The sequence below is a fragment of the Vitis vinifera genome, chromosome 18 (assembly GCF_030704535.1).
Source record: "Vitis vinifera cultivar Pinot Noir 40024 chromosome 18, ASM3070453v1".
NCBI classification, from domain to species: domain Eukaryota; kingdom Viridiplantae; phylum Streptophyta; class Magnoliopsida; order Vitales; family Vitaceae; genus Vitis; species Vitis vinifera.
The window spans coordinates 6,628,329-6,699,810 of NC_081822.1; the positions used below are offsets into that span (position 1 = coordinate 6,628,329).

Sequence of the window (71,482 nt, forward strand, 5' to 3'; positions counted from 1 at the left end):
AGGTACGGTAAAGACCGTAACACCCCTCTAAGCCCATAAAGTCGAGTCTCTACTAATAAAATGAAGCAATCATGACAATTGATGAGGAAAACAATGAATACCCGAAACTATCATGCACATAGGAGAATCAAAACATGTATATGGAAATACCGGAATGAGAATAGATACGTACTTGGGTGACGAGCCACAATGCGCTGAAGATGGTACTCTCCAGCTAGCTGAGCCCGAGCATCACCAAGCCATCCCCCCTTTTCCTTTTCTTTTTTTTTTTTTTTTTTCCGTTTCTATCTTCCTCAGCAAGCTATCCTGACTCGCTACTGTCCCTTCTAGCCGCCTAAGGATAGCTCCTTCTCCCTCCTTTCACTTCCAGCCGTCCCCGGGTCTGTCCTTCTCCTCTTCCTTTCATTTCCAGCCGTCCTCGGGTGGATCAAGAAAGCAGAAAAAAAAAAGGAGAAAAAAAAAGAAAATGAATGAAAATAAAATAAAAAAACCTGCCCCCAGTTGAGGGGGTCTACAATATTATTATTAATTTTAACAAAAAAAAAGCCTTTGTTAATGATATATATATTGAAGTAGTACTAGTTTTTTAATAACAAAATAAAATTTATGATTTTATTACCATACTGGAATTCATGTTATACAAAAAACATTTATTTTTAATTATTTATTGGTTTAAAAATGTTTTTATTTTTATTTTTATTAAGACTGTAATTAAATTTAATTGATATTAATATAAACTGATTTAATAATTTTTTTTTTATACTATCAAAATAAAAAATATTTTAAAAAATAAGATTTTTTTTTTTGACTTAAAAAATTGTTTTTATAGTCTGTTAATAACACTTCAGCATCGGGGCTAGCCCAAAGATTAGTGGCAATTGGGACACTGCGCTACATTAATATTAACAAGTCCGTTTCGAGGAGCCCTAGACCGCAGTGGGCCCTCGGTGATCGGAACCCATAATCGAGTCCAGTTTTTCTCCTTTCTGCAATCGAAGTTGCTTTGAACCCTCTCAAACCGATCTCCGCCAACATGAGAGTAAGTCTCACGAGCTTCCTCAAATCAGTTTTCCCGGATTTTCCTCTTGCTTATTCAATTGATGCATTTTATTTTAAATACATGTGTTTATGTATGCGTACATGGTGAAGATTGCAGTGGAAGGGTGCATGCACGGTGACCTAGATAATGTGTACTCAACTCTCCGGTATCTGGAGGAGGTTGAGAACACCAAAATCGATCTTCTCATTTGCTGCGGTGACTTTCAGGTACGTATAGCTTCTACTATTGTCTCATATTTGATTCGCTCACTAAGAATTGGATTCCATGTTGCAACTTAGCGAATTCATTTTGAAATTTGAAAGAATAATCGTTCTTTATTCTTCATTTGAACGTGTGAAGAATTTCCTCGATCAATTTCCATGTAAATTATCCTGTGCACATTTATAATTGAAAATAGGGCCATTCCAAAGAATTTTCGCCACAATACAAGTCATGGATATAATTATTGTGTTAATCATTAGGAGTTCCTGAAACTGAGTTTATGAAGTCGGTTGTGCTGGTTCCCTTTTTCTTTGGGGGGCGTATTAGTTGTGATGGATGGGTAACTTCAAATGCTATTCAAAATACAAGGAAGCCACTCATTCAATTCCATTTGAACGTCCAAAAAAACACCTGTAAAATTAAGATTGTTTAATTTTCCTATCAGAATAACTGTAATAGCAGCACAGAGACTCAATTTTGGTATTGAAAAATCATTGATGAAAGTTGTTGATTCAACAGCTAAGAGTTATCTTGATAATAGTATATAAATTTTATAGTAGACAAAGTGACTTATTGCTGGCTTTGGGAAGGGTTGTTTTTTGTACATCGTTTTGGACAGACTTTTGTTTCAGTTGAAAGACGGTGAGTGTATCTTTCTTGTATGTCTTGGCCACTATTTTAGCGCCTCTTCGTAATACAAATACTTATCAAAAAAAAAATTGCTGGCTTTGGGTCCCTGACATTGTATTGCCCAAATATATGGTAAAAATTGCATACTGAGTTGATTTCTTGATGGAAACAGGCTGTTAGGAACAAAAAGGATTTGGAGAGTCTAAATGTGCCACCAAAATACAGGAGCATGAACTCTTTCTGGAAGTATTACTCAGGACAAGAAGTTGCCCCATTTCCAACTATATTCATTGGTGGGAATCATGAAGCATCCAATTACCTGTGGGAATTGTGAGTAACTTCATACTTTCATTTTCTTATACTGGGAGAATAGAATAACTTAAATGAAGCATCTAACAGAAATAGGGCGCAACCAAAGTACACAGGAGATTAACCCTTTCTTTTTCTTTTGCCTTGAAACAAATGTTTCCCAGGAGCATGGGTCAATATGGTTTGTTTGTTATAAATTATATCTTGGATGTGTAATTTTCTCTCTTGCCTATACTGCATTTTGGTAAAAATGTTGGTACTTTACATTTGATGGTTGTGGTTCTGGTAAGTAATGACACCATTGAACTGCTGTAGATGACTACCTTTGAACTACGTACTTTATTCCGTGACAGGTGCTTGGAGTTATCATTGTTTTATTTTGATAGGCAAAGATTAAGTAGAGCATATCGATGGGGCCTGAATATTATTGCTTCAGTGGGTGCCGAATTTTCTGATCTCGTTGTGTTTTAATTAAATTAGATTGCCTTAAATTAACTAAATTGCATGAGATGTTACAAAGCTATAAAAACAAATGAGTATTTTTTTTCAAGGAAGTAGATAGGCCAGATCCGCTAACCCAATTTAGTTGCTCTGCATCCATGGCTATGTTTTGTTATTGATGTTTTAAATCTGCATTAATTGTGCTGTGAAGTAGTGTATACTCATCCTTATTGGCACTCTCTAGCAATTCTACTCTTTGCTAGTTTGTACAAACACTTTCAAAGACATTCCTCTCAATGTTATTCAGCTCAATTGGCATTCGGTGTGTAGATCAAAAGGATTTGGTCAACAATGAGAGGAGCTTAGTTCGGGTTTGATATCTATGTATATTCTTATGTGGTCTACTCCATCCTGTATAGATGTCCTTCTACGACGGAGGAGCTCAATTATTTTTCAATTTTTTGTAATTGTGGGGAGGATTCCTCATCCTTCTCATGTTTTTTTTTATCCATACTTACTATACCTCCCTTCATTTTCTCAATCAAAATTCCTTTTTAGGCATTGGTATGCTAAAAAATTCGATTGAATGGATGAGAATGACTTATTATGTTTGAGTTTATCACCAGATATCTTTTTCCTTCTGCATCTTATGTGCTTCAATGCAATGCTTTTTGTTATATTGTTCCTCGCATATGCCCTCCAATTCCTTCTTATGCTCCATTGTCACATAAGCCTTGCATTAAGTTTTCGGTTTTTTCGTCTAGTTTGTTAAGAAAGAGTGTTTGGGACCGCTAATAGAACTTGAGGAGTTGTTGATGAGGAATCCTTTTCCAATAATAATAAAAAAATCTTTTCTTTGCTAGTTTTCTTGGAGCTTTCAATGTTGAAACTTCCACCTAATAATTTAGTCTTTCTTTAATGTTGTATGCTTAAAATATTTTATCCGTTTATTAGACATTGGGGGTTTTCTCTTGTTCTTTATAGATAAAATAGAGTGCATAATATATGTAATGGCTAAGGTATAAATTTAGGTTTCAAAATGTCTAGTGGTTACTTTGTGATATTTTATTCTAGATGGTTGACGTATGTACATCGTTACTATGTGTTGGCCACATTTTTAGGTACTATGGAGGATGGGCAGCGCCTAACATATACTTCTTGGGGTTTGCTGGAGTAGTCAAGTTTGGAAATATTCGTATTGGTGGGCTCTCTGGAATTTATAATGAACGTCATTATCATTTAGGTTGGTTAATTATTATTTTCTTGTTAATCAATTCAATCATATATTTACTTTTAAGGTATTAATATGCTCATTTGAGCATCACTATGTGGGTGTAGTGGATTGCATTTTGTATCATCTTTCAGTTATGAGCTTTTTTGTTTCTTTTATAGAAAATTCTAGCACCATCTTATTAATTCAAGAAGAGAACGTATGGTATATATTTATCAGATTACATAGCCTTGTGTGGGAAATTCAAAATTTAAATTGGAAACTAACTCTATCATTGAAAACTAACTCTAACCATCCTTATAAACTTGATAAACAAAAAGTTTGACTTATCATTGTTGTACGATAATTTCCTAAATTGAAGGACAAGATATTCTTCAATAGAAACATTTCATTAGAACAAATTAATAGAAGTTAAAAGGCTGAGTTTTGCTACCTATATAGAGGCTTGCTAATATGCTTATCGTTGAGTTAATTAAACTACATTTGTTTTGTGTGGCAATGATCCTTGGTATCAAATCAAAATAGGTGTTTTATGAGCAGGACACTATGAGCGACCACCTTATAATGAAAGGGATATCCGGTCTGTATATCATGTTCGTGAATATGATGTCCATAAGCTTATGCAAGTTGAAGAACCGATTGATATCTTTCTTTCACATGATTGGCCTTGTGGCATCACTGACCATGGGAACTGGAAGGAACTTGTTCGATACAAACCTTTTTTTGAGAAAGAGGTAATTAAAAGTGTATTAAGGCGATGCATTAATTTACAAGTTTACCTGGCATGCTTTTCATGGATCTTACTAAGGCTTTAATATATTCTCTCATTAAGATGAATTTCTATATTGTTTTAGTTCAAATGCTAGTATATTCATTGATGTGTTTATTATAATTATGTAGTTATAAAGTCTTGACAGATTTGATTGATGTTAGATATGGGATTTTGATAGATGATCACAAAAAAAAAATATATTAAGAGAAAAGGTCAGCTAAAGGGCAACCCAAAACATACAGGGAGTATACAAGAGGCGCTTAAAGGCAAGAACAAAAAGAAGAAGGGATACAAAAAACTCATCAGCCCTCATCTAGAACCCAATCAATCAAAAAAGTTGATTAAAGGTAAAGGTCTTACATCTATACATGACTTAGACCAAAACCAAAGATTACATGCAAAAAAATATTTCTTCATTTGAATTGAGAGTCCTCATTTTCAAAAGCTATCATGTTTCTTTCCTTTCAGACCGACCAAAATAAACAAAGATGAGCTGTCATCCAAGCCTTTCTATGCTTCTTGCCCACAAAGGATCCATGACAACCTAGGAGGGGTCTAGCCGAAAGTGGAAGGACCCACATCACACCAAAAAGCGCAAAAACAAGCTCTCACAAACCGTAGCCTTGGAACGATGGATAAGAATGTGATTAATCGGCTCCTCTTCAGCACAACAAAGGAAACATCTATTAGCTATGGGTGGTCACCCCCTCCTTTTGAGTTGATCCAAAGTTAGAACCTTCTCCCACGATGCTTCCCAAGCAAAGAAACCCACCTTAGGAACACAAGGGCTGCAAATGATGTTCAATGGAAACGGGACTGCACTTCTAGGTTCAAGAGCACTATTAAGGGATTTAGCAGAAAAATGCATGTCCTTAGTCTCTTTCCAAAGCACCCTATCCTCCAAGTCAATGACTAGCCTCTTTCCTTGTAAAGTCAAAAGGTACCTCTCCACCGCCTCCACCTCCCAATCATTGAAAGGTCCAGAGAACCGGGGATTCCATCCCTCCTCTTCCCCCAAAGAATCCTAATAGTTTGCTACCCATGCATCTTTTGAATCCACTAAAGCATATAAAGAAGGAAAATAATCATAAAGGGTATTGTTCCTGTACCATTTGTCTTTCCAAAATCTCACTCTTGAAATTCCATCATTGTTGCTTTTGTAAACTTGTATGGTTTAACTGTCTTATTAGATTGATTGTCACAACTTCACTAAATTCAGTCTGAGCTTCTTGACATCAATTGGTTCTAGGTAAGCTGATGGATTTGGGAAGAACAAGTGGCATCGATGTCAATGGTGCTGTTGGGGCAGCAATGTAGAAAAATAATTAGGATATGGGATTGGCAATCCCTATATTACATGGGTTTGGGTATATTGCCTATCTAACTTGTTGATCTCACTTACAATGCTATCTTTCTCTATATTCATTATTCCAAACATGTGATATTGCCCTCTTTCTCTAGTATTAAGTTCACATTGAATAGCTATTCTAGTTTTTTATTTTTATGATGAGAAACAACAATATGATATATTAAGATAAGTAAAAATAAGTACAAAGAAGGATGAGAGATCCTCCAAAAAGAACATGAAAAGAAAGTAAGAACCTTCAAGTTCAAGAATCTATACAACTATGAGGTTCCACAAGCTATGTCCCATGTGAGAATATACAAAAATAATCTATCCTTACTAAGCCACACTGTTGGAACTACACATTAACATTCAATCCAATTGGATCAAATTAAGGGGAACACCCTTAAAAGTTGTAATGAAAGAGACCTAAAAGGAGGCTAAGAAATGAATTATGCCCCAAAGACCCTCTGAAGTTCTTACCTTGTCCTAAAAAATCCTAGCATTTCTTTCCAGTCACACAACCCACATTAGAGCAAGACAAGTAAACTGCCACAACACCGTGCCTCTATTGGTACTTCCCAATCCTCTATATGAAATAATTATCATGTCACATATACTCTAAGGAGGAACCCAATCCATATGAGCCAAACTAAATAGTATATACCAAAGCCCTAAACTCAATGGACAATGTAAGAAGATATGATTTACTGTTTCACCATTCTCCATACACGAAAAACAAGCATCAAGACTGAGGCCTTTGTAGGATCTTCTCAGTTGTAGCATGTCATTGGTGTTTACCTTCTCGAGTGCTATTAACCAAGCAAAGAATTTGACCTTAAATGGAGCTTGTAATTTCCAAACAAAATCAATAGGGAATGATGTATTAATATTGCTATGGATTTGGAACATTCTTTTCCTCGGGCTTTGTACAGAGCTATCTTATTGCAAATCTTTTAGCAAAGCAAGGAGCCTAGAAGTTGACTACTTTTGTAGGGGATCTGTTACCTCCCAGAGTTATGGGATCTCTTGCAGTCACTATCCATTTTCCTTCTTAGCTGTGCAACTTCTTTGCTTCTCTTTTGGAGTAGTTTAGACCTTTTTTTTTGGGTCCATCTGTGATAAGATTTTGTATATTTCAGATGATATCTTGTCCTTCATTATACTTACTAATTCATTTCAAGGAATTAGTTTTTTATCATTAAAAATAATAAAAAATAAAAAACATTTGCTATTTCAGATCCAGGAAAGAACTTTGGGAAGCAAGGCTGCTGCAGAACTGCTGGAAAAACTGAAACCTTCCTACTGGTTTTCAGCTCACCTACACTGCAAATTTGCTGCTCTTGTTCAACATGGGGAGGTTGGTCAAGTGACTAAATTTCTTGCACTTGACAAGTGCCTTCCAGGTCGCAAATTTTTGCAGGTAGCCCTTGTTATTTTCATTTATGTTTTAAGGGCTTTTAATGTAGTCATTGCTGGAAATTAAATGCCTCAATTGGTGGTACTGAGCGAGTTTTAGATTGTTGAAATAGAAACAGTGCCAGGACCTTATGAGATTCAGTATGATGAAGAATGGTTGGCAATAACACGGAAGTTCAACTCTATCTTTCCTTTAACCATCCATCGTGCAAATTTGGGGTCTGTGTATCTTCTCTATATGCATTATTTCAGATTATTATTACTCAAATCACATTTTCATTGTGGTCCTGTTTTTATATAAGAGATAGCCTGTTAACTTTTATGCTTTGGAATGTAGGGGTGCACAGGTTGACATGCAAGATTGTCGTGATTGGGTAAGGAGTAGGCTACTAACAAGGGGGGCCAAACCTTTCGAATTTGTTCAAACGGTTCCTTGCTATGATCCCTCTCAGTCTGCCTCCAATAGTTGCTTTTCTGGTAAGGGTTTTGAGATATCAGATTTCACTTTTAATGTGGTTTGTACCTTGATTTGTCTCCATGAGATTGGGCTTTTTTTTTTTACCCTCTGAAATAAGAAAATAAATTAGAAGTTCTCTAAGTGAGATCATAAATTTAGGATCCTACAATATGGTCAGTCCCTGACTTGGTGCAAATTAAATTGGCTTCAAACCATTCACAAAAATAAAAAAGTAATCACATCTTTCTTTCTTCTCTAGTTTTTTTTTTAAAAAAACAGTAATAAATGGAATTCTACGAAGTTGGTCTGACATCCCTTTTCATGAGGTCAGAAATGCAGTCGGTGTATATGAAAAACAAGAAATTACTATACATTCTGTCCAAATGCCTAAAGATTTCTACTGCAGAAAAGGTCTAGACATAAAAGACTTATATTTTAGGCATTAGAACTTATCTTTTTAGTTTGTGTTTATGTTTTATAATATAGAAATATAATTTCTTGTCCTCAGCAGCTTGATATATGTGCATTTGTGTGGTCTATTGTTTTTTTTATACTAAATGGGGATTGGGCTAATGATTACCACTTGATATCATTCATTAGATACCATCCAGGCAAGAAGCCAGTGGTGCACATTCTCTGTTGGATAGTAGTTGTGGCTTCCTTCTTAGTTAATATTCTTGAATTGGAGTGCTGACTGATTTAGTTTAATTTTCTATTGTTCTTCAGTAGTACCTAAGAAATTTGTGGCCTAAGTCTGAATATGTGATATCAAGTTGGATAAATATCAAAGTTGTGATATCATTCTGCCTTCCACTCTGCCATTCAAAAAGAAAGAAAGAAATTTTTCTAGATCTGGTTTTGCAGCATGCATGCTAATTTTTTTAAGGTTCATGGATATTGTTACTTTTTGTTTAATGTACTATTCTCCAACCATGGTTTAAGGAACAAGTGATGTGAAAAATATATATTGATGCTTTGACTATTTTTTTTTTCTTTGGTAGGGTATCATCGCAACCCTCAAACGGAGCTTTTGTTGCAATTTTTAGAACTGCCCTATCTTCTGGATAACACATTAGAATCAAGAGATCCAACCCACAGTCCAATGTCATTGATTTCTAGAGGTATATTTTCTCATTCTTTATCAGTGGTAGTTGAAGTAGGCCAACTGCTTTCATTTTGTCTTTAAGTTTTAATTTTCTTTTCTTTTGGACATTTTATTTTGGTAGGACATTGCTTTTTTTTTTTTTAATCAGAAACAAGCATTTTCATTCATCACTCAATTGATAAATGCAAGAAGGATAAACAATCCTTCAAAGATGTACAAAAGATGGTAGAAAGTAACCAAGAAATAGAACCACAAAAATTAGCCCCTCATAAAAAATCCGCACACATATAAGAGGAAAAACAATTGACACTCAGTGGGGAAGGAAATTTCCAATAGAGGAGGCCATATGCTTTGCTCCTTGTTTGGCTAATTGATTTGTGACTTGGTTAGTTGTACAAGGAATCCAAGATAAAGAATAGCCTAATTCATTTGTAGTATCTATGATTTTACGCATCCAGTTGTCAAACTTCCATAAATCCCTTTCCTTATTATTCACCCAGGATATTACAGTGGCAGAATCTCCCTCTACAATTAGATTGGATAGAGATATAACTTTTGCTTGCATCAAACCCTCCAATAATTCCAATATCTCTGTCCTTATGGCTAACTCCATTTCAACATGCTTAGAGGAAGCTCTCAATATTGTACCAGAATGGTCTCTAATCACACCTCCAATACCCATCTATCTAGGGTTATCCATTGAACATCCGTTGGTTTAATTTTACTAAACTTATTGGAGGCTAACCAATCAATCATTGCCTCCTGCTTCGTATTGATTTGAGTAGCAAGCACTCTTCCAATCTAGCATTAATACAATGGAATATCCACAAAAGGCTTGGTGACTAAGGCTCATAGGGAAGAGAAATTGAAAATCGAGTCCCAAATGACATCCACCAATCTTCATTTACCCTAAAAAATCCTTGCATTCCTTTCTAACCAAATAAACTAAGTCAAAGATAAAGGAGCCATCTACCAAAGAATCTTCCCTTTTGGAAGGTTTCCATCAAAGAAATTCTTATTATCTCTGCTATGCCTCTAGGAGGAACCTGATCAAGATTGGCACTGTTGAACAATCTATGCAAAAGTCCAATATAGTGGAATAATGAAAATTGGCAATGGGGGGTCCTTTACTTGGAGCAAGGGCTTGAATAACCCTACCTAATCGAGGTTAGAAAATTAAACTGTAAAAATGGCTTATAAATTGTATAATTTTTCTAAAAAGTTTATATTTTACCAAGGTCATAGTATCGTGAGATGAGAGGGGGAAAGAGGTGGTTTGCGATTGAGTCAAAGACGTTTGAGGTTTCAGTAGAGGAAGTCAGAGGGAAGATACAAGGCACCATTGTGGAAAGGAGTAGAGGTTTATCCTCTTGGATCAGATTTGGGGTGACAAGTTTGAGAAAGTTTCTGGAAGGTCTTGAAGAATGCTGTAGGGAGGAAAGGAAAGGAAGTTTAGCTAAAGTGTGGGAGGAAGAGGGTAGAAAGTTTAAAGTGGAAAGACGCGAAAATGGGGTGGGGAGATACATTCTCTGTTCTATTATTGATGTGGAGTCTAAGAGGTTTTGCCAGGAGGTTGGGCCTGTTTTGCTGAGAAACTTCAGGATTTAGGGGTAGTAACGCAAGAGGAAGTAAAGCTGGAAGAAGCCCTACGAGGTGAGTCAAAGTCGAAAGGGGTGATAATAGAAAAAAAGGAAGAAAGCTGCCATGGAAAGAAGGTGGAGGGTGAGAAGAAGTCTTTTGTGGATGTGACCAAGGAGCCAGTCGGAAGGTAAGGAGATGATTTATGGCTTCAAGTTGGAGGGAGAGGATTGAGGAATAGGGAGGAGGGACTGGGCAGGTGCCTTGTTGGAAGATGGGGTACTGGGTCAGTGGGGGAGTCGGAGTTGCAGTTGGTTAGAAAATGGGGTGAGCACAGCTGGAACATAAGAAAATGATTGAAAGTGCTGAGTATGGGAGGACCTCTCATGATGCTAGAGTTCGAAGATGAAGAAGAGGCAGAGAGAACACTAAAAAGGGGGACGCGACGATTTAAAGACAAAGTGTTGCATTTAGAGAGATGGAGCGTGGAGGCAGGAAGCCAAACAAAAGATGTTTGGGTAAGAGTGGTGGGACTCCCGCTTCATTGCTGGAGTGAAGAAATTTTTAAGAGAATAGGAGACTGTTGTGGAGGCTTTGTTGAGGTGGATGGAGAAACAAGGAACTGCTCTCAGCTCCAGTGGGCCAGAATTTTGGTGAAGAACAGGGGGAATTTTTTTCCGGGAACTTTGCATTTAGCGGTGATGATTACTACTATGCATTACAACTGTGGTGGGAGAGGCTGCCATGGTTATCTAAGGTGGTGTCGATGAAGAAGAAGAAGAGGGGTGAGAAGGAGAAGGCAAGGGAAGAAAGGGAAGTGGGCTCACGCGCGGAGAGTAGCAGTAGCAAAGGAAAGAAAATTTGGCGTGTTGTAGAGGTTGTGGGGGCAAATTTAGTCAGAAAAGTTGGGGGGGAAGAAAAACTTGATGGAGACGGGACGTCTGGTACAGCTGAAGCTTTTTCAGCTTTGGGGAAGAAGAAGGGTGGTAAATGGAGAGGAGAGGTGGGCTTAAGTGAAGGGGTTAATAGGCCTGATCAGTGTTAGCCCACTCTTGAAGTCTCTCAAATCCATCTGGATTGGGCTTTAAGAGAGAGGGAGAAGCTAAGTGGGTCGCGGGATTGTTGGGAAGAGGGACAGTCCAACGGAGGGTCGGGGCGGGCCTACAGTGATGGCCATTCAAGCCCTCCATGTTTTGGGCCAGGTGGGGTGGAAGGCAGGCCCAATTTGGGTTTTTTAGAGGGTCGGCCCATTGAAGCTTTGTGGGCTTGCCCTTTTTTTAGGCCCACAAAGGAAAGACATTTAAAAGAAGCTAGGGCTTCTTTAGGTCGGTCACACTCAGTGAACTGGTTCGAAGAACAGCTCTTGCCTGGCGAGATGTTTGTAGCAGCGGAGAGAAGTGAGAATGGAAGGGTTTCTTTTGCGGACGAGTGGCTGATGGAGGAAAATGCTAGGTATTCCACTCTTAAGCCTTCTGCGGTTTGCTTTTGGGGGGGAAAGGTCTCTTCTTCATCTACTTTCTCGGGGGGGAGGGGGTTGTGATTGCGATGGAAGAGAGGTGTGGTATTGACGCCGTGGTGAAGGGAAGTTAAACTTTACTCCGTTGAGAGTGTGTCCAGCGGAAGAAAGGGACGATCAGATGGGAGAGGGTATTTATTTTTTGTTGGAAGAGGGAAGGGACAACAGGGCTAAGAAAGAAGATGATGACGAGGAGTCTTGGAGGTATAGTTTCCTGGCAAGATTTTGTCAGTGCTTGGGAATGCTTGTAGAGGGCTTTGAAAGAGAGATTTTGAAACTCCTCAACAGAATAAGGGAAAGAAGGGATTGTTCTGAGAGGGTCACCGGAAAAAAGAGGAAAAGTCAAAGACTTTCGAAATTTGATCGGGAGTTAAAGAAACTTGAGTGGTCGGTGAATTATGGTGGAATAGAAGGGGATCGGGGCCATCAAGAGGTTGTTAGATGAAGTTAAGAATTCTGTTGTGGAATGTAAGAGGGGCAAACGATAGGGAAAAGAGAAAATTAATAAAGGGTGTGATTAAATCACAGAAGGTCGACTTAGTGTGTCTCCAGGAAACAAAAATCCAGGAGATGTCGAATGGTTTGGTCAAAAGCCTCGGGGTTGGAAGATGCTTGGAGTGGGGGGTTTTAAATTCCAGGGGGGCGGCTGGGGGTTTTTTTTGGTGTTTTGGGATAACGGGGTGTTGCAATTAGAGGAGATGGAAGTGAGCAAATTTACTGTTTCTTGCCAATTTAAGAACTGTGAGGATGGTTTTTGTTGGTGTTTCTCAGGAGTTTATGGGCCCACAGTGAAAGTTGAGAGAGAAGAATTTTGGAGTGAGCTGGGGGCAATTAGAGGGTTATGGAATGAACCATGGTGCATAGCAGGAGATTTCAACATGATTAGATTCCCCTCTGAGAGGAGCAGAGGAGGCCGATTGTCCCAGGCGATAAGGAGATTTTCAGAGGTGATCGAGGAGTTAGATTTAAGGGACTTGCCTCTTTAAGGGGGGGTGTTCACATGGTGTGGAGGTCTCAATAATCGATCAAAGTTAAGAATTGATCAATTCCTTATTTCTGAGGAGTGGGAAGCTCATTTCCAGGGAGCGGTCCAAACTGTTCTGGCTAGGTCGGTTTCTGATCATGCCCCGATTCTTCTGGATGAGGAGAGGACCCAGACCTTTTAGATTTGAGAATATGTGGTTGAAAAGTGAGGGCTTTAAAGAGGTGCTAAGACAGTGGTGGGAGGGGATTCAAGTGAGCGGATCGGCTAGTTTCATCTTGACTGAAAAATTGAAGGCTTTAAAACCGTTGTTAAGAAACTGGAATAAAGAGGTTTTTGGTCAGATTGATTGCGAGAAGCAGAAAGCGTGGATTTTAATAGATTACTGGGATAAGGAAAAGAGGGGTCATTCTCTGTCAATGGAAGAAGAAGAGGCTAGGAGGAGGCAAGGGAGTTATATAAGAAGTGAGCCTTATTGGAAGAAGTGTCATGGAGGCACAAGTCTAGGGAAATCTGGCTGAAAGAGGGGGACAAAAACACCAAGTTTTTTCATAAAATGGCAAATGCTCACAATAGGAGGAATCAATTGAATAGAATAAAGGTGAATAAGAGGTGTTTAACTGAGGAAAGTGAAATCAAAGAGGAGGTTGGTAGAAATTTTCAAGAACTGTTGATAGATCTTGGTGACTGGAAGCCTAGTATAGATGGGTTAATTTTTGAAAGGTTGGAAGTGAGGGATGTGGAGAGGCTGGAGAAGCCCTTTTCAGAGGAGGAGGTTTTTGAAGCGTTGGCAGACTATTGCGGAGAAAAAGCACCAGGGCCGGATGACTTCTCAATGGCCTTTTGGCAGTTTTCGTGGGATTTTGTGAAGGAGGAAGTTATGAATTTGTTCAGACAGTTTCATGAGACGAGGAAATTTGTCAGAAGCCTGAATGCGACCTTCTTAGTTTTGATTCCTAAGAAAGGGGGGGTTGAGGACTTGAAGGACTTTAGGCCAATAAGTTTGATGGGAGGGCTTTACAAATGGTTAGCTAAGGTGTTGGCTAATAGGTTAAAAGGAGTGTTAGCCAAAGTGATATCTTTGTCTCAAAATGCTTTTGTGGAGGGGCGGCAGATTATGGACGTAGTTCTGATCGCAAATGAGGCAATAGACTCCATTCTGAAAAGTAATAGAGGGGCAATTTTGTACAAATTAAATATTGAGAAAGCCTATGACCATGTGGATTGGTCATTTCTGTTAGCGGTATTGGGGAAAATGGGATTTGGAGGAAGGTGGTGTAGTTGGATAAAGTGGTGTTTATCCACTGTCAGTTTTTCAGTCTTGGTGAATGGCAGTCCAATGGGTTTTTTCCAGGGCTTAAGGGGCTTAAGGCAAAGAGACCCCCTCTTGCCTTATTTATTCGTAATAGTGATGGAGGCTTTTAGCCATTTGATGAAAATAGCAGTTGTTGGAGGTTTTTTGACGCCTTGTATGGTTCAGGGAAGAAGGGGTGAAGGGGTCCAGATTACACATTTATTGTTTGCTGATGACACGTTGGTGTTTTGTGAAGCTAAAGAGGATCAGTTGACACACTTGTGCTGGTTGTTAATGTGGTTTGAGGCTTTGTCAGGGTTAAAAGTGAATATGGAAAAAAGTCAAATTGATCCCAGTTGGCAGAGTTGAAAATATGGGAGAGTTGGCGGATGAATTTGGATATAAAATGGGAATTTTGCCCTCCACCTATCTAGGAATGCCTTTGGGTGCCCCTTTCAAATCTATTGGTGTATGGGATGGAATAGAGGAAAGATTCAGAAAGAGATTGGCTATGTGGAAGTGACAATACATCTCGAAAGGAGGAATGATTACTTTAATTCGGAGTACTCTATCCAACCTACCGATCTATTCTATGTCAATCTTCCATTTACCTAGGGCGGTTAGGATGAGGTTGGAAAAGATACAAAGGGATTTTCTGTGGGGAGGTGGCTCTCTTAAGCAAAAACCTCACTTAGTTAGGTGGCCGATTGTGTGTGGACAAAAGTAAAGGAGGTTTGGGGGTTAAGAGCCTTGGTTTGTTCAATGAGGCTCTCTTGGGCAAATGGGCATGGCGCTTTGCAAATGAAAAAAAGGCCCTTTGGAATCAGGTGATCAGAAGGAAGTACAGGGAGGAAATTGGAGGATGGAGATCTTGTGAGATTAGGGCGACATATGGAGTCGGTTTGTGGAAAGCTATAAATAAGATGGGACAGCTTGTAACCCTTTTTTTGGGTTTTGAGGTGGGGGATGGTAAGAATGTGAGGTTTTGGAAAGATAAGTGGTGTGGTTCCAGCCTTTAAGCGAGACTTTCCCTTCACTTTTTGCCTTAGCAACGTCAAAAGAGGCTTGGGTAAATGAAGTTTGGACAGCCGAGGGGGATAGGAGGGGAAGTTGGACTCCTACTTTCAATAGGCCGTTTAATGATTGGGAGATGGAAGGAGTGGGAAGATTACTTTGTTATTTGGAAGGGAAGAGGGTGAGGGTGGATAAGGAGGACAGAGTGAGATGGGTGAAATCAAAGGATGGGGTTTTTTCGGTAAAGTCCTTGTATAAGGCACCACAGCCGGTATCTTCTGCTTTGTTCCCTTCAAAGATTATTTGGAGGTCATGTGCTCAGCCCAAGATTAACTTCTTTGAGTGGGAGGCTTCGTGGGGTAGAGTTTTGACATTGGATCGTTTGCAAAAGAGGGGTTGGGTTTTGGCAAATAGGTGTTTTCTTTGCCAAAAGTGTGGGGAGTCGATTGACCACCTGCTCCTTCATTGTGAAAGAACAAGGGAGGTGTGGACTTTGCTCCTCTCTTTTTTTGGAGTTTCTTGGGTATTTCCACGTTTGGTTAAGGAAACTCTCATAGGTTGGAGAGGCTCCTTTGTGGGCAAGAAGAGGAAGGTGGTGTGGCTTTTGGGGCCGTTATGCTTGTTTTGGGTTATTTGGAAGGCTAGGAATTCAATTGCTTTTGAGGACAGTGTGCTGTCCATCCAAAAGCTGAAAATTTCTTTTGTGATTTACTTTGGTCGGAAACCAAATTGTGGATAAAAGATGGTCCTTTGACCTTAATAGATTTTATTGAATGGGTGTGTATGCGTTAAGGGAGAGGGTTTTTTGTGTTGTCTTAGTGGCTTGGGTTCTTTTGTAAGGGGGTGAGTTGTTTCTACACTGTATCTATTTGAGTCACTTCTTTAGCGCCTCTTTTGCAATACACATATTACTTACGGATCAAAAAAAAAAAAAATTGTAGAACTTTTCTGCAAAAATGTTGTATGAATATGCCTATAAATAAAGGAATTTATGTCTACATATAAAAATATTTGGAAAACTAGATTAAAGTTAATTTTATACCTATGCTCTTGATAAATTAAATTTATCTCTAAAAGAGTTCTCTCTCTCTCTCTCTCTCTCAGCCCTGTATTATGCTGTAACTTGTGATCGTTATCATAAATTAAATTCTATTCTTGTGAATAAGCCTGAAAATTTCATTTTATTTTATTCTTTTTAAACAATATTTTAGAATGTTTCTATAGGATGAAGTATTGTTCATATAATTTATGGTCCTTAATTGGTTAAAATGAAGCAGAGGATTACAACGAAGATATTCCCATTGATGACATGGATGAAATGGAAGAGCTTGCAGAAATTAATGATGGAGAAACCAAGAATGAGTAGTTGTGAAGTTGCAGCTGGTAGTATGTTACATCATTATCCATCAACTTTGCTAAAGATTTTATTTTATGTTAACATGGATAAAAACCTGGAGATCATGACTGCAAACTTGGTAGGCAGAAATTATTGCTTTTATTTAATATTTAGAGGATTTACACTCTGGGTTAACTAGTTGAGTCACTGTATGTAGATTTGAACCATTAGGCTGGGTCCTTTGGAGTTGTTAACAATCTTAATTTAAAACTAATTTTGTAAGAATGGGCAAAATACACGGTACATGCTCCATGAGGATGAGAATTCTTGTTAGATTTCTTGGGCATATATATTAAGCAACTCTAGTGTACAGTCTTCCTATCATGCATTGATTTGGAGCTTTATGTTAACTTAGTGTCTGTTTGGATATATTTCCATGTTTTCTATTTTTAAAAACAGAAAATAGTAATAACTTCTATATAAAATACAAAAACTTTTAAAAGTTTATATTAAACAGGTAGTGATTTTTAAAAATAGTTTAAAAAAATGGAGGTGTTAAAAAATTTTTACTACCTCAAATTTTTAATTTTTGGAAGTAATTTTTAAGGATACAAGGTAAGCCTACTTCCTATTTTTAAAAACAAAAAATAAGAATTGTATCCAAATGAGACATTAATTATTCCTTCATTTAATTTTATCCTTATCTTGGCAAAAATCTTCTCATAGACATGCTTGGTTCAGTTGCAATGAAATGATTGCTGTTGTGAAAGGATTTTCTTTAACTTTTGATAAGTCATGTTCGTACATAATCATTCAATTGATAAGCTACTCTGATCATGTATCTAACCGCCAGCATGCCATTACAGGATGCCTATTTCTTCCAGGGAATAGGTAAGGTTTGTCCATTCCCTTGGGCCTTAGTTGGTCATGATTCCTGTTCTAAGGAGGTCATCACAGGTCTCTTTCAGTTCTGCAAACTATGTGTTTGTGCATGTTGTATGCATGCAGGCATCCAAATGTTACTGCATGGCTTGTTTTGGCTCAATTGTTTGAGCTCACAGTACACATAATTCTAGAACTAAGAATGCTCTCACATATCAGTGGATTTCCTATCCTTGTGAAGAAAATATGTTTTAAGCCCTATGATGTTGAGGGCTAAGAAGTTTGAAATAGAATACCAGGACCAGTTTTGAGAAAATACAAGCACCTTATGAAGAAGATAAGTTCTTAATGAAACAAATATGTTAATCCTTGTGTGATGAAATGTTTTTCCTCATTTGTTATACCTAGTTAATGCTAATGAAGTACTACTTGGCCCTAGACTTGAACTTGTGACTTGCATTCTCATGAAAGTATTACTTTGGTTATCAAATAACTATAGTAGATAGCCTGAAAGAGTACTTTGGTCTTTGTGCATAATATGGGTTAATTGACAATTTATGTTAGTTTTAGTATGCTTTTCATTGTTGCTCGAGCAAATGCCTGAATTTACTTAAGCCTTTGTAAATCCCCTGTAAAATGAAAAACAAGTTTTGATACTGGCAATATATTGACCAGTTATGAACTATTAATTTATTCAGACGTAGGGATTTCCGTGTTTAGTGTTGATTCCTGTAGGTTACTCAAAAGAAAGAAAAGGTTATCTTTTTATATGTATGTGGGGTTTCCACCTTTGGAAGTACCCACGATACCTAATATCATTCTTCCCCTCATTTTATTAATATTTTGTAGTTGTGAAAATCTTATGTTCTTAGGGTCTCCATCATTGTGGCTCCTGCACACGAAGTATGGGTATCTATGTATTCTTGGCTTCTAAGCATACAGAGATCGATTTGTTAAGACTTAAGACTAGGAATGAGTGGAGTGGTGCTGGTATCCAATTTCTCTGATGTTGATGCTCATGCCTCAATCTTTCTGTCATTGTCAGTGAATTTGAGCATCTGACCAGTGGTTGACTCGCACACTAGAGTATTCATCATAATCCAGCTGAAGCAACTTCCATATTGGTCGTGGAGTTTGACCTTTGCAAACCCCACCAGAAAAAGTAATGTAACCCAAGCAAGCTTCGAATCTTTTCTCTAATTCCCTAGAGTTCATAGCTTCTTGGACTCCTCCTTCCCCCACTTCTTTCTCCCTTTAGTTGCTTTGTTAATTTGAGTAAGGAGGAATCCAGTTGAACTCCAACCAGGCCTGATGGTCAAACCACCAAACTGAGGTAATGGGTCAAACACCACATAGCAAAAACAAAATAACGTCAACCCACTAAAATAGAAAAACAAAGATACGTGCAATAGAATTATGATTAAAGATAGTCCAGGTCCAGCAAGCGGCAAGCTCTTTTTAAGTTTATCATCCACGTGTTTTGCATACAGTTGTCTCATCCTTGTTTCCAACCAAATAAATAAACAAGCCACCCTTGTGGTAGTGGCAAAGGCGGGGCTCATCCTCTATTATTATGTGGAGTTGTTATCATAGACATGTCCAAGGTATTAAAGAAATATGTTCACAGAGTGAGTGAGAGAGAAAACACTGAAGTGGGCCAAGAATGGGGTATTGAAGTCAGCTATGGAAACTGAAAACAACACCACCACTCCATTAGGCTTTAGGCATTAGGCATAGGCTTCTATAGTGACCATGCTTACCCAATTAATTCCTCCAAACCCGGTTGCGGTTGCCACAAAACTCTCACCTCCTGAGTCCTGGTCTACCAAGGACAACAATTGTTCCCTGTAGTTGTGGTACCCATACCTCACTAGGTGACACAGAAGGTGTCCGTCCCTTAGTGCATGTGCCAGTCGCAATGGTCCACATTGGCACCATGCTATAAGCCAGGGACCCCTGGAAAGCCACACGGGACTGCACTTTCATGTGACTGCTATCTTAAATGCCACACGATTGGCATCTTTGAATGGTACATGATCCATTTGAATTCAGCATCATTTTCTATTACTCTATGGTCAGCACGGCATCCTAGCCCTGGTGCAATGAGGCCGTGTCCCATATCACCGCCTTTTGCTTTTGCCAAAAGTGTGATATGACCACTTCTCCATTTTCCATCTCCGTACAGCCACCATGATTTAATTGCTGTAAATTATTTTTTTCCCCCTCTATTCCCCTCTATTTCTCTTTTCACCATGGTCTACCACTGTTCAAGCTTTGTAAGTCCAAGATGCCAGCGGCTTCTTCGGAGAGGCTCACTGGCAGTAGACCACACCCGTTCCATATGCGACACATGAAAAAAAAAGTCTACGACCATCATCCCTAGATCATGACTTGACCTGGAAAGATGCATTGGGCGGAAAAGAATTAGAAAACATGCATGCATCTACGAGGTAGAGATGTCTGGGGACAATTATCCATCCCTGGCACACTATGCGAGTAGGTCGACAATAATTTTCAGGCTATAGATGAAGCTTTGGGCTGGTGAGGGGCATCCATCAAGTTTAATCTTTGGGGAAGAGAGGGGGTGGATCCATGTCATACCCCCTTTTTTGAGTTTTTGAGCCTTAAAAGCATGCCTTTCGGCAAGTAGGGGAATCGGTATGAGTTGGGTTTGACACGGGTTTGTTTCCTAGAGGGGAAGGTCCTCGCACTAGTTATGGTAAGCATGTAGTGGCCAAAGCCTTCATGCACTCAACTAGGAGGGTTTCTTTGATTTGCTTTTTCATATTTTCTGGCTTTGGGCGAGAGGGATAAGGGCCACTTACACATCCTTTGAAGAAATGGGTGACACTTGAAAAGACATCTACTGGAAAAGGAGCACAAATACCATTGCCAGTTTTAGGTTGTGTCTCTGGCATGAGCCTTAAACAATTACAACATACAACTCCTAAGGAGCTTTTTTGAGGGTCTTTTTCATCTTTGTTGCGCTGCTTTTCGGTCACCTTTTCTCGAATTCTTTGGTGCATCAATCCACCGATTGGACGGTCTCATTTTTTCTTCCTCTTCTTTATTCTTTAGTCTATTAAATTAGTTTTTGTGGGAAACTAAAGGATGCCATTGGAGTACCGAGTTGAGAAAAGTCTTGTTACAGATGCCAGACGTGTCAAGTTTTCGACGACACTAATAGAATATAAGATAAAAATTCGTTTGTAGAGACACGCGGCCTTTGGTTATTCGATTCCAATTTCCAGCTGGACAACGATGTTTTTGATTGATATATCCAATATGGAAGCTCCCTTGAGAAGAATGAATGCCATTTTCAATGGATTTCTCATTTCTGGGAAACCACGATCTTTGCATATTTTGACTATTTATGGGAAATCAAAGTTTGTAGATTCTGACTTCACCTTACTCCATGGAAAATAGAAACAGCACAAATAAAAGTACCATGGTCGCTCACGTAAATATGTAAAATTTAGTCAAAAAGTCTCTTTTCAAATTATGGGACACCCAGCAATGCTCTGTCTTCAGTACACGTCTTCCTTTTCTCTTCTGTCTCCTCGATATATGGGGAACATCATCTTCCTCCTTTCTTCTCATATCACGGAAGAGAGGGAGAGGCTATCTGTGATTCTGTATTGTATTTTATTTTATTTTTTAATAAATGTAAGTATTTCTCTAAGGCAACTAATGCTAAAAATAAAAAAAATAAAAAAAAAGGGGTGGTGTTTAGAAAGAAAATATGAATTACTTTACGAATTTCTAGCATGATTGTATTACAAGGAACCTCTTTCAACCAATGTGCAGGAAAGCAAAATAACACTTTATAATGCATGACCCATTAAACAAAAAAAGAAAGGTTTTTTTAAAAAAAAAGGGGGTGGGGAAGAAAAGGTACAAGAGTAATTGGGAAGGAGAAGAATTGTCCTGTATGGTGGGACACTGGCAGTGCCACATTTATCCAGAACTGGGGGCATCAGAATTCAGCAGTTTGAGCAGTTGAGTACCACTGTGATGGAGGAAGAACAATCAGTGTAAGCAGCAGGAAACAGAGATTCAACTTTCAACTCTCTCTCCTATTTATTACACAAGGTTTAATCTGCATGATGCCCATCACATATCCTCAACTCTTAGCTCACTAGTACACAAAATGTGATATACACTGTCCTTTGATGGAATGTTTCCAAGCAGAAGCATCCATGGCTGCATCTTCTTAGTATTATTGATCATCAATTTGCATTGGTGGACTCCACTTATGACAACTGTCCCCAAGATCTACAGTGTTGACAACGTGACTTTGCAACTTCTGATCATTTCTTTTTTTTGGCTTCTATACACAGCGTACCACCTTTTGCAGTGCCTTTAGTGCTACCCAACCTCCTTTTTTTTGCAATTATTTCATCCATATTTATGTTTCATCCCATGAAATATCTTCTTGATCCTCAGAGGTAAGGATAAATACTCCATCATCAAATTGCTTGGATTTCATTTCTATCGTGGGTATATATATATATAGAATAGATGAGAGAATGGGAATGGGAATGGGAATGAGATAAAGGCGTGAGTTGAGAAAAACCTAGAAAATTCCATAGCTATTCCACATAATGTGAAGACAGGTCCTTTACCACAAGCATATGAATCTGGAAAAATACTAGGATGGGTAAATAGGGGTGGAAATATATATATAAATGAAGTGATAAAAAGGAGATAAGGGAATGTGAGGCGAGAGGCGGTTTATAGCAGTAGCCGAGAATAAATAAAAGGGAAAGAAGAAAAAGGAAAATGAAATGGCCTTAGGTGTATCATTCAAAGACAGCAAATGACATGGACCTCATGTTGTTCTTTCTCTCTAATGTGGGTGTGTTCACGTGTGTAGGTGCGTATTCAGGGCCATGGGTAATATCAAAGTTATTGTCATTGAAAGCACTTGATTGGTATAAACGCCCATGTACCAACAGTATGATTGTCAGGACTGTGATCTTACAAAATATTTGATTGCATGATTCAGGAATATTTGTGCATATTTTGGAGAATCATATTGTCAAAACAGTGATGTCAATACAGAAATTTTACTCAGAAACCCGATATGTCTTGGGAGGGAGGGTGGGTCATGGGCTGGTGGGTGGTGTTTGGGTTTGATGTGTGATGGAGGCAGAGGGGTGGTGGAGCCATGGGGTGAAAGAGAGGTGGGGTGGGGGGCTGGGAAACTGCTGGGCAGGGGCACTGCTCTCATTTTTGTCATCTGAGAAGTAGACAGAAGCAATAATAGCTGGATTTTGTTTCTTCAGTTAGAAGCAGGGGACCCCCACACCCATCAAGACCCTCTTCAACAGATACTTCTCTCTACACTACCAATTATTTTCATTCTTTACTGCTTTGTTTGTACACAGGCCCTCCCTCTCTCTCTCTCTCTCTCTCTCTCTTTTTTCTGTGTGTTAAGGTTTCAATTTGTTTTTTGTTAGCTAGAAGCTTTGTGGGCACATTTACTTTCCAACATGTTATTATCCTTTCATGATATAACCTAGTGTACTCGGTTGGAGGACAAATTAAACTTAAGCTTTGTGGGCACCTTTAATTAGTAATCTATCTGCCATTTATCACTGGTAAAACAGCATTTCTTAGTAAATATAAACCCACTGCAAAGGAAAAAAGGCTGGCACAGTTTCCTTTTAAGGAGAAGGCTGCCTTAGATGTAGAATTAAAAAAAAAAAGAGAGAGAGAAGGAACAAAGCATAGGGTTGGAAAAGAAGTGCAAAATAATAATGAATGAATGAATGGAGATGGACGGTGGTTTGGCAGAGTTCATGAGGTATTATGCTAATTTTCCATTTTAGGCAGTCCATGTTGTAGCCTTATATAGAAGGGAACAACAAAAAAGTTAGGCAGATCCTTTCTCCCACGCCTCTTAAACAACCGACAGCTTAACCTTTTTCTCTCTTTTCCACTCCCTCTCTTCAATGCCAGTATGGGGAACTAATATTAGTATTTATTATATATTCTATTCGACAATATTATACAGACAACATGATGTTAAAGGAGAAAATGTAAAAAATAAAAATCAAAATAAAAAAGAAGAAAAGAAGAAACGGAAAAAAAGGTGGAGGTAGCGAAGTGGGGGGAAAACTCTCTTCCACAGTTGACAGTAGTACCACTGCCAGTGGAATTTTAATGAATAATGTCCATAACAGCTCTTCAATTGGAGAAAAAAATGGGGGGATAAACTCTCTGATTAATGTACAATGCGAGGAGGTATGAGAGGGTCTGTTTCAGGTGAAGCTGACTTAACAAAATCATCAGTGATGCACAAGACCTCCTCAAGATCAGTCCTTTTGGGGTCTCTAGTGATGGAATCTGAAGCAGAAGCAGAAGCTGATGATACTGGTAAGGAAGGAATAGCAAGAGTTGAAGAAGTTTGAGTAAGGTCCCTGGCTCTCTTAACTTGAACCACCCAATCTGTTCGACAGAGCACGTAAAGCATAAGAAAGGCACAAGAGGTCTGTGCTGCAAGCAAGCCCAGCCAGAGGCCGGCAAACCCCATTTTGGCAACAAACCCCATGATGATAGCAACTGGCATGCCCACCAAGTAAAAGGACCCCAAATTGATATTTGCTCCTTCAGTAGGCCTTGCACTTCCTCTCAAAACGCCACAACCAGTAGTTTGTGGGCAGTTCCCCAGCTCACATAGGCCGGCTATGGGTAATGCCACGGCAGTGAGCTCTAGGACTTCCGCATCGTTCGTAAAAAACCGGCCCCATTGGTGCCTCATTAAAGTCGTGAACAACATGGCTGCAAGGCCCAAAGCCACTGCGCAAAAGAGAGAAACAATCATGCAAATGCGGGCTTTGGCTGGCCGGTTGGCACCCAGCTCGTTCCCAACTCTCGTGGAAACTCCAAGGCTTAGAGCCGATGGGAAGACATAGACTAGAGAGGTTGTTTGGATTAGGATTCCCATTGAAGCAATGGTTGCTTTTGGATTGGCTAAAAGTCCACACAACATTATCATGAATTCATACCACCACCACTCGAGGCAAACTGAGATACAAGTTGGCACGGCAAGCGCAAGTAAAGACGACCACCCGCGGAGGCAGTCTATGCTGGGGGCAACCCATGAGCCCTTGTATACCCCGGAGAAGAATATAAAGGAAATCAGCAAGAGGAAGAGATTGAGGTTAGTCCATACCATGGCTATGGCCACTCCTGCAATACCCAACTTAAAGTGGACTACTAGAAGGAAATTCAGCGGGACGTGGAGTAGAACAGAGATGGCTGAGCAGTAAGTCAACGGTAATGTGATGCTTTGAGTCCTGAGATATATCCGAAGCGGGTGGAGTATTGAAAGGAAGAAGAGATCTGGAATAGAAAAAATAATAAAAGTATGAGCCATGGATGAGATTTCTTCATCTTGTCCGCACCAGGAGAGGATTCTCTTCATGTTAAGCCACATGAAGGAGATGGGGATGGAGGTGGAGAGGAGGAGAAGCACTGTCCTTTGCAAAGTTAAGCCAAGAAGCTTCCATTGCTTTGCGCCATAAGCTTGTCCACAAATGGGTTCCATTCCCATGGCCAGCCCAGAGATGACAGAGTAGCCGGTGATGTTTGCGAAGCCGATGGAGAGTGACCCACCCGCAAGCTCAAGCTCACCTAGATAGCCCAGGAAAAGCATGGAGATCATTGCCCTTGAATATAAGAGTAGACCAGTGACAGCAGTTGGGCCAGAGATTTTGCCTATGGCTTTGATTTCTTCCAGGGCCTGAATGCAAACAAAGTGAGCACATGCAGTACATGAGAGTTTGTTGAACATAATATTACTGTCTTAAAACTCATTGCATATCTATCAGTAAACTTTAGTCGTGTTCATGCGAATGGTGGTTGTTTGATGTTATCTACTCTCTCTCTCTCTTTTTTTGCCCTCCTCTTTCCATCTTTTCTTTTTTCTTTTTTACCTCGGAAGGAGTTGGCCACCTATGGAGTTGCTGTTCTTCTTCATCATCAGTGTGAAGATCCATGGTTTTGTTGAGACTCATGAAATGGGCTTTCATAGGAGAAAGGAATGAGGATGGAGAAGAGGGCTTGGGGTTACACATATCTAACTTTGTGTGGGAAGAAAAGTAGGCGAGAGATGTTAAAACAAATGAGGGAGAGCTGGTTAATAAGAAGGGAAGAAGAAACAAAGAGACCCTGTTTGTGGTAGTGCGCTTTGTTAGTCTTTTGGGTTTCGAATGGGGAAGAGGGATTGAGAGTATGGGTGTATATATAGTGAAGAGGGTTGGGACCCACTGCTGGGTTCCCACTGCTGTGAAAAAGCGGCGATTGCTTGAATGTTGGGGGGCCAGACCACCCCTAATCCTTTTAGACCCCTCTTTTTTATCTCTGCGATTGTTTTCTTCATTTTCGATTCTCCTTCTTAAGGTCTTGGGTGAGCCCAGGGTCATCCCACTACAAAGTGATCTTATCTCATAAAAAGGATGGTGAAATCCCATATAGATGATAGCTATAGATATTGGTATTTAACAGCCAAACTGGTTTTTATCCACACAAATTGGTTTAATGAATGGAGTGGGTGTTCTTTTTGGCATGTAGCTTATGGTGGTGGAGGGGGGTGGGGGTTGGGGTTGCTCTAGTTTAATTTAACCTTTTCGGCTTAGGTGTCGCGGAAGAGATGGTTTTTTAAGCCACATGGCGGTGGAGAGTGGTTTTTTTTCTACCTAGAGAGAAAAAAAATGGAAAAAGAAAAGACTAAAGGGTTATCTTGGAATGCCGAGTGGAAGGATCGTCTATCTAGTTGTGATATGACGGGGCATATTGGCATATTTTAAATGGGCCAAAGACTTTGTGGACAATGCAAATGTTGGCATGTTCTAAGGCAGCCGTGCATGTTCCATTCCCGCACAACCCATGTGATGAAACCCAGTCGGAGTCTGCAACGGATTTTGATACCCAAAAGCTTTGCTACTTGCTCAATTTGATTGTGGAAAACTGTGTTTTAGGTCCCCGTCCCCATCCCCATCTGTCTTTGCCTCTCTCTCCTTCACTTATTCGGAGCATCATGGACAAATTTCATGATACAACTTTCTTTCTGGTGGAGTTCCCCTCCTTTAATTGTGGAGTTGAATAAAAGGATGGCTCTAATTTGAAGTCCATTATGGGATTTATTAAGATCCTTTAACATTATGGTCTAATCACTTTTTGTCATTTTTACTCTGGTTTTCACCATCCTTTCATGGAGTGGGCCTTAATATGGGCTGTCTTAGGTCCTGATAATCACACAGGGCCCCAATATTTAGATCCTCCCTCAAGCACCCAATTAATGGAGTGGAGTTGGTGGCTTAAGAAACGACCAAGCTTTGACACTTTGAAATGGGGCATAAAATCTGTCCCATTTATGATTGGGCATCAAATCATCTGTGTGTTGGGCATAACAATATGAGCAGGGAAGTGGGTTTATTTATTTATTTGAGTGGATCCCTTGTAGTGGCCTAAGTGTCAAATCTCGTGATTTTTTTTTTATTATTATTTTTGCCCTGAAAAAAAAAAAAAAAGGAAGGATTTATCTTTGGTGGGTAATGTTGGGAGGGAGGAGGGGAGAGGTGTAGTATCAGGGATGGGACCACAAAGGCGGTAATGGGGATGACAGTAGATGGCTGCATGGAGAAGAGGCAGATGGTTGAAAGGAGACACAGAGACAACTACGTGCTCCAATTGCAACCGTTTAATTTGTATCCCTTTTCTCACAACAAGGCTTCAGGATGAGTGTGTGTGTGTGTCTCTATGACTAGGGGTGGGGGCCTTTGTCTCATTGCCTGTGTCTCTCAGGCAACAGAAGCAGCAGCCCTATCATGCTCTCTATGCATGACCCAACCCAAACCCTCCACTCCCCAGCTATTTTTATTTTCTTCCCATTTGTCACCGCCCTCCCCTCCCTGCTTCAACATTTTTAATAGTTTCCCTATATAACAAATTATTTTCCCCCACCCCCCGTGTCAGATTCCATGTGTCTCCAGGCTCCAGCTCAGTTGGTTTCTGTAGATGAGAGCTATGTGTCATGCAACACAACCAACCCCAAAGAATAATACACTCAAAAATCACATTCCCATCTCTTTCCATATTCTTCGTTTATATCCATCATGTAAACAAGAGGTTCCTTTTCTTTTCTTTTCTTTTTTTTTTTTTTTTTTTTTTGAAATGATAATTTTGAAAAACTCCACTTCCCATTTCTCATCCTCGTAGCGAGGCGGTGAGGTTCACCCCAGGCCGAATGCGTCCGGTTAACAGCAAAGGAACCGGACGAATTAAAAAGATCAAAGATGGATGATATTTCATTTTTATCAGAAAATATAGGGTGTATTTGGCAACATTTTCAGAACAATTTTTAAGAATCTTAATTGATTTTAAGAACAAAATTTTTATCTAGGAATTCAAATATGAAAACCAATTTTCTCTACTTATTCATAATATAAAAAATTTCAACTATTACTCTAAAATCACAAGTGTTTTCTAAATTCCTTTTCAATCTGGTCCCGCAAATATGACATCCTTTGTTGAATAAAAAATGCAAGTTCCACGTGCAAGTGACTTCTTTTTTATTTTATTTTTAAATTTCGATGAAGATAATGCCTCTGCAATAGTGACTATCTACAAGGATCCAACACTTAACAAAAGAATAAAAAATGGGGAGAGAGGGGAAACCTATGCTTCTATAGGTCTCCAGGAAATGGCACATATGACATATCCACAGATTCTCTGTGAGAGAAAAAGATTGATGTTTAAATTTTGGGAGAACAAATCATTGCCATGACTGTTTGGACAAGCTTGCAGCGAGGAAAGGGCATGACTCCTCTCTTTTGCATGTCATATCGCATCCTAGATTTAGATTTCTGTGGAATACACAGTACACACACATGCATACATGCATCCAAAGAGTATTGTGCATGCACATGCAGCATTTATGATGCAGCTTTCAATAAGACAAAATGACTCGTGACAACAATGTTAATATGCTGGTTTTCGCTGTGTAAAATTACATTGGCCACTAGGGTTTGTAGCCTGTCCATGATTTTATAATTGTAGAAGCTCAAACAAAAATGGTACAGAAGAGACATTCAAATGTTTCTGAGGCCTCACTGGCAGGCATTGCATGGGGGCCGTTGAAGGCAAGACAGACTTTCATAGATACTGATAAGTGCAACGAACACAGGAATTTATTCCAAGGTTCAGATGCAAGCAAGAAAAGAGAAAAAAGAACAATGATCATGGAACCCTCCATAAAAATCAATCATACTTTTGAAAAAAACCAGCGCATAATCAGGGTTTCAATCAGCAGAAGTCACATATTAATTATTCGGCACCAAGCACAATTCACCATATTCATTCACCAATTCCACACAAACTGCATGAGATTCCATGACATCATGATTGCACCCTCATATTGGAAATCAACTTCACACAAAAATGGTGTTTTCATGAGGAATATATCCTAATCACCATTGATTTATCTTGGTTGGTAAGAGTAATCCTGGAATCTGCAGGCCAGGCTGCTTTTCTATGGAGATTTAACAATAAAGCAACATTTCTAGAGGATGAGGTTGTTTTTCATCAAAGAAATTCTCCACTGACTCAAGATAACTTGTTTCACACAATATTTTGGGTTTCCTTTGCATAATTGCCTTCCAGGGTAGCTTGCTTTTCCATCGTTGTTTAGTTATGGCCATCTGCATTCTAAGTGGAGGCCCCATGCCTTCAGCTCAGATTGATTCTCAATCTTCTACATGGAATCTATCATTCTTTCCTTTTTACAAAAAATAAAAAATAAAATAAATTCTCTGAAAAAGTTTTACTGTTCATACGCACACTACTATTGAGGTTGTTGAGGTTACTGCTACTGCTACTGCTTCTTGCTACAAAAGAACCTGCCTATGTTTCCACATATGGGTTGTATATTTAGTAATTGAGCTGTTGCACAGCTAAAAGGTAATCCATTTAGCCAAACAAGATTTGATCTATAAGATAGCAACAATAATAGCAGTAGATTTGATATATATACATATTTTAGGCAACAATAATAGTAGATATGATAAATAAAATAACAACAATGGTGGTAGTAGCACAACAGTAAGAATAACAATAGCAATAGCAATAGCAGTAATAATAATCACATCAAATCACAACACTATAATCATCATTAGACAAAGAAAACTCTGGAGGAATCAACTTTATTAACATCAATGGAAATAGCAATATCTATTTACAAATTCTTGGTACTTGTTAACATTTAACCACCCATATTGATAAATAGAAATGCAAAAATTGGTACAATATAATACCTCATGTGTGGACCCTGGATTTATCAGCACTAGATCGAGGAATAGCCAAGATGGCTACAAGTCCACTGGCGAATGCTGCAACTGCTGCCACAGCCAAGGATGGCGAGTTGCCACCACCAAAAAGTTGATCCCATGGTCCACTTCCTAGGGACACAATAACCTGTTCTCAAACACAAAGGATCGATCATCACACAAGTGAATAAAAGCATGAAAAGATTCACAAGATTTTTATCATGTATACATGTGGCATTATGGAGCTCATTCAATGTGTTTATTACGGAAAAAAAAATTGAAAAATAAGCTCAACAACATGGAACACAACAGCATGACGAAAGGTTCAGAAATTTATTCAACAAACTAACAGATAATCCACTTTCCCATGATAAAAAACAACACTGAAATATCTCTTGGAAGGATACTGTCCTTCGATTTAGAAATTTTCCAAACATGATTTCATGTCCAGATTTAATGCATTCTTAACAGGGTGCCAAAGAAAACCATAAATTTAGAATGCACAATAATGCACTGGTTGAAGGGCCACAGACCATTTTTATGTTTTTCCTACCTCTCCATTTTTTCCCTAATGCATTCAAGAAAAATGCTTAGAAAAAATGCTGCTAGACAAATAATAAGTGATTTTATTTTTTTTGCAAGAGTGTGCCAACATGCACAAATTCAAAGTAAAAAGAAAATTAATGGTTTTGTGGATGTATTGAAGAAGAAATATTCCATTGAATGAAATTCCAATTGTTTGTTCTTTCACCCTTTTTTTTTTGATAGGCCAAAACGAATATATAGTGCATAAGCAAAGGGTGAACCAAAGTACACATAATGTATACAGTAGGCACCAATAGCCATTGTTTGTCCTTTCACCATAACCTTTGCTCGATAAGGTGAATCTAGAAAGTGTCATAGGACCTTTGAGGGAATAAAAAATTCAGAGGGAGCTAAAAGAAATTGCTGAAAACACTTCTTTAGATGGGAGCTCATTTGTTGAACATGAGACACTATGATTTTATGAAAACTTGTATTGGGTATGATACAGATGTATACAACAGGCACCAATAGCCATTGTTTGTCCTTTCACCATAACCTTTGCTCGATAAGGTGAATCTAGAAAGTGTCATAGGACCTTTTGAGGTTATAAAAAATTCAGAGGGAGCTAAAAGATATTGCTGCAAACACTTCTTTAGATGGGGGCTCATTTGTTGAACATGAGACAGACTATGATTTTATGAAAACTCATATTGGGTATTATTATTATTATTATTATTTTATGAAAACTTGTATTGGGTATGATGCAGGGTGGTTATTATTATTAGTAGTAGTAGTAGTAGTAATATTACTTGTGCATGATTACTTACATACATGGGCTCTGTCTCCTCTAGCATGTTATTCTAAAATATATAACTAATACACGAGGTCCATCTTCCCGTGCATCCTACACATGATCAAAGAACCCAACCTGCTAATTGATGTGCATGTGCCACATGACTTTTAAGGATGTATCCTTGAAGTCCTGGTTGAATGCTCCCTTTTAAGATGCAAGTTAAGGAAACTGAAGTTGATTTATTCATGTTCACTACTAATACACTAAAGCACTTGGATTGCTATCAAGTTATTAACCATTAACTTTTAAAAAAATGTCATTATTTCTGAGACAAATAAGTTGGTACCTTTTTAGCATCTTTTTTTCCCCCTCCTTTTTATGGATTAGGCTATTACAGAGGAAATATATTGAAGGTACTTAACAAGAAGAAGGCGGATGTAGGTTATAAGGTTTATAATGCCTTATTAGCTAGTAATCCACACCCAAGAAAAAGGGAAAAAGAAAAACATCAATAAATTTTCTCCTCAATACAAAAGAGAATGTAAGACTGCCATACCTGGGGAATTACAATTGCCAAATTCAGAACACCCATTGATAACCCTGAAAGGTTCAAGCATCAACACAAGCAGTCATACAGCCATACCAGAAAGATTAACAAAAGATTAATTTATGGCTAATGTAATTTAAAAGTACCCACCTTGACCTAGTCCCAGGGACTCAATTCGTGTGGATATCAAGGCATATGGAACACTATATGTGATCTGCAATATATTTTAGATAATGTTAATCAGTGAGCAAGAGAAAACCACTGAAGGAATCAATGGATCAGGACATCTGCACTACCAACTCTATCGGACTTTTGTACAGTAAGGTCAAGCCACAATGTATTTTGGATTGACACTATTAGATGATGGGTGGAAATGGTTATCACCATTATTCAGCCCAGAAACCCTTTTTTTCCCTTAGAAATTCATATTTTTCTTGACTTCCCAAAAGGAAGAGTACTAAATATTTAGGGAATGATACAATCAGTGGTTTCAGATAAGAGGATCACCTTGGATATCAAGTCAATGGTGGTCTTGTGAGCCTAGGCCAGTTAAATTTGTTAATGTAAACACCATGGGAAACCATAGTGTTATCAAACCTGAATTTTTTATTTATATTTTTGATAGACAAATAGATAACTGAGATAATGTTAGGAGGAGCCAATCTGATAAATAAATAAAAAAAGGAGCAGCCTAACAAATGAATAAGAGATATTTTCATTCCTTTCTGAAGGAGAATGGATAAACTTACTGCCAATGGAATACCAAGGATTGAAAAAACAATCAGTGCAGCAATCACAACACCACTTGGGGGTAGATCATGACCTAGAAAATCCATATGTTTCACCACAGCAGAAAGTATGAGCATTAATAGAAAGCAAAGAGACATGAGAATATTTGATAGCCCCCAAACAAAACCAGCCCCCCACTTCCTGCAGAGCTTCTCCATGAGCACTGAAGTTATTCCAAGAACAACTGAATTCAACATCAGACCGAGCGCACCCATTCTAACTCCAGTATTATAATTCTGCCCTTCATTTGGTTTGCCACCATAAATTTCTCGACCCATCCAATCAGTATCAAAAAGAAGAAAAGGAAACCATCCAATCCAAGTCAAAGCAGTTACAAACAGGATTATCCAAATAGACCCTGAGAGATATCTAAGAGTCCCAAATAGTTCCCAAAGAAAAGCTTCTTGAGCATGGGTTGACTCTGCCATTTCTTCTGAAATGTGAGTGGATCGACTGCTGGAACTTAGAGGCAATTCCTGGGCTGCTGTTATGCTTATATATGTGGTGATAGCAATAAAAATAATGTCTAGTAAAAAGGCAGACTTGAGATTGGCACAATCAGCATTACATGAAGAGGTGCTCGTGAACCAGAAAATCCTGAACCAACCACTGTAGGATCCGGTAGCAAAGCCAAGGACATTGCCGACAGCAATGAATAGTGAGAAATACGCGTTGGCCACTCTTGTCCTTCGATGATCCTTTTCTAACATGAAAGAAAAGCACCGGAAGACAATTGTCAATATATTGCTGATTTTTGTAAGTTTGTTGCTCCCATAAAGAGCATGTGCACAATAAAGTGTCAGCATTTGGCCTAACTGGTGTTTGATAAAAGAGAGAAATAAAATAGATGCATAAATTTCAACTAATCAAGCCAAGAGAACAGAGAAGAACAAAATTAAAGCTTTGCCCACGCCGTCATCTTTGCTACAGATCTATGACCTTACACAGTGCTATATCTCCTGATGTTCTGCTTTATGGAAATAATGACTATGCACAGTGCTGGGTCCTGTGATTTATTTGTCTGTTTAGATTATAAATTAATACATGAATCGATAAACTGGCGCTTGTTCCTAAATAAATCACCCATTAACTGAGCTCAGTGACAAGCATTTAGCAACTATATGCTGGGAAAACTAAATAATAAGGTATGTACAGAGAGTAATCTCTGCAAACAAATACTGTCCAAAAATAATACGCTGATGATGGATTTCTGGATCTATTTCACCCAATAAATAAATAAAATTTACCTGGCTATACAAATTGCAATAATTTACAACACCAAAATAGTCTTGGAAATAAAAAAATATAAACATCAGTTAACTTCAACAAATGCAATCAATAACAAAAGCCTGATTTGACAAACGAGAATACATATTTTTTTCTTTTCTTTCTTTCCCTTTATTTCTGTGGAAAGAGATCAAGCAAACTTCAAGAATAAGAACTTCTTCACCAAAGGAAACTACAAAAAAGGGAAAGACCAGAATACAAAAATGCAAAACCTGTTTAAAAGCTCTATACACATGGAGGGTAAAATGCCCACTGAACTCCTACCTGCTCAACTAAAAATCGGCCCCTTCATCAGTAGATCATGGAGCCCTGTTAAAGGTGACGTTCATCCAAGAAACAAGCCTCTCAAACCTATCTGACAGTACAAATTAACCTACAAGAGCCTGAGGTAGTAATTAAAGCCTACTTGACTATTTAGAGGAGCCCCTTTCCACCAATGTCTTCATTTCCCCCAAAGCCTCTCACTTCATAGCCTTAAAGAAGAACAATAGCCTCTCACTTCATAGAGAAGGCTTAATATCATGCAAATTCATTAATTTTGAATATAAAATATTCAACCTTTTTTATCATAGTCATCTTGATTTCCAGAGATGAATTAGAAAAACATAGTACAACAACAGAGATACTTTTTTTTTTTTTGATAAGTAAAGGAAATTGTATTAAAACAAAGGCGAGAAGCTACAAAGCATACAGGGGGTATACAAAGCAACTAGCACCTCTCAAAACAAAAAGAAAACCAACAGAGCCTCACCACCCCTTAATTGGACGCTAACCACTCCAAGAACCCTATAAGGGATAGACGTGCCTCTCCAATATACAATCTAGCCTAACTCCATAAATTACAGACAAAAGAATTCTTAAGCTTTTGAATATCTAACACTCCCCCCCTAAAAGCTAGTCTATTTCTCTCCTTCCAAACCGTCCAAAAAATACACAACGGTATGGATTTCCATATCTTTTTCCTTTTCTTCCCCACAAAAGGGCCCCTCTAGATAGTTAAGACCTCCTTTATAGTTTCTGGAAAGACCCACTGCACACTTGATAACCCAAGGACAATATTCCACAGAACTTTGGCCACTATACAGTGAATAAGTATATGATTTACAGTTTCTTCTTCACACCCACACAGATAACAACAATTAGGAAGCTGCCATCCTCTTTTCTGGAGCCTATCAAGAGTGAACACCCTCCCCCACGTAGCCTCCCAAGCAAAGAATGCAACCTTGGTTGGAACTGTAGCCACCCAAATACAACTTGACAGAACTACAATATCATTGGGATTGGCCAACAATCTGTACACTTCTTTGACCCTAAACTTTCCGTTTCTTCCTCCCTTCCAACAGACTGAATCTTCCTCCATAGAGGGCTTGTAACCCCTCAGAATATAGAGCAAATCCCCTATCATATCCAACTCCCAATCATTAAAATCCCTCAGAAATCTTAGATTCCAACCCCCTTGACTGAAATTCTGATCCCACATCTCCTCCACAGTAGCATTCCTATGGGAAGCCATAGCAAATAGATGAGGGAAATTTTGGGACAGCGTTGTACCAGTGCACCAAACATCAGTCCAAAAACTGATTTTGCTTCCCTTCCCAGCTATGAACACCATGTTATCCCAACACCAATCAGTTTCCTTCAAAATTTCCTTCCACACCCCTACTCCGAACGCCATAAGCCCTCTTAGTTCTCCAACCATGACCTTCTTGCCCGTATTTCACCATTATCACTTGTTTCCAAATATTATCTTTATCACAAGCAAACCTTCAAATCCATTTACCAAGCAAAGCTTTGTTCAAGAGCGCTAGCTTCCTTAAAATAGTGTTGGAAGTGTCTACCATGTGTCATGGGAGCTTCTTCCATGATGGAGAGAAGGATCTTGAGTAGGAAAGATGTAGGGTGCTCTTAAAGGAAGGGACCTCAATTAGAGGATGCTCTTAAAAATCATATTGATATGGAAAACATTTATAATAATAATTTGCAACTTGATGCACAATCATGTATATCACTAGCTTTTTGGAAGCAACAATGACTTTAGAGGTGGCAGATAATTTGGTAACATTTGAAAAAGAAATTATAATAAAACTTGATTTCAACTATTTATAAATACCACAATATAGAGAAAAGCATCTACATATCCAAAAGACTAGGCAATAACACAATAATCTCAAAACTATTGTAATTGTATTAATGATCGCATATCATTTAGAAAAACCATACTTCTACACTTTTGTATTCAAGAAACCATTGCCTGTGTAAGCTCAAATACCACTAATTTTTCTTTTTGGTTCAATTTGATTGGATACAACCCCACAATTGCAACGGCCATGGTATCTTCGTTAGACACAAAGATAAGAATTTTCCCAATATCCACATCCCCATAACTTTGCTAAGGATGATAAGGATAAAAAAAACCCAAACCAATAGTTAAGTAATATAATTAGCTATAGGAAATAAGTTCCATCTCTGACTTTTAATCACTCATTTGTCTACCCCAAAACAACCACCATATCACAACATAACTACCTCCTTCCCTATCATAAATTTTCACAATACAGAATTAAAATCAACAGTACATCAAAATCCCACAAATCAACCCTACTACTATCACTAGTGCTGCCATATGAGTCGTTTTTTATTTTGGATAAGAAGCAAAATAAATATATTAAGATCCCTATTTGAATGCACACTGAAGTGCATAGGCAGGGTAGGCCATATACAAAGCTACCATTATAAGTCATAATCACATCAAAACCTTAAATGGCATAGTCACATCAAATTAGAGCCCTGTCTAATCTAATTGAGAATCCAATAAAATCTCTTTAGGTCAACATCTAAAAACAATACCAGTTTGACATTCCTCGATCAATAGTTTAGAACCCACTGAAGCATTCTCAAAGGTTTTTTTTTTGCTATCCAAAGATATTAATCAATGATCAAAGCTAAGTTATTGACATATGACATTAATAATTCAGTATGATCAATCAACTAAATGAAACCATCAGTTAATGAATATTGATCATCTTTAATTCTAACCTGACAAAATCCCCATTCTCTTTCATTTCAGCAGAGCAAATATATAATTGGTAGTTTAACAGACTCAACCAGAGAGAAGCCTTATCCTTAGAAGGCAGTGCCTAAAGGTGAGAAGAATTCTCAACAAGCAGAGAGGAAGAATAACACTAATTCCTTCCAAATAGAACAATTATGTCAAGATTATAGGGAAGTTAAACTAACCTAAGCTTGAGTTTGCTGACAGTATCACATACAAAAATGTCCAAAACCCCATCATCACCAAAATTCTGTTTCAATAGAAAAAAAAAAGACTTGTTTCAGTAATTTATCAAAAAAAAAAAGCTCTTTTGAAAAAAAAAAAAAAAAAAAAAAAAACTAGTACACCCTTATTTGAAATAAAACTCCAATGATATCAGCTTTTGCGGCGTAGGTCTAATGGGGCAACTAGCAGCGCAAAGATCTGTGACTGTAATAGTGTTAAGCTCTTAGCAAGGGAATTCAAAAGCCTTAATAGTGGTCTCTGCATATTGACAAGAAAAAATAAATAAAAAAAATACAGGGGGCCAATTTAATATACCCAATTTCATGGGGACATTATTGTCCACTGAACTAAAAAAGAGATGGCACCATGGTGTCCGAGTACCTGGTGATAGATTGATAATTATCCTTCAAATATAAATAAAATAAAATAAACTACCATCACCCATGGCTCTTTCCTTAAAAGATGCTAAAAATAAAAGGTCGAATTTTGGTTTGGAATGGATAAAGAATAAATGGATGCGCCCAAGGTTACGCAGGGTTTCGTTTTGCACATCAGATCTTAATTAGGTTTTCATGGTTAATTGGTAAGCAGAAATAATGAAGTCATAAATGCAGCCGATGAAAAACAGGAATGCATTACCGGTCAGATCTGCTAGCAGAGCTCTACAAGGTCCTTGAGTCACGTTATTAGCCACATCCAATAACCAAAACCCTACCACAAAGGTAGCCACCGCCCTCGGCCTCCGGTCGGCACCGTCACCAAGCAAACCCCCGATGTCAGCCGAGAATCCGATTATCAGAACGGCGACGACAATCGACGTAGCTCCGGCGACGATGAAAGGCCTCCGGCGGCCAAAGCGGCTGTTACAGCGATCACTGAGGTGTCCGACGAGGGGCTGGACCAGCAGACCCGAGAGGGGACCGCAAAGCCATATGATACTGGACCAGGCGTGAGGAATTCCGAGCTCTTGCACGTAGGGCGTGAGAAGGGAGAGCTGCAGAGCCCAACCAAACTGTATTCCACAGGCCACCGATGCCACTCTCAGCAACCGCCTCAGTGGAACCCTGGGTCGGACTGGTTCCCCGATCAGAGCTCGAGGCCTGCCTCGCTGCCGATGGCCCCCAGGGACCGCCATCTATTGTATAGGGTGAGTTGCGGCCTTGCGGGGGGAGGGAAGGGGAAAAGGAGAAGGCGGTGAGAGGAGAGAGCAAGCAAGGTGGCGGTTTCAGAGAGGCATAGTGTCAGGTTGGGTTGTGAAAGTGGGGGGTCCAGATAGCTAGCGCTTTCCCCTCGCCACTTTACGAATTTACGAAGAGTCCAACAACCGTATATCCAACAGAGACCTGGGAACCCCTTGTTTTATGGGAAATGATAAAACTTATCAAAAGTGGGAAATTGGGCTCTTGACCAAACTTGAAATTTCCATCTGCCAGTCAGGGCAATCTTTGCGCCCTGTCCTGGAGTGGTACGCTTCAACTGCCAACACCCGATGGTCTAATCAAATCCTACATACTCCGTTTCATTTCTCCTGTTTCAGCTCATCCATCCTTCTTAAATATGGTTATATGGGTGAATTAATAATCTAAAAAAAAGGGTTTGATGGAGACTGGAGAGTACGTATTGAAAAAATAATCTAGAAGAACAATTTTGTGCATGTTTCATTTCCTATTGTTTTCCCTTCGAAGTCGATCCTAGCCCTTTCCATTTCTCCTAGTGCTGTTTGGTAAAAACCGTTTCTAAATTTTGATTTTCATTTTTGAAAATAATTCTCTTTCTTCTTTTTTTCTTTCTATTTTTGAAATTTTACTTAATTAAAAAAACAAAATTTATTTTTTAAAATTACAAATCATTTATTCATTATTCTTTTTATCATCTTTATTAAATAGATAATTAAATACTAATATTTTAAATAATGTGGATTTCAAATATATATAGATAATATTTTATTTTGTTTTTTATTCATAATATTTTTTTTATTTATAATATTTATAATTTTCATAATGTGGATCTCATTTTTTATATTTTATTTTTAAATTCTTTTATATAATATTAAACCTAAATTTTTTTTTAAATAAAAATAAAAAAACACTATCCACATGTGTTTTTGTTTTCTTCAAGATAAAAACAAAAAAAATAATATAAAAATAATATTAATTTTATTTTCTTTAAAATTAAAATAGAAAAGTAATATAAAAAAATATTAACATAACTTTAATTTCATTCAAAAAAAATTGGTAATAATCATTCTTTAAGATTATTTAATTTTAAAAGCAGTATCTTAAGGTAGGTAAAATTAAAATTAAAAAAGTATTTGCATTAAATTTTTTAATATAAATTCACAATTGTCATAAATAGAAAAAAACTAATGTTTTTTATTAAATATGTAAAAAAAGTACATTTTTGTTTAATCAAAAATAAAATCATTAAAATTGTTTTTATTTTTAATAAATAATGTTTTAAAAAAGTACATTATGTGTATTTGTTATTTTTAGGTAAAAACAATGTAATTATACATGTTTGATGTAAAAGCTTGTTAATTACAATGATATTTTTAGTTATTAATTTTATTACTTTGAAAAAAACAATAAATGTTAGTATTTGTAGTGATATGCTTGATATAAAAGTTAGAGTGACGATGATTAATGTGATAACTGCATATCTTAAGTCCAATCAAGTGCGTTTGTTAGCTTATCTCATAGACAGTCACAATAAATCCATAAATTGGTAGAAGATTAGTTTTTAGTTTTAGAAATATGCTTAAATTACTATTTTAATGCATAATTTAGAGATTATTTGTTTTAAAATATATTTTTCATGAAGCCCATTTTTTTTTAGATTTTCTTAATTCATCCTTATTTTCCAAATAATGCAACTTTATGCTATCCCCCAAAGTTTTCAAATGCATCTTTATTTAGGGGCGGTGTAAAAGCTTTTAGTGCACATACTTCTCATACACGTATACCCACTACGACTTTAATGTCGCTTTAGTCTCAATATGTGGCAGAGGGGTACCTAATGTTGCATTATTGAAATCTTGGCAACGTTCCATTTATCAGGCCGCCGCCGCTCCAGTTCACTTTCCTAGAACGGCAAATACTATTTTCTTCTTCCGGTGGACGACTCCACAGTCCATACTGCTCCACATCGACTGTGTGTGTGCCCACAGTGGAGCCTCCAACCGACAAATGGTTCAGCAAGGGCCACATGGACATAAAACCTATATATAGAATACGGGCACGCACTGCACTTTTGATATGGGGATGACGCCAACTTCTGTTTCACATAGGACACAGAGATAAGGAAATGCCTACATTTGTAACAAGGGAAATGATGTTGATGGCTTAGCACAGGCAAGCAGCTTTCCACATTATAGTGTCATGTTAAAAGTACTGGTCAGCTCACACCGTAAGAAAATACTAGAATAAGAATAGCACCATCCCCATTCCTCCACGCCTTGTATTGACGATGAGGGTGATCTCATGGGTGATACCACACCCATCATGTCCCAGATATTGCCGTCCAACGTGAGCTGCCAGGGAGGTGCAGTGGATCACTCTTCACTGTACATAGACTTTTGAACCTGGGTTGGTTTGGTTTCATGAGGTGGGATGTAAACGTGTAGCTCCAAGACAGGGAAAGAGGTTCCTCGCTGTTTGTTATGAATTGATTTTGTGCATGTTTCCAGGACTAATGGGAGTGCGATTGGCTGTAGATTTTCTTCAAATGAACGCCACGGAAGATTGGCAGGAATTTGAGGGACCAATTGCTTGCCCACCCATTCTTCATGTTTTCAGTTGCAGGCAGTCAGTATATCTAAATATAAAATTAGAATTACTAAATTCATTCCCAAATAAAAATTAAATATTTATTTTCATTTCTTATTCTTGTATATCAAATATGTCCTAAAAATAATTTTAATATCTTAGATTTTAAAATAATTTTAAACAAATAAATTCATACTTTTTGACTTTCTTAGGAAAATTGCAGAAGTTACTAATAGTCTTTGTTTTTAAAAAATTTAAAAATAGAAAATATATTCAAATGAGAATTAATTAATTTGTGGATAATTATAGTTAAAATTATTATGAGGCATGAGGGCATTAGGGCATGAGAGCTTTTTTTTTTTTTTATTGAAGATGTGAAAATGTGATATGAAGATTTGAATATTCGAAGATTTTTTAATTAAATATTTTAATGAGATATTTAAGCAATGCTTAAAAATTATCACTTTTTCATAATTATCTTATTTTCTTTTTCATATCTTTTTTTTTCTTTTTTTTTTGTAATTTTGTATGAAATTAGTATCTTAATATTATTTGTGTGAATAACGTTTAAGATATAATTCATTTTTCCTATGTTAATTTTTTTTTTTTTAATTTTCTTTGAATATCATAATTTTTAAATTTTAATATATTTTTAGAAAGTTTTATTTTTCAAAATGGTAATAACGAGATATATAAAATTTTCAAATTATGTGTATATATATTGTACGTTATTTATTTAGGCCCAGAAGGTCCAGGATGGGCTGGAAGCTCTCAGTTCGGTGTTAACGATGGTCCATTATTGTGTGAACAGATAACAGACCAAAGAGAGACTGGGCCTGTAATTGCCACTGGCCCACTGGATTAATGCCACTGCGCTGTTTGCGGTGAGAGAGTGGGCCGGCCCAATTAGCCCAAACTCTGCCCGTTCAATAATCTAAAGCAGCCATGCTTGGGCCGAGCCCAAACCCACTCTGGTAAAATAAGCCGAGTTGGGGTCTTGGGGATTACAGGATTGACTTAAAAGCTACAAGACTGGGCTGGGACATTGGTCTTTCTTCCATTGGAAAATTCTAGGGTATCGATTTGGTAGATACCCAACTTAAAATGTTCGATGAAATTTAGTCATTGAATGAATATACAAACATGTGAGATCGAAGTTACAAATAAATGACACTAAAGTACCTGAAAAGAAAAAAAAAATCAAGATACAAACAACATAGTGAGATCCAAGTTAGATAAAAGGTAATGTGATCAAATTATACACGTAATGATGAGTCCGATGATAGGTGTCAGTCCAACATTATAACGGGGTCATTTTTTTAATGAAAGTATCGGTAAAAGTTGTGACAGGTGGGAGTGATTTAGAGATGATAATGTAAGAAAATGGTGAAATGATAGAAGGTGATAATAAAGAGTATGAAGTCATACAAGAGAACATATTAGTGAGTGGTCAAATGACCAAATCTTTGAACCACTAAAGCCGTAATTGATGGGTTTGAGTCTCCACTCATGTTTTGAATTTCTCAGCATTTTTTACATGGGCTCGTATTGCGCCACACCTCACTACACGAGTCGATCTGCTTCATGAATCATTGTAAAGGCTCTTTTTTTTACATTAACATGAGCTAATGAGACTGGCAGTAAAAACTAAAAGTAAATTCTCGAATCAAGAACATCCTATCACAGCATCCAATGAATGGAATTCAGAGGTTGGAGGGTCAAAGCAGCATTTAAGATGTGACCATTTTATGGCATTGAGTCTGAAAAACAGTAATAATGTTACTTACAATGGTCAGAGATACTGATAAAGTGGGGGTGATAGGTGATCGGCCATGGACCATTCAATTATGAGTTGTTACACATTCTGCACTAGAGATTTGTTTATTATTGTTTGTATGAACAATATAACGTGCCTTGAATTTTTGGGACTCTATAAAAAAGACCAAGACCAAGTCAATGGCTGCCAGTAGGATGTTATTAGACTGCAGAACATGAAGCTTCTCAAGTGATCCTTGAGTGGATTATGAGCAATTATGTCTCTCTTTAGAAGGACAGATTTATACGAAATAGTTTAATATAAACAAAGATAATATTTTCAGACCTTCCCACTAAGGTGGGATCATTCATTCATTCAGCTTTCTCACTGAATCTAACATTGCAGGCCTTTTAACTAGGATAAATATATAGATGAGGAAATGGAAATGGGATCTGATGGCTGGATTAATAGAAGAAAAGTTATGCGGGTTTGCACTTTTTCTTCATATTTTGCTGTCCCTTGTGCTTTTGGCTTTTGAAATCCATGTTCAATATGTCTCATATAATTGCAAGGGTAATGCCATCATTATCATCATCACCGTAATGAAGGGAAGAGTAGAGGACAAATTCTGAATGACGCGTCTACCATACACTGTGCACGATGTTACTCATCCAATCTGATTGATTCTGAGCCTTTCATAAATCAACTAGACGTGTCCAAAATCAACACTATCTAGCTTTAATCTCATTAAATTATTTCTAGTACGTACTGGATTCTAACATTAGATGGCTCTCATGTGAGTACAAATTTGGGTTCAGAATGGGTGTCCCATGTCTGACTCACTTCATTTGTTTGACTAGTAAATATGCAAACAAAATGAGTAAAGGATTCAAAAAAAGGCTACCAAAGATTCTAAAGTTGATGAACTACTTGTAGGGAATTCCGTACTTCATTATAGAATAGTTAAAAGAAGAAAAAAAAAATGTAGGTTTTGTTTAAATTCGAAAATAATTTTTTGTTTTTTAAAACATAAAAAAAAGTTTTTTAATTCAAAAAATATTAAATGTTACTTTTTAAAGAATTGTTTTTAAAACATTTTTTTTAAGAATAAATTTGAGATCTTACACAATATCTACTCCTTGTGCATAAAGTCGAAAAGATGAGAGATCGACTTCAAAGTGGAGCCATGCCACTAAGTCCCCAATTCTTTTTTGTTTTTTTTTTTTTGGGAAAAAACCTATGTGCTTTAGGTATTTTCACGAGCTTAAATCTAATTTTCTTCCAAAAATACATGTAACTTCCTTTAATAAATAAGTAAAATTATTTTTTATATTTGAGTTTATAAAAATAATTTTATTATAAAAAGTTAAAAACTAGCTATTTCTATATATTTTTTTTAAGGATCGATTTTAAAATATTATCAAACAAATATGAATTATAAAAGTAGAAAAGGATAATGTTAAAAAAAAAATTCCTATTTTCCGGACCCAAACAAAGATTTGGATTTAGATAAGGTGGTCGTAAATTGAGGATTTGACAAAACAGCAAAGCCCCAAATTCAAACGCTAATCATAAAATGTCTAATAAAATACAAAGCCGGTGCTCTAAAGTCTTGATTATTGTAAGGGGAGAGGACAAAAGAGGTTGGCCAACATAACTTTCTTCAATTATTTTAATGGGGCAGTAAGGGTAGTGGCGAGTTAATGCTAGTGGACGCCCATGGCCTATAAACCATAGCCCGGTCCAGTCTCCAGTCAGAAACGGAGACTAAAGCAACTGACTTTTGTGCCCTGTGTGGTGGCCCACATGCCCCTCATTGGCCTGGCCCAATTTGACTTGATTTTCTGCCTCTCCCGCCCGCCGGAATGGATTCATCTGATCATCTAGAAGCTCGCATTATTGATTATTCAGTTTTCCTAATGCAGCTGCTTACCCCCGCTTTTTTTTTATCTTTCTTTGGAAGCAGTTGGGGAGTTGGTTCCGTGAAGGTGAGCTTCCTGCTCCATGCCTCGCGCTTGTGGAGAAATATCGGTGTAAGTATCAATGCTTCCTGTTCCATCGCCCACTTTTCATTTTTGCTTGACCAGCGTTACCTTTGGCTTTCTTTTATAATTTTAAATAATCATTCACCTACCTTATATTAATTTTTTACCATCAAAGCAAGACTTAGGACCATAAAATATGACAAGAAGCCAAGAAGGCCTAATTTTAATTATCAGATTTTTAAAAAAATTGGCATAAAAGGATCGATGATATATGCTCGTATCCCGAAGATCATAGGAAAGATTAGATTAGTTGCCTTATTAATATGCATGATATCAAAGTTCAAGTTATCCTCCGGCCGAAGAAAAACATAAAGAATAAAAAAATTATTAATAAAACCAAGGACAATTAGAAGAAGCAACCTATTATGCCACGAGTACTGAAAATCACTAATTGAAATCAAAACCAAGATATGTGTCATCTACTTGAATTTTGAATTTTTCAGTTAAGGGTGGAGGTTTTCTGCCAAGTCTGACTCATGAAGAAAAGTGGTTCCTGAAGACTTTTTAACTTTGAAGTAAATGTTGCAATCCAAAATCTGGGTCAATCTGAAATTGACGAGAACTATAAGCCTAACCAGGAATTTCTTGTCTCAGCTGCAGTCAGAAGTTAGAACTTGGAGAGTAAAAAAGATGGCTTGTTTTGTTTTACCATTTCATGGGTCGGTGCGGTTTGAGGATAACGTCATCCTATGATACGGATTTTGTCTCCTTTTACTAGGGCCACCTCAAACGTGGCTTCCTTCCAAGCCTCTCTGGTTTTTGTTTTTTGGTTCAATGTATGGCAGAAAATTTTCCCTTGGTAAAAAGAATGGAAAATGCTGGAAAAATCCAAAGGATGATCTACCTTTTCAAATTGAACGAGACAGGATCCCACAAGTTACAGTTACCTAGTGTTTTGGAGTGATGTTGTGCCATGGCTGAAAGCCATTTTGCAATCAAACATGTGCACAGAAAGCATCCAATAATATCATTTCAGCTCAATATTATGTCTATACATGGGAAATAGGAATCTTCAATCACATCATTTTTCACCAGTTTGGTAAATGCTTAACTTGTCGCTATATAGCTAGGTACAATGCATATACATCATCTTATCCACACACATTTTTAAGTAAATTGTTTGATGCAACCAGCAAGTCACGAGTAGTAGTACCAAATCTTCATATATGCATTCCAGTGTGAACTCCTTGTCACTTTAGGGTGGAATCTTGATCATGTTTATGAATGACCCCAATCATGAAATGCCACTCATAAGTCATGAACCCGTGTAATTTATAATTTGTCTTGTATTAGAGGATCTGGATTCCATGATGTGCTCTTGGCTTGTATCTAAAGGACCTTGTGTTTGCGTCGCTGAGGCTGAGCTGTCTTGTACTGCCCGAGTTTAAAAGGGGCATCCATTGATGCTTTGTTTAATTACTTACAAAGGGGCTAGAAAGCCTGGAAACCTTCGGTAAATAGACAGCAGTCGACATGGCAGCCGAGCGGGGCAGAGAGACAGACACTGAGGCTCACTGCCGCTTCGTTTTAAATGTGGCACTTCCCCAGTGGAAAATATGCCGGCTGACCTTTACAATTTTGCAGGAAGGAGTTCTGGCTTTGGGGTCCCATGCCCGTGCTGGGCGGTGGACAGCTAGATTGATTAAAACGTGGGACACATCGTAGGCTCAAAGTAGAATAAAATAAAATAAAATAAATAAGAATAAATGAGTATATTTGCCTTCTTACCATTATACTTATCGCCAATGTAGAATTTTCCTTACATTCAAAGCTAATGCAGCTATATTGTAACTTATCTTGCATGTTGAGGCAAATGAATCCATGTTTTGAAGTTCGAATAAATACTATTTTTGTCACTGAATTTTAATTTATTTATTTTTTCATTTAATAAATTGGTTTCAATACAAATTATATTAATTACAAAGTGAAGAAGCTCAATCTATATCTCTTACTTTCAACTGTAGAGTCTGTTAGAGACTCGGACGAACAAATTGTGTCATGCAATAAAGTAAAAGAAGAAGATGAAGAACACACGTTAACTCCCGTGATGCTTTAGGGAAACACAAAGCTCAAGGGATTTTAGCCTTACTTACAAGCCACGTGGCTTCATAGAAGGATTTTAAAACAGTCATAAATGAATACTAATAATTCACTTCACACGGCTAGTCTTGGGATTAGAATCATTAGATTAAAGTGATGGGAGCAACTTCTACCTTTCCGCCTTCGGTCCGACCTTCCAAGACCAAAAGTGCTGCGCCCACTGCTTTTTCCTGGATTGTGGACCTCCAAGCTCTTTCCTGTGGCGCGTGATGACACTGACCTTAGAAGACAGCACAAGTGGGTTGACGCGCATGGCTGAGAGTGTACGATTAAGTTGCTAGTCAGTTGTCAGCTGCATTACCCACGTGCCTGGGGATGTTGTTAGGCGGGGTTAGGGTCAACGTCGGCGGCTTCGGACTTCCGTGCCACCCTTTCCCACTGGCCGACAGTGTCGATGATTTGATAAGTGGAATGGAAATCTCTAATTTGCCTTTTTGTTTTTCTTTTCAGTGGCTTGCAACCCAGCAACGGGATGAAAACCCCGTAGGGCTGGAAAAAATCTTCTCAAACCAAGGGGACCATGAGAATCGAGGGCAAAAAAATCTTGAACTAGAAAAAGAAACTTCAAAGTACGATGCCTTCAATCAAACAACATAAAAATCTATTCATAGTAGTGTTTTATGATTTTTTAAAATAACTTCAAAAATGCTAGTATAAATTTCATGAAAGTCTTATAAAATAAATAAAATTATAAAATAAAATTACAATATCAAATATAATATTATTTATAAAAAGAATATTTTTTCTACTAATTCTTTCATTTTGATCATAATTTAAAGAATGATAAAAAAATGTATTTTCTTTGATTTAAAGATTGAAAATCAATTGAGGGTTTAAAATAATTTTTTTTTAATCGAATAAATTTGTTGAATGATGAAGAACATGAATGCAACACTTTCGTCATTTATTTCTTCTTTTGTTGTAAAACTTTTTCCCTTCATTTGGTAGATCTTGTTTACTTAATTTGAATTTTTTTATCTATTTTTTTTATTATCTAGAAATCACCTTTAAATAAGGGTAAAGAAATGAAATTTGTTGTAAAATGAGAATAAATATGACTTAATTAAAAGTAGGGATGAATATGTATTACTTTAATAATATATATATATATATATATATATATATATATATATATATATATATATAGAGGGGAAGAAATCAAAGAGAAGTGTTAAGAGAATGAAAGAAAAAAAGAGAGAGAATGAGATGAAGAGCTTTTCTTTCTTTTTCTTGGGATGCTCTTACATGGGGTATAAGAAACCTTTTATAGGTTTCATAATATGAACTCCTATTACTCATCTTAAAGATGAGTAAATGGAGTTCATAATGACCATCAATGTGGTCATTCACTACTCTTCATTTATAACACTCCTCCTTGGATGACCACCATATTAAAAGAATATGCCTCATTAAAACCTTGTTAGTAAAAAACTTATAGGAAAAACCTAGCGAAGCAAAAAAGAGTACAATATTCCTTTTTTGGTATATTAGGATTGCCTTGCTAAAAACCTTGCCAGTAAAACCCAGTAAGACAAAACCTAAACGAAGGAAAAAAGAGTATAGTACACTAATACCCTTTTACAAACTTACTCCCCCTCATGTCGATATCTTTGAGTTGACGCATTCCAATCCTATGTATTAACTTATTGAATGTTGAGGTTGACAATGATTTTGTGAATAAATCTACTAGATTATCACTTGAGCGTATTTTTTGTATATCAATTTCACCACTCTTTTGTAGTTCATGTGTATAAAAGAATTTTGGTGAAATGTGTTTAGTTCTATCTCCTTTAATATAACCCCATGTTATTTGTGCAATGCATCCAACATTATTTTCAAATAATATTGTTGGGTTACCTTTGATAGAAGAGAGTCCACATGATTCCCGAATATGTTGGATCATAGACCTTAGCCATATACATTCACGACTTGCTTCATAAATTGCCAATATTTCTGAATGATTTGATGATGTGACCATGTTCCCTGGGATTGGCTTGTTTGTTTGACAGATCTCCATGAAATAGCAGTACCATTGCAATTAAACACATACCTTGTTTGTGACCTACCTTTATGTGGATCTGAAATATATCCTGCATTTGCATATCCAAGCAATTGTTGCTTTGATTCCCTTGAGTAAAATAAACCCATATCAGTAGTTTCGCGAAAATAACGCAATATATGTTTGATACCATTCTAATGTCTTCGAATTAGAACGAAATTGTATCTTGCTAATAAATTGACAGAAAAAGCAATGTCCGAACATGTACAATTGGCAAGATACATAAGTGCACCAATAGCACCAAGATATGGTATTTCAGGACCAAGTAACTCTTCATTTTTTTCGCAAGGACGAAATGGGTCCTGTTTCACATCAAGGGATCAGACAACCATTGGAGAACTTAAAGGATGTGCTTTATCCATATAAAAACGCTTCAAAACTTTCTTAATGTATGTTGATTGATGTACTAAAACTCTATTTGGAAAATACTTGATTTGCAGGTTGAGACAAAATTTTGTTTTTTCAAGATCTTTCATCTCAAATTCCTTTTTCAAGTAATTCGTTGTTCTTGTGAGCTCTTCAGGAGTTCCAACAAGATTTAAGTCATCAACATACACTGCAATAATTGCAAATCTAGTTTCTAATTTCTTAATGAAGATGCATGGGCATATAGGGTTATTCATATACCCTTCTTTTAGCAAGTATTCGCTAAGGCGATTGTACCACATGCGTCTAGATTGCTTTAATCCATACGAGGATCGTTGTAACTTGATTGAGTACATGTTACAAGGCTTTGTACTATTTGCTCCAAGCAATTTAAATCTTTCAGGGATTTTCATGTATATATCATTATTCATGGATTCATATAAATATGTTGTAATAACATCCATGAGACGCATATCCAGTCCTTTTGAGACTGCCAAACTAATTAAGAAACGAAATATAATTGTGTCTTTGACGGGAGAATATGTTTCCTCGTAGTCAATACCAGGTCTCTACGAGAAACCTTGTGCTATTAATCACGCTTTATATCTTATGATCTCATTATTCTCATTGCGATTTCGTACAAATACCCATTTGTACCCAACAGGCTTTACATCTTCAGGTGTTTGGACTACAGGTCCAAAAACTTCTCGTTTTGTTAATGAGTTTAACTCTGCCTGTATAGCTTCTTTCCATTTTGGCCAATCATTTCTATGTTGACATTCTTCCACATTTCGTGGTTCGGGATCTTCATCATTTCTTATGATATCATATGTCACTTGGAAAGCAAAAATATTCTTAATAACAATATTATTTCGATCTCATTTTTCCCCCGTGTGTACATAACTTACTGAGATTTCACAATTTTCAGGTATCTGTGCCTCTTTAGGGGCTTCTCGTTCAATATGTGGATATTCAAGGGTTTCTTATTCAATATGTGCCTCTTCAGGGGTTTCTTGTGCAATATGTGCCTCTTTGGGGGCTTCTTGTTCAATATGTACCTCTTCAGAGGCTTTCTGCATTATTTATGCATCTTCTAGGGCTATAGATTTATCAATTTTAAACTGATCAGTCATTTTGATGGCCTCTTTTAGAGTGCCAAGTTTTTCTTGGGTTCTTCTTTTCCTAGGAGTTACATCATTTGAGCCAATAGATCTACCACACTTCAGGCGCATCTTAAATTCATTTGTTAACTGTCTTATAGGGACATCAATCCATGCTGGAGTATTTGCAGTCGAGATATGTGACTTTGTCACTTTCTTTGTATGAATGAATGCATCTGGTAATTGATTTGCAAGATTTTGCAAATGAATGATCATTTGAACTTCTAGTTCACATTGATTTGTACGAGGATCAAGATGGGTCATAGTAGATGCCTTCCAACTAATTTCTCGTCGTTTTTCAGGAATCGACTTTTCTCCTTCTAATGACTGGAAAACACTCTCATTAAAATGACAATCCGCAAGTGAGCTGTAAAAACATCGCATGTCAAAGGTTCAAGATATATTATGATAGATGGAGAATCAAAACTTACATAAATCCCAAGTCTTCGTTTGTGACCCATTTTAGTGCGTTGTGTAGGTGCAATTGGTACATATACTACACAACCAAAGATTCGTAAGTGAGCAATATTTGGTTGTTTTCCAAGCACAAGTTGTGAAGGAGAGTATTCATGGTAAGTTGTAGGTCGAATACGGACTAAAGCTGCAACATACATAATAGCATGTCCCCACGCCGAAGTAGGTAATTTGGTTTTCATTAGTAATGGTCGAGCTATTAATTGGAGACGTTTGATGAAGGATTCTGCTAAACCATTTTGGGTATGAGTATGAGCAACAGGATGCTCAATATTTATCCATACTGACATGCAATAGTCAATGAATGTTTGAGAAGTAAATTTGCCAACATTATCAAGACGTATTGTCTTAATTGGATAATTTGGAAATTGTGCTCGTAATTTGATTATTTGTGCAAGGAGTCTAGTAAAGGCAACGTTACGTGTAGAAAGGAGACAAACATGTGACCACCTAGTAGAAGCATCTATTAAGATCATAAAATAACGGAATGGTCCACATGGTGGATGAATAATCCCACATATGTCCCCATGTATTCTTTCTAAAAAGACTGGTGACTCAGATATGACTTTAGTAAAAGATGGTCTGATTATCAATTTACCTTGTGAGCAAGCAGCACATGAGTATTCATTGGGCGAAAGAATCTCCTGGTTCTTTAGTGGATGCTCATGTGAGTGTTTGATTATTCGACGCATCATTGAAGACCTTGGGTGACCGAGCCTGTCATGCCAAAGGATAAAAACTTTTGAGTCGTTGAACTTCTGGTTCACGACAACATATGATTCAATAGGTTTTATAGTTGTATGATACAACCTAGAGGAGAAAGCCGGAAGTTTTTCCATTATAAGCTTCTGGCCAGATATAATGGAAGTAATGTAAAGATATTCTACATTATCTTCATTCATAGTTTCAATATGATATCCATTTATGCGGATATCTTTAAAACTGAGCAAATTTCTTCTAAATTTGCTAGAATATAAAGTGTCATTTATATGGAATCTAGTTTCATTTGACAACGTTATGTTTACTCTTCCAGAGCCTTCAACTAAGTTTTTAGTACCAGATATGGTACTTACATTAACTTTTATTAATGTTAATTCGAGGAAATATCTTTTATCTCGAAGAATTGTGTGTGTGGTCGCACAGTCTGCGAGACATACATCATCTTCATTCATCTTGAAACCAAATAACACATGAATTTCAGATATAACAAAAAAAAAAGAAGACATAATGTAAATAACAAAGTAAATCAGATGTAAATATAAGACATAATAATATATTATTTCATATATAAAGTAACATCAATCAATGTTAATTTTCTCATCATTTATCAAATGGTCTGTTTTTTCATTGGGACCTCCAAAGAAATCAATGTCATAGTAGGTTAGGTCCAATCCATCACCATCGGTAAAGTTCATTTCTATCTCTTTTCCTTTAGCTTTTATTGATGCTTGGTAAAGGTCGACCAAATGTTTGGGCATACGACAGGTACGCGACCAATGTCCCTTCATACCACATCTATAATAATTATTCTCATGGTTCTTAGGAGGTTTATCTTGAAAACGCTTCCCATTTTCTTGTTTTGTCTCAGTATTGTTCCACTTCTGATGATGCAATGAGGCTTTCAGTTTTTGAGAATTATTACTATAAGAACCATGGTATCAGGGATTTCTTCTATGACCACGATCACGTCCACGAGTTTGGGACGATATTACATTCACTTCAGGGAATATTTTAGATCCAGTTGGACGAGACTGGTGATTTCTCATCAAAAGCTCATTATTTTGTTCAGCAACAACAAGACATGATATTAATTCAGAATATTTTATAAATCTACGTTCTTGATATTGCTGCTGTAGGAGCACATTCGAGGTATAAAACGTAGTAAAAGTTTTCTCTAATATGTCTTCTTTTGTGATTTTTTTCTCCACATAGCTTTAATTGAGAGCTGATTTTGAAAAGTGTGGAGTTGTATTCACTAACAATTTTAAAATCTTGCAACCTTAGGTGCATCCAATCATATTGTGCTTTTGGAAGAATCACAGTTTTCTGGTGGTCATATCTTTCTTTCAAATTACTCCATAGAGTAAAAGGGTCCTTTATCGTAAGATACTTATTTTTTAAACCTTCATAAAAGTGATGGCAAAGGAAAATCAATGCTTTTGTGCGATCCTGCAGGGGTGTTTGATTTCCTTGTTTGATCATAACTCTAAGGTTCATTGCATCAAGATGTAATTCAGCATTAAGGATCCAAGATAGATAGTTCTTTCCCGAAATGTCAAGTGCCACAAATTCGAGTTTTGTGATATTCGACATTGTAAAATAACTTCATATATATAACAAAACAATATTATTAGAATCAATTATAATAACTTGATAGCATTGGTATAACTTTGATTATAAACAAAATCAAATAATTTGTTTATAACTTTTAACAATATGTAACAAAACAAATCAACAATAATATAAATATGTAAAATTTTATTCTATATAAATAACTTCAAGTTTAAGATATGAGAATTACCTTCAGAGTGATTCGTGTTGATAACATGTTGTAAAATGAGAATAAATGTGACTTAATTAAAAGTAAGGATGACTATGTATTACTTTAATAATATACATATAGGGGGGAAGAAATTAAAGAGAATTGTTGAGAGAATGAAAGAAAGAGAGAGACAGAATGAGAGGAAAAACTTTTCTTTCTTTTTCTCGGGATGCTCTTATATGGGGTATAAGGAGCCTTTTATAGGCTTCATAATATGAACTCCCATTACTCATCTTAAAGATGAGTAAATGGATTTCATAATGACCATCAATGTGGTCATTCACTACTCTTCATTTATAACAAAATTTGAATTTTTCGTATTTGACTATTTAATTTAAATGATTTAGTTTCTTAATTTTAACAATTTTTCTTCTTTGCAAGACATTTTTAAAAATAAAACTTAGAAGTAATTTAATTCATTAATTTTTGTTTATGTCTAATCTATTTAGGTGTTTTCTTAAAAAAAAAATTAAGGGAAATTGTTTTTATGGAAATTTTACTTTCTATTTTTAGATGATGATAGTGAGACTGGCTTTTGATTGAATTTTGTCAAACTTTTAGATATAATAATCAGAATAATTAAAATTTAGCCTTTTCATGATTTCCCCATCCATCCATTTATTTTTTTTCTTGTCTTTAAATAGTATGATAGGACAATTAACCGACTGTACGGTTTATGTTATGTCACTTAACCGACTAGCCCATTTTTCATGCCAATCTTTATATGCCAAATGGATTGACAAGGTAAGTATTGATTAGATGAAAGATTCATAGCATCGTCGGTATTGTTGACCAAATTAGGTTGTAGTACAAGTTAATTTTCAAAACGTTTATCCACAAAAAAAAATAAAAATGCTTGCCTATAACATTGGCATCCCTCTGCATATAGAAGTGTTTTGTCCTCCTTCAAAGAAAGAAATTTATATGGATCAATAAAAACGAATTTACTCCAATTATAAAAATGAATTATGAACAGATATCAGGAGCCCCAAAATGGGAAAATCCATATGCATGGAGATAACAAAACGTACATAATAAAATAATCCCTCCTAATTGTTAAAAAAAGGGGAGCAAATTCACTTCAGAGTTCAGAGACACGGTTACAATGGGGATATTGTTTGTACGGTACAAATATAATAACCGTTGGGTGGTCAAGAATACAAGCCCATTTTAATAAACCAAGTGTGGAGTGTGATGGAGGGCCGGAGTAAGTTAAAAATGCCGCCGCCTCATCTTTTGCTTCCATTCTCATTTTGTTAGACCACCGGGAACCTAAGCTTCTGTCTTTCACGTCTGCCCTCCGGTATGTCGGCGTCAAATGCTTTCCGGTGGAACCTTTGCTTGCTGTGCCTGCTATGTTTGGTCTGCTTGCCCTCCGGCGTCACATCCGACGAGATTCAACTTTTACTCAAAGTGAAAGCAGAGCTTCAGAATTTCGACACCTACGTGTTCGATTCCTGGGAATCGAATGATTCCGCATGCAATTTCAGGGGAATCACTTGCAATTCGGATGGTAGGGTCAGGGAAATCGAACTCTCCAATCAGCGGCTATCGGGAGTTGTTCCTCTTGAATCAATATGCCAGCTTGAGTCATTGGAGAAGCTGTCACTGGGGTTCAACTTTTTGCAGGGAACCATTTCCGGGGATTTGAACAAGTGCGTTGGATTACAGTATCTGGACCTGGGCAATAATTTATTTACGGGTCCTCTTCCAGATTTCTCTTCCTTGAGTGGATTGAAGCATCTGTACCTCAATAGCAGTGGATTTTCGGGTCTCTTTCCATGGAAATCTCTTCAAAACATGTCCGGTCTAATTTCGCTAAGCCTCGGCGACAATCCATTCCAGCCGAGTCCTATCGCAGAGGAGGTTTTTAAGCTTTATGATTTGAATTGGCTTTATCTCTCGAATTGCAGTATCAACGGAACACTTCCGCCTGAAATTGGAAATCTCAACAAGCTCATAAATTTAGAGCTCTCTGATAATTACTTATCCGGTGAGATTCCAGCAGAGATTGGGAAGCTCAGCAAGCTGTGGCAGCTGGAGCTTTACGCTAACGAATTGACAGGGAAAATCCCTGTTGGATTTCGGAATCTCACCAATCTCGAGAACTTTGATGCTTCCGATAACAACCTAGAGGGCGACCTATCGGAGTTGAGGTTCTTGAATCAACTAGTTTCGCTGCAACTCTTCGAGAACTCATTTTCTGGACAAATACCGGAGGAGTTCGGAGAGTTTAGGCGACTGGTGAACCTATCACTCTTCTCCAACAAGCTCTCCGGTCCTATCCCTCAGAAGCTTGGTTCTTGGGCAGACTTTGATTACATTGACGTGTCTGAGAATTCCTTAACGGGTCCAATTCCGCCGGATATGTGCAAGAATGGGAAGATGAAGGAGCTTCTGATGCTTCAGAACAAGTTTACGGGTGAGATTCCAGTGACTTACGCCAGCTGTTCCACATTAACTCGTTTCCGGGTAAACAACAACTCGCTTTCAGGCACAGTTCCTGCCGGAATATGGGGATTGCCCAATGTAAATATAATTGACATCACGATGAACGCGTTTGAAGGTTCCATTACTTCCGATATTGCAAAAGCAAAATCTCTCGGACAACTCTTCGTGGGAAACAATAGGTTGTCTGGGGAATTGCCAGTGGAGATTTCAAAAGCTTCATCATTGGTGTCAATTGATCTGAGCAACAATCAATTCTCCAGAGAAATTCCGGCTACCATCGGTGAACTAAAAAACCTGGGTAGTCTCCATTTACAAAACAACATGTTCTCTGGTTCAATACCAAAGGAGTTGGGCTCTTGCGACTCTCTCAGTGATCTGAACATTGCTCACAATTTACTTTCCGGCAAAATTCCATCTTCACTCGGATCTCTACCTACTCTCAATTCTTTGAATTTGTCCGAAAACCAACTCTCCGGTGAAATTCCGGCAAGTTTGTCATCTCTCAGGCTGAGCCTTCTCGACCTGTCCCACAATCGGTTAACTGGACGCGTGCCTCAATCTCTTTCCATAGAGGCCTACAACGGCAGCTTCGCGGGAAATGCTGGCCTCTGCAGCCCCAATATCAGTTTCTTCCGGCGGTGTCCACCGGATTCCCGCATATCGAGGGAGCAGCGGACGCTCATAGTTTGTTTCATCATAGGTTCAATGGTCTTGCTGGGCTCGCTGGCAGGCTTCTTTTTCTTGAAGAGTAAAGAAAAAGATGACCGGTCGTTGAAGGACGATTCTTGGGATGTGAAATCATTCCATATGTTGAGTTTCACAGAAGATGAGATTCTCAATTCGATTAAGCAGGAGAATCTCATCGGAAAAGGCGGTTGCGGAAATGTGTACAAAGTGTCACTATCAAACGGCAATGAACTTGCAGTGAAACACATCTGGAATTCAGACTCCGGCGGAAGGAAAAAGACCCGGAGTACCACGCCCATGCTGGCAAAGCGTAGCGGAAAGTCGTCGGAGTTTGACGCGGAGGTTCAGACGCTGAGCTCTATTAGGCATGTGAACGTGGTGAAGCTGTACTGTAGCATTACGAGTGAGGATTCAAGCCTATTGGTGTACGAGTATCTACCAAATGGGAGTCTGTGGGATCGTCTCCACACTTCCAGGAAGATGGAGCTTGATTGGGAGACAAGGTACGAGATTGCATTGGGGGCTGCCAAAGGATTAGAATATCTACACCATAGCTGTGAAAGGCCTGTGATTCATAGGGATGTCAAGTCTAGTAACATTCTGTTGGATGAGTTTTTGAAGCCTAGAATTGCTGATTTTGGGCTCGCCAAAATCGTTCAAGCTAATGGTGGTGGTAAGGACTCCACCCATGTCATTGCTGGAACCCACGGCTACATCGCTCCTGGTGAGTGTTTTTCCTTTCTATTCTGTTTATATTTCTTTCCTGTGTTTGGTTGCTAGGAGAATTAGTCACTTGCACTTGCAACTAGATAAGATTAGAATGGTGGTAGTAAGCTTTCTTTTCCTTCTTGATTTTGAACTAATTTTTGGTTGGTTATTAATTATGCAGAGTATGGTTACACATATAAAGTAAATGAGAAGAGTGATGTATACAGTTTTGGAGTTGTTTTAATGGAGCTGGTGACTGGGAAAAGGCCAATTGAGCCTGACTATGGAGAGAACAGGGACATAGTGAGCTGGGTGTGCAGCAACATCAAGACTAGAGAGAGTGTGCTAAGTATCGTAGATTCAAGAATTCCAGAAGCACTCAAGGAAGATGCAGTGAAGGTATTGAGAATTGCAATTCTCTGTACGGCAAGGCTTCCAGCGCTGAGACCTACAATGAGGGGCGTGGTTCAAATGATAGAAGAAGCAGAGCCTTGTAGACTGGTTGGCATCATTGTCAATAAGGACGGTGTTACTAAGAAAATGGAAGGCAAAACAGAGAAATTCAATCCAAGCCCCTAACTGTTTCTGATATGGGTCAGTTAGTGGAGATGAAGTCCTTCGGGTTCAAGTTTCAACTCAGGGAAAATGATCTGCTGCCCTGTTGTATCAGGTAGCATTATGTAAAATTTAGGATGTGAGGTCACTTGTAAAATATTTGGCTAGAGACTCTAGTATAATCTTTGTTGTTTGAGAAGAAAAAACTAGAGTTGGTGGACCTCTTTTTCTTTCTCTTTTGTATTAATAAGAGGAATCGGTGGAAGGAAATGCCAATAACCTATGGATCTTGTGTTCTCTGTAACTAAGATGATGCATGTGTATCTTGCACCGGATAGAGAATCAAGGTGGTAGCTTTCCAAAAGAAACATGGTCAATGAAACAGAGAATCTTCTTTTGTCAAGGGAATTTAAATCTTAAGTTCTACCAGATTGGAGTCATTATTTGTTGACAGATTCAAAACCTCATCTCTCAATATATTCATGCTTCTTTGACTAAACTGAATGGTGAATTTCTCGTACAAACACGGGCAACTGAACATTACGGCCACGTTTGGTGTTTGGTTCTTGTAGAACATGAACTAAAGAAAATGGAGAAAAAAAATAATAATAAAGAAAAATAATTTATTTTAAAGTCATTAAATTATTTATATATACTTTTTCAAATTCATTTAACCTGCTTTGATTTTTTTTATGTAAAAATTAAATAATTTATAAGAAGGTCATTGGTTAAGGTGCGATCAACACTTGTGAAGTCCACATGCAGATATTGGTCAAGCTTCAAAAGATGTGGAGTGAAACTGTTCACTGACAGAGGGAATTCTGGTTAGCAGGGCACAAAAGTGGGTGCTACTGTTTTGAAGCTCAGACATGTCTGTTATGATGATAGTATACTTGAGAGGATAGGTAGGACTTGGGGCTTCGGACTTCGGACTTCGGACTTATGAGTAGTCACCTTCTCCAACTTTCTATCCCGGGATTATTTTGATTTTCTTCTTTTCGAGGAGGGGAAAAGCGAACAAGAAAAAAGATTGCATATAAGACACGTAGGGATGCAGAATACAGCTTTTATGCACCAGGAAACTTCTGTGTGAGGGCGTCGCCCGGCCCATGGTCCTCCCAATGATTCAATATTTGTCTAAAGTATTATCTAGGCCAATGTAATATATGTGAGAGTTTGGTAAGTAAATTTTTAATTTATTATTTTAAGTTAATTTTGAATTTAAATAATATTTTAAAATTATTTTAGCAGATGTACTTAATATATTTAATTTAATGGTTTAAATTAACTTGTTATATCAGTTCCCTAACGCCCCTTAATTGTGTTCTGAAACCAACTAATGGGTTGGGCTGGGTTTAAGTAATTTGAGCTTGGAAAATTGAACCGCTGTCTCTAGCTCACACTTCAATGGGGAAATTGGGTTTGGTTTAAGAACCTAGACAGATTAACTGGAAGCCCATTATGAAACCTACTGTCACTAAGGGTGTAAAGCAGAGCCTTTCTGCAGAGGCCAGTGAACCGGGCTTTGAGAATTCTTGAAGCTCCGAGAGGCCTCAAAGCAGTGTTGGGGGAGGTTTCAAATCTTGGGCCCATTTTTAGGCCTCAGCTCCTAGTAACCCACAATTTCTTTCAAGATGATAGGCAGATCTGAATATATTCCAAGGTAAGGCAAATCAGTAGTCTATTTTCTTTGGGTTGAGTGAATACAAGTAGAACTCCTTGCAGTTACAAAGCCAAGGAAGTAATTGACAAATCCAAGTGTCCATAAAGCAAACCGTGTGTTCAGATCCTTTATATTTGGTAAAACCCGCTTAGAATAACTTCCGGTGATGAGCACGTCATCCACATATACTAGTAGCAAAACAACTTGGTCACCAGTTTAATGTACATACAATGAGGCATCAACTTGAGTTAATCAAACCTCTCTGGAAGCTTGTTTTAGGCCATAGAGGGCCTCATTCAGCTTACAAACATGGGTTGATTTAGTAGGATCTTCAAATCCTTCTGCTCGAGCCATATACATAATAACCTCTCGCAATTCACAATTCAACAAGGCATTGTTTATATCAATTGGTTGCATATCTCAATTTGAAGTAACAGCTAGCGTGAAAATCACTTTAATGGTAGATGATTTGACCATTAGACGAAAAGTCTCCAAGTAGTTAACCCTTGCTGTTTACTGAAATCCCTTAGCCATTCCTTGCCTTGATATATATATATATATATCTTTGGATTGAGGCATCAGGGTTGTATTTGAATCTCTACACCCATTTGTTTCCAAGTAAACTCATCTCAGAGGCTTGTGGTACAAGAATCCATGTATGATTATGTATAAAAGCTTGATACTTTTCCTCCATGACAGTTTCCCATTTAGGAATGGCCAGAGCCTCAGTAGCACCTAAAGGTTCTGTTGTCACAAATTCTCCAATATTGGTTTGTGATTTAATGGTTTAAGCTGAAAAGGCTGAAGGTTTTCTGATACCAGCTTTAGGTCTCTATCATGGGATGAATGTTTAGGGGATTATTAGGTGGCAAGAGAGGTTGATCAATGTGTGAGTCAACTGAATGAGGTGAATCAGTCAACAGTATAGGTAATAAAAAGTTAATCTGCTGAGAATTGATGCTCAAAAAAGTAACAACTCTAAGAGAACTAGTTGCCACATTATGTTGAGAATTGATGCTCAAATCAGGAACAATTATAGGAGAACTAGTTACTGTATTGGGTACTTGTAGATGATTCATGTCAGATTTATCAGACACATTTTGGTTAGGAAGAGGTAATGGGTATGGAAGGAACAAACCATTTAGAAGTGTTATACAGAGAGGATGAATTTGAAGCAAAATCTAAAGCAGGACTAGCAACAGATTTGGTACTTGGAAAGCCATGTTCAAAAGGAAATTCAAATTCATTGATGTTGTTAACAGAACTAACAATGTGAATTCTTCTATCTGGATCCAAACACCTATAAGCTTTATGATTTAGACTAGTCCAGAAAGAGAAGCACAACCAAAGGGTTATTTTACAAACCGATAATCAGGTTTATGGCCAGAAAGTTTCTCAAAAGGTGACAAATGTTCAAGTAGAGATGTTGGAAGTCTATTTACCAAATAAACTGCAGTTGTAAATGAATCCCACCAAAATTTGAAAGGTAGTTATGGATTGAGCTAGGAGGGAAAGACCATTTTCAATATTGTCTATGCTTTCTCTCAGGTTTTCCATTTTGTTGATGGGTGTATGGACAAGGATGTCTAAAAGTCATACAAGTTTAATTAAAGAAAGGGAATACGAACTATATACTCTCTTCCCCAATCAGTGTGCGAGGTTTTGATTTTTTTTCTTTTGTCAAACATTCTCTCAACTAGAGCTTGAAACTGAAGGAAAACATTTATGGATTCAGATTTGGCTTTCAAGGGATACATCAAAGTGTAATTGCCTAGTTGGTATAATCATCCACAAAATGAATATAATATCTATAGCATGAAGTTGATAGCAAAGGTGCAGGTCCCTATTTGTCAGAAAATATAGATTCAAGAGGATATTTGGATTTGCTAGATGTAGTAGGAAACTGTGAGTGTTTAGTTAGGTTGCCAATTTTGGATCCTAACTCGATTTTTCCAATCCTTCTACGGACTACTTGGCTAATGGATATCAATTTGTTGAATTTGTCAAGAGACCAAGGTTTGTAGTTGAGTTTGGAGGAGGATGGATTTGAATCAACCTTTGTATTTAAATGTTGTTTTTTCTTGAAATTTTTTTTTAAGGAGTTAGGAAGGTTTAGGAAGCATTTTTTTACTAAGTGTTCAAAATGCTTTCTTCGAGGATTGATCCAGCTTTAGGTTGGATCAATCCAACTTACACTTTTTTTTTATGAAATCTCTTATATTGGATTAAGGGTTTCCTTCATTTAAAAACCTGAAACTTGTTTCCTGTGTTGTAGAGAGAGACATAACAACACTCATCCCTTTTGATTTTCTTCTCATTTCCCATTTTAGGGTGTTTTGTTGCAAAAAAAATCCAACTTTCCTATTGTTTTTCAAAATTGTTTTCAATGGATTTTCTTGAGGAAAAAATGGGTTGATTCATTTCTTCATTCATCTCTCAATTTCTAATCATTTGGATTTGAGTAAAAACTCATTTTCTTCTTATGTGGATTCAAGAAGAAGTCGAGATCGAGTTTGGTGTGGACTTTAAGTGTGCTCCAGAGGAAGATGAGAAGATGAAAGTGAAAAGTACTAGTAAAGTGGTTCAGGAAGAATTGGTAGACTTGATTTAGGTAAAACCTAGTATTCAATTTTTATTCTTCATAGTGGATGTTTTCGATCGACTGTAGGCTCGTGGTTTTTTTTTTTTTTAATCTCTTTAAAGGTTTTTCACGTTAAAATTTTGTGTTATTATCTCTTTCTCTCATTTTGTACTCTTTGATTTATTTTTAGTTTATGATATGTTAAATAAAAGAAAAATGAGTTGAAATAGGTGTAATTATCCATTGAATATCTTGAATAATTTTTCTATTCATTTTGGTTAATGATATTTTGTAGGAATTAGAAATGAGCTAAAAAGAGAATTATTCTTATGAATTAATTTTGAGGAGTGTTAAAACATTTACATGTGAATTGCATTTATAAATTGTTGGGAGAGTGTTATTGCGTTCACACTTACTTATAAATTGGAAGAGAAGTTTATTGACTTCTAAGATTAGGTAATTTTTGTTGAAAGATTTTAAAAAATTGTTCAACAACGCCTATTCAACCCCGCCACCCAAGAGTTTAACATTTGTCTAATCACTTGAATTGAAAAGATGCCCATTTGTGCCACAAATCAGGTCAACTGAATCATAAGTAGAAGAGGTAATAGAATAAGCATTCTTTTTGTAACCAAAAGAATCAGAATTAAAACAACTCATATTTATTTTATTCCAGACTAACTTGACTAAGTTGATATGAACTTAAAAGCATCAATTATCTTTTATATGGAAGTGAAATGAGTTTAAAATAATTTTTAAAAATAATTTATTGTTCTAAATCTAGTTTTTATTTTATTTTTTCACTTTTCATTTTCTTCTATTTTTTTTTTTTTAACTTCTTTTCCTCGTATTTTCTTTTAAATCTTCCAAAAGCCAAACATAACTTAAGCCAATCTTGAAAATTTTGGGCAACAGAGAATATTTTTTAGGTATAATTTTTATGGTGATTGTGCCTTATATGTGAATGTTTAGAATTAATCACAACAATACCAACAGGTGCTATCCAATTTTGTAGGAACAATTTTTCTAGCATATTCCAAAACCTCAAAAGAACTCGAACAATTCAGTGCATGCCCATACATGGATTCTGAAATTGAATTCAACAACCAACTGTCAAATCCAACCTGTATACTGTAGACTCCGCACATTGCCAGTATCGAGTTTTCATCAATAATATTTGAATCGATTAGTCAAACTGGACAGGTCTTTTAATTCCCGGCAACAAATCTTCAAGGTCATGAGCTCTAACTGCAGGCAACACTTGTGACCTTTAGAAACCATAATTGTTTTGATCTAGTTTGATTGAGATGGAGCCTCTTGAGGCAGCATATCTGCTGATGGAAGCCATTGACGATTAGTCAAGAAGCTCATACCAACAGAGAAATCAAGTGATTGGATTGACTATCAGTTTCTGGTGATGGAAGCCATTAACAATTCTACACTTGATTTACAATGTGAAACTCATCCCCTTCTCAAAAGTAACTAAGATAACAAGATAAGGTCCTGAGATGCCACTAGGCCAATAGGAGTTGTCTTCTTTGTTTCCACTTTGAATATGCCCTTTCCATTGAAATCGCATATTATCATCAATTCTTTGAACAACTCTCTCTCTCTCTCTCTCTCCCTCCCTCCCTCTCTATTATAGATATAAAAGAAAGTTTTAATAGTAGGATCTCCACCATGTCACCAACTCCAGTATGGAATACTTGTTTAATTTTACAAGTATTATATTCCAAATTGTAATTATGGATTGACTCTCTAAAGCAAATCCATATTCTCTTCTTTTACACGGAATACAAAAAAGGAGAAATGCAAGGGAATTGACATGCTATAATGCGCTGTGATGCGGCAAACCAGGCGGGTTAAAGGCGTCTTTACCATCCTCAAATTTCATTTTCTAATTTTGTTGTTACATCTCATGGAAATAGGCCATCCTCATCCTGATGAAGCAATGGCTGTCAATCAAGCTTTGGGCAAAAGCATCCTATCTCTCAGAATCTGTTGCTTTTGCTAATGTGAGATGATAGGTCGTGCGCATTTTAGCACAACCAAAAGAAGTTTGTCGGTAAAAAGCAAGTAATAAGGGATTACCACGTCGGATTTCATCAATGGCATGGGGGCGTGGAGACTGGAGACTGGAGAGTGGGCATCTTTTCTTTGCACTTGCATCACTATCATTCAGAATTGAGGACCCCTATCCACTTCATTCTTCAGATTCCCATTCTTGGGCTCATTTTCCCCCTTTTCCTCACCACTAAGGCCCATCAGGCCCATTAGCTTGGTGGGACCCTGTACTTCACACTATCAACCCCCAGTCGCCAACCAAGTCCTCTATACGATTACCAAGGTGTATGCTTCCGTACATGTGGTACAGAAGCATGTAGCTGTATGTCCCAATTCCTAACAGCATACCAGGTTTATCTGGTTGGCTGCGGGCCTGCGAATGTGTTTGGCTTCACCAAATTCTGGATCAACTTCAGCAAATAGTGTGATAGAGTTAAGAGAGTGAGACAAATTTGTCACTTTCTTTGGGCAAAAACTCATAAATTTGTATATATGTAATTGTTTGTCTCATGTTCTGAGCTGGACCCAGAGAAGCTACAAACGATTGGAAGTCACAAACTTTCTTCAAAAACCAATAATAATAAAAGACAAATCATAGACATTACTGGAGGGCTAACCTAGTATCATAATCACTGTGGTTGAATGGGGAACAACATAGAATCAAAAAAGTGAGATTGCAAACTAATTATACGTGGTCAAAAACCTTAGAGAGAGAAATATTAGAGTCATGGTCTGCTGAAACCAAATCAATTAACGATCCAGAAAGCCTCATGTGGGTTGTAATCATCCGAGTTCCAATGGAAAGAGAATTTCACATATTGATGAGAGGATTTCAGAGTCATGGTCTGCTGAAACCAAATCAAGTAACGATCCAGAAAGCCTCATGTGGGTTGTAATCATCCGAGTTCTAATGGAAAGAGAATTTCACATATTGATGAGAGGATGGTGTATTAGGATCGGATGCAGTTTAATAAACATCTTATCGGTATAAAGGGTTGAGGTTATTCTCTACGTGGGTGAGTGGGTATAAACATAAAGCCTCTTTATGCAAAGATATGCACCTCTCTATCACAATACCACTGCACGGACCTCCTTTTTCATCATCACGGTTTATTACTGCTGCACCCAATGATCCCCTCAATCATCATGTTTATATACCGCTTTTCTTCTTCACCCCCTCCTCTGCAATAACCACCTTAACAACAGCCTCTCTCTCTCTCTCTCTCTCTCTCTCTCCGATGGCTCTTTCTTGTATTTTCTTCCTTTTTGTGTCACTTGTGTTTCTCTCCATGCCCTCACAAGCCAGCATAACTAACCAGTCTCACTTCTTCACTCTAATGAAGAACTCTCTCTCTGGGAACTCCTTGTCTGATTGGGATGTAACAGGAAAAACGTCTTACTGTAACTATAGTGGAGTGAGCTGCAACGATGAAGGGTATGTTGAAGTGATTGACATCTCTGGGTGGTCACTTTCTGGCCGTTTTCCACCAGACGTATGCTCTTACCTGCCCCAGCTGCGGGTTCTTCGTCTCAGCTACAACGACCTTCATGACAATTTTCCAGAGGGCATTGTCAACTGCTCTCTCCTGGAAGAGCTTGATATGAATGGTTCACAAGTCATTGGGACGCTGCCGGACCTGTCGCCAATGAAATCTCTCCGGATACTGGACCTGTCATACAACCTCTTCACAGGCGAGTTCCCTTTGTCCATAACCAACCTCACCAATCTTGAACATATACGCTTCAACGAAAATGAGGGTTTCAACCTATGGTCACTGCCAGAGGATATTTCCAGGTTGACAAAGCTCAAGAGTATGATCTTGACAACATGCATGGTACACGGCCAGATACCACCGTCCATAGGGAACATGACATCCCTGGTTGATCTTCAGCTGAGTGGGAACTTCCTCAACGGTCAGATTCCAGCAGAGCTTGGATTGCTGAAGAACTTGCGACTGCTTGAGCTTTATTACAACCAGATTGCTGGTAGAATACCCGAGGAGTTGGGGAATCTGACGGAGCTCAACGATTTAGATATGTCAGTGAACCGGTTGACTGGAAAAATTCCGGAATCCATATGTAAATTGCCCAAGCTCCGGGTCCTGCAGTTTTACAATAACAGCCTTACTGGAGAAATTCCGGAGGCAATTGGTAACTCAACAGCCTTGGCCATGTTATCAATTTACGACAACTTCCTGACAGGAGGAGTTCCAAGAAGTCTGGGACAATGGTCGCCTATGATTCTTTTAGACTTGTCAGAAAACCATCTATCTGGTGAATTGCCGACAGAGGTCTGCAAGGGAGGTAACCTGCTCTATTTTCTTGTCCTGGATAATATGTTTTCTGGAAAGTTACCTGAGAACTATGCAAAATGCGAGTCTCTTTTACGGTTTAGAGTGAGCAATAACCGTTTGGAGGGTCCAATCCCCGAGGGGCTTCTTGGTCTTCCCCGCGTTTCAATCCTTGATTTAGGTTTCAACAATTTGAATGGTCAAATTGGCAAAACAATTGGAACTGCTAGAAACTTGTCAGAATTGTTCATTCAGAGCAACAGGATTTCTGGTGCTCTACCCCCTGAAATATCTCAAGCTACCAATTTGGTGAAGATTGATCTCAGTAACAATCTCTTGTCTGGTCCAATACCTTCAGAAATTGGAAATCTAAATAAGCTAAATCTTTTGCTGTTGCAAGGCAACAAGTTCAATTCTGCCATTCCCAAGTCACTATCTTCATTGAAATCTGTAAATGTCCTTGATCTCTCCAACAATCGCTTGACAGGGAAAATCCCAGAAAGCCTCTCTGAATTGTTGCCAAACTCCATCAACTTTACAAACAACCTGCTTTCTGGTCCAATTCCTCTCTCACTGATACAAGGAGGGTTGGCAGAAAGCTTTTCAGGCAACCCACATCTCTGTGTTTCGGTCTATGTTAATTCCTCAGATTCGAATTTCCCCATATGTTCTCAAACCGACAACCGAAAGAAGCTAAATTGTATCTGGGTCATTGGGGCTTCTTCAGTGATTGTTATTGTTGGAGTTGTCTTGTTTCTAAAGCGTTGGTTCAGCAAACAAAGAGCTGTGATGGAACATGATGAGAACATGTCTTCATCATTCTTCTCTTATGCCGTAAAGAGCTTTCATCGAATCAATTTTGATCCACGTGAGATCATTGAGGCCTTGATTGATAAGAACATAGTCGGGCACGGAGGATCTGGCACAGTGTACAAAATTGAACTGAGCAATGGGGAAGTTGTCGCTGTGAAGAAGCTGTGGAGTCAAAAAACAAAAGATTCTGCTTCAGAGGATCAGCTGTTTTTAGTCAAAGAATTAAAAACCGAAGTCGAGACTCTAGGAAGCATAAGGCACAAAAACATTGTCAAGTTGTATAGCTGCTTCTCAAGTTCGGATAGCAGCTTGTTGGTATATGAGTACATGCCCAATGGAAACCTTTGGGATGCCCTTCACAGAGGAAGGACCCTTTTGGATTGGCCCATTCGTCATCGGATTGCTCTAGGGATTGCACAGGGTTTGGCCTATCTTCATCATGATCTGTTGCCACCTATAATTCACAGAGATATCAAGTCAACCAACATTCTCCTGGATATCAATTACCAACCCAAAGTTGCAGACTTCGGCATAGCCAAGGTCTTGCAAGCAAGAGGGAAAGATTTCACTACTACTGTTATTGCAGGGACTTATGGTTACTTGGCCCCAGGTATTATCCTCATCCAACTTTATTTTTCCATTATGGCACCATTTTGACAGCACAAATTAATTTTACTGGTAGAGCCAGAATTGTTGAATTCATTTTTGTTAATGGTTGTGACAGAATATGCATATTCATCCAAGGCGACCACCAAGTGTGACGTGTACAGTTTTGGAGTAGTACTCATGGAACTAATAACTGGGAAGAAGCCAGTAGAGGCAGAGTTTGGGGAGAACAAGAATATCATATATTGGGTTGCAACCAAAGTGGGTACGATGGAAGGAGCTATGGAGGTTCTAGACAAGCGCTTATCAGGGTCCTTCAGAGACGAGATGCTTCAGATGCTGCGGATTGGCCTCCGCTGCACGAGTAGCAGCCCGGCCCTTCGCCCAACTATGAATGAGGTTGCCCAGTTGTTGACTGAGGCGGACCCATGCAGAGTCGATTCTTGCAAGTTGTCATGCAAGACCAAAGAGACGTCCAATGTCACCAAGACAAAGAACCCATTTGAATTATGATTACAGGGGCTTCGTAATGGTAGAGTTGAAGTGAAGTTGTATAGTATAGCTAGCATCACTAGGATATATACCGCTCCTTCTCATACTAATGAGAGGCTTTTCTTGGAGTAACCTTTTGCCTTTTGCCTTCTTTTATTTATCTCCTTTCAAGGCTCGGATTGAAAGTAGAAGCAGAAGCGAGGAAAATGCTGAAAATGACTCAGAAGCTATTTTCAACACTAAAACTTCTGAAAATTACTCAGGAATAAACTTTTTCTCTCAAGTTATTTTCACCATTTTCCTTTCCTTTTCTTCAGCTTAACAAAGTGTTCATATGTATCTCTCCTAATTACTAGTATACATCTTTTATTTGCTCTCGTGATGATTTTATAATTATAATCACTACAAACTGCTTAAGGGCAACGCACGGCATCTATATTTTTCATAGACCCACAAGATGAAATCATTATCCATCCTTTGAGAAATCTTTTTTTTTTCTCTCTCTCTCTTTCTCCTTTTATCTTTCCTCTTCATTTCACGAGAGTGATCCAAAGTAAAGACACTCCAAAAAAGGGCAGAGATGTTGGTGAAGAGTGGAGGGTTGCGATTTGCAAGGGGCTTCCTTTTGCGTGGAAGTGGGTTCCTGATTCTGAATTTAAAATGTATGCGTGATTCGTTGGATGGCCCCGCATCGTCTAAGCTATCCATTGGAAAAGATGAATGGGCCTGTTTGATTGATGAGCTTCCTTGTCTTCATTCAGGTGAGGGACACACTAAAGCAAGCAGAAGCAGAAGCAGAAGCCTTTTCCTTTTTTAATGTTTCTTCTTTTTCTATGTGAGCTTGATTGTTTTGTTGGAAAGGAAGGACCAAGCTTCTTTTCTTCACCGTAGATAGTGAGCCATGAAACACCACTTGGATGATGGAACAACCCCTTTTTAGACATGATGCTTCCATTTCTTCTGAATTAATATATAGCTCTACACTGCCTATGAAATAGCTAGATCACTCAGTGATTCAGTAGACAACATCGAATTCAACTAGTAGTAAGTAATCAATTTGTGGGTATTTTCGGCCATATTCCAACACCAAATTGTGACAAGCATAAAACATGAGAATGCGCACACGTGTTTACGCCCTTGTGTGCAGAAATGCGTCTGAATCCAACTCCGTGAGTGGCAGATGGGGTCCTCCTTCTCTCAGGGGAATAAGATTCATAAGACTCAAATATTTCTTTTAGCATGGTGGAGAGCCCATAAATAAAAAGCGAGAAACTTTCATCAAAGATAGTGCTTCAAGAAAAGGAAAAAAGAAACAAAAAAGATAGAAAAAAATGAAGACAGACTAGCATGACAAGCAATGCTTTCAGAAGAAGTTTCTTCCTGCATGTCCAAGAAGCAAAAAAAATCCATTCACTAGCATAAAGCAGATGTAGGCCATATTTTCTAAAATCTATTATCAAATTTGTTTTACTTTCCTAATCACTGAGACTCATGAAAATTCTTCGTTCAAGTACAAAGTCCCAGCAGTTCAAGTCAAGACAAACTGCTCAAAGACGCTGTCCCACCACTTGGGTTTTGAGGATGACGGTTTAGTAGTAAATTAGTAATTGTGGGGTCAAAAGTTGACGAGCCGAACTTCAATCCATAGTGCACTAAAAAAATGTACAGGCCATGAATACCAAGTAGAACATAGTAAGATAGTGCGAGTATTATACCCCAGAATGGTGGTGCATGCTCCCTAGTTGGGGTGGTTTTAAAAGGGTTGGTGAAGGTACTGCAAACATTCCACTGCCTGAAGTGACAATTCATAGTGAAATGGCAATAGTTTTGCCAATCTGAAAGACACACAACCACAACAATAACTACTGGTTCGACTACTAGTAACGCACCGAATAAAATTGCAGATCCGCAAGTGCAATTTTTTTATTTTTTGTCTGCAATGATTGTGTGATGCATTGGAGGGTAGTGGTGCACCCACGCTGAGGTGGTTTTTAGGGAGTTGAGTATGCATTTATGTAATTTCCCAAACAGTTGACGTGCATGCCGCTTGACCAAATTTATTATTTCAATTATTATAGTTCAAAATTCATTTCATATTTCTTCTACCGCTGTTTACTTTAAAACAAAACCCATAAGATAGGAGTGGTGCATCCCCCCACCCCCTCTCGTTTTTTGGGCCTGAAAGTAGCAGTTATTCATCACCTGAACCCTCTGCAGAGCTCCCACTCCCCATGAGGTGGGAGTAGGGAGTGGTGGGTGGCTGATGAGTTCAACTTCAACCCTTGCGTAGGGGCTTTGATGGGCTTGGCCCAAGTTTACAAATCACTTGACTGATGACGCAAATGCACAATATCACACACAAACCCATGTCAGTTGACGCCTTTCCCAGATGTGGCAGCTAATGCCTAAACCTCTAATGTCTAGAGATTTACACATTGAAAATATTAATGCGTCGAAATCAAGAAAGCTACCGTCACAAGCATCAAGCATCAAGCATCACCTTCCGGGATTTGCAATGTCATTCTGTCAATCACATCGAGATTCAAATCCAATTGTCCCTCCCTTGTTTCCTCCTTTGCTTTATAACTCCTTCTCCACCCGAGGTCTCGGAACACTGCCAGCTATCAGCTTGCTAGTCTTCTTCAATTTCCCAATACTCTCTCCCAATCCCATATGCCTATCCCAGGAGTATGAAATATCTTCTTCTCATTTTTATAATTAGCTTATTAAAGAAATAGGTGGTGCAGTGAAAGAAGGGGAGTATCCCAGCGGGCATATGAAGTCTTTGAAAATCCTATTTAAGCAAATGCCGCTTTCCGGTTAGGGCTTATTAAAGCATAGGAGGAGTGAATGAGGTAGAGACATCCCATTCCCATGTCATTGAAAAAGTTGGGACCCCCCATTCCGTGGTTGAACCAACCACAAGAAGTGACAAAGGGAAAAATCTTTTGGCAAATGGCCAAACCCAAAAATTCTTCCTCTTAACCTACACAATAAATTTGTTAATGAAAAACCAAAGACATATATTTTAGTTAAAAAAATATTAGCTTCAATTTGTTTTGAAAAACATTTTTTAGTTTTAGTTTTTATTTTTTTAAAAGCAGATGATCTTTTTTTCTTTTTTCTTTTTTTTTTGAAAATATATTTGACAGTAATTTTTTTTTCAAAATAAAATCTATAAAA

At 37.7% G+C, this 71,482-nt stretch overlaps 5 protein-coding genes across 9 annotated transcripts; 3 read left to right on the forward strand and 2 right to left on the reverse strand.

Annotated features, from left to right (window-relative positions):
- The first annotated feature begins 852 nt into the window (after positions 1–852).
- On the forward strand, positions 853–17,074 carry LOC100264324 (lariat debranching enzyme). Of its 2 annotated transcripts, none has more exons than XM_002283581.5 (10): positions 853–1,039; positions 1,150–1,266; positions 2,064–2,221; positions 3,763–3,884; positions 4,413–4,606; positions 7,230–7,412; positions 7,509–7,627; positions 7,746–7,885; positions 8,867–8,986; positions 16,632–17,074. In XM_002283581.5, exons 1-10 carry the CDS (start codon positions 1,034–1,036, stop codon positions 16,718–16,720), a joined length of 1,248 nt encoding a protein of 415 aa, XP_002283617.2. In that variant the 5' UTR covers positions 853–1,033; the 3' UTR covers positions 16,721–17,074. The 2 variants fall into 2 exon arrangements, with proteins under 2 accessions (XP_002283617.2, XP_010664457.1); XM_010666155.3 differs by having other exon boundaries at positions 863–1,039; positions 1,157–1,266.
- Positions 17,075–23,540: 6,466 nt separating this feature from the next.
- Positions 23,541–25,890, reverse strand: LOC100247181 (multidrug and toxin extrusion protein 1-like). Its single transcript, XM_002283573.4, has 2 exons — positions 25,516–25,890; positions 23,541–25,322 (listed from the first exon to the last, which is right to left on the reverse strand). Exons 1-2 carry the CDS (start codon positions 25,654–25,656, stop codon positions 23,802–23,804), a joined length of 1,662 nt encoding a protein of 553 aa, XP_002283609.2. The 5' UTR covers positions 25,657–25,890; the 3' UTR covers positions 23,541–23,801.
- A 2,643-nt stretch (positions 25,891–28,533) lies between these two features.
- On the reverse strand, positions 28,534–38,643 carry VVSUC11 (sucrose transporter-like). 4 transcript variants are annotated; one of them, XM_010665761.3, is made up of 6 exons: positions 37,762–38,643; positions 32,519–33,261; positions 31,920–31,983; positions 31,779–31,822; positions 29,893–30,052; positions 28,534–28,744 (listed from the first exon to the last, which is right to left on the reverse strand). In XM_010665761.3, the coding sequence occupies exons 1-5, from the start codon at positions 38,255–38,257 to the stop codon at positions 29,894–29,896; spliced, it is 1,506 nt and encodes a 501-aa protein (XP_010664063.1). In that variant the 5' UTR covers positions 38,258–38,643; the 3' UTR covers positions 28,534–28,744; position 29,893.
- Positions 38,644–54,449: 15,806 nt separating this feature from the next.
- On the forward strand, positions 54,450–58,197 carry LOC109121676 (receptor-like protein kinase 7). The gene is made up of 2 exons (XM_019216546.2): positions 54,450–57,250; positions 57,416–58,197. The coding sequence occupies exons 1-2, from the start codon at positions 54,694–54,696 to the stop codon at positions 57,811–57,813; spliced, it is 2,955 nt and encodes a 984-aa protein (XP_019072091.1). The 5' UTR covers positions 54,450–54,693; the 3' UTR covers positions 57,814–58,197.
- Positions 58,198–65,188: 6,991 nt separating this feature from the next.
- Positions 65,189–68,676, forward strand: LOC100257433 (receptor protein-tyrosine kinase CEPR1). The gene is made up of 2 exons (XM_019216837.2): positions 65,189–67,811; positions 67,926–68,676. The coding sequence occupies exons 1-2, from the start codon at positions 65,336–65,338 to the stop codon at positions 68,318–68,320; spliced, it is 2,871 nt and encodes a 956-aa protein (XP_019072382.1). The 5' UTR covers positions 65,189–65,335; the 3' UTR covers positions 68,321–68,676.
- The last annotated feature ends 2,806 nt before the right edge of the window (positions 68,677–71,482 follow it).

Excerpts from the sequence above, each read along its gene's own strand:
- LOC109121676 (XM_019216546.2), top strand. The coding sequence starts at position 54,694 with ATGTCGGCGTCAAATGCTTTCCGGTGGAACCTTTGCTTGCTGTGCCTG. Across the intron at positions 57,251-57,415 it reads CCACGGCTACATCGCTCCTG|AGTATGGTTACACATATAAA; the intron begins GTGAGTGTTTTT and ends TTAATTATGCAG.
- LOC100247181 (XM_002283573.4), bottom strand. The coding sequence starts at position 25,656 with ATGTGTAACCCCAAGCCCTCTTCTCCATCCTCATTCCTTTCTCCTATG. Across the intron at positions 25,323-25,515 it reads GGTGGCCAACTCCTTCCGAG|GCCCTGGAAGAAATCAAAGC; the intron begins GTAAAAAAGAAA and ends GTTTGCATTCAG.
- LOC100264324 (XM_002283581.5), top strand. Across the intron at positions 3,885-4,412 it reads TGAACGTCATTATCATTTAG|GACACTATGAGCGACCACCT; the intron begins GTTGGTTAATTA and ends TTTTATGAGCAG. Across the intron at positions 8,987-16,631 it reads AATGTCATTGATTTCTAGAG|AGGATTACAACGAAGATATT; the intron begins GTATATTTTCTC and ends AAAATGAAGCAG.
- VVSUC11 (XM_010665761.3), bottom strand. The coding sequence starts at position 38,257 with ATGGCGGTCCCTGGGGGCCATCGGCAGCGAGGCAGGCCTCGAGCTCTG. Across the intron at positions 33,262-37,761 it reads TCTGCTAGCAGATCTGACCG|AAAAGGATCATCGAAGGACA; the intron begins GTAATGCATTCC and ends CTTTCATGTTAG. Across the intron at positions 31,823-31,919 it reads GTCCCTGGGACTAGGTCAAG|GGTTATCAATGGGTGTTCTG; the intron begins GTGGGTACTTTT and ends TGAACCTTTCAG.
- LOC100257433 (XM_019216837.2), top strand. The coding sequence starts at position 65,336 with ATGGCTCTTTCTTGTATTTTCTTCCTTTTTGTGTCACTTGTGTTTCTC. Across the intron at positions 67,812-67,925 it reads TTATGGTTACTTGGCCCCAG|AATATGCATATTCATCCAAG; the intron begins GTATTATCCTCA and ends TGGTTGTGACAG.